At 47.7% G+C, this 72089-nt stretch overlaps 1 pseudogene; it reads left to right on the top strand.

Annotated features, from left to right (window-relative positions):
- Window positions 1–31558: 31558 nt before the first annotated feature.
- On the top strand, window positions 31559–32939 carry LOC146183053 (RNA exonuclease 1 homolog; annotated as a pseudogene).
- Window positions 32940–72089: the final 39150 nt, after the last annotated feature.

A 72089-nucleotide genomic window follows, 5' to 3' on the forward strand; every position in this document is an offset into this window, starting at 1 on the left:
AGTCTACGTTCACGCGTCGAGATGATGGTGGTGATAAAGAGGAGACATTCTACTAACGCCACTCTGTGTTCCCGACAAAATGCAACTGTCCGCACCAAGTAGCACTCTGAAGTGCCGCTCCCGTCGTTTCCCTCTAGGCAAGAGTAAGAAACCCTATGGTATGTGCCTAGTGCTGTAATGGGTTGCATTCGTGGTTCCCCTCGATAATTCCCGATCACCTACATGCCTATTGCCACTCGCTTAATCAGTAACACTTTATCTTCTGGATCGAATATCTCTCCCTTTATGGCATCAAATTGCATGCTGCAAAAGATTTGAAAGATCACCCGACCGAGATGTAAAGCCCCGCTTAACCAAGCCGAACATTTCTATAGCTTGGTTACGCTTATATATGTCGTGCCTCTTTTCTTGTACAGTTCTATCTTAGGAAATTGTCTGTAATTATAAGAAGACTACGATTTCAGGGTACAGAATGTCTGACTTGGAATGTGAGGATCCTGGAGAATTGGATTCCTCTTAGCGTTACACCTGATTTAAGAAGCCAGATTTAACATGAATACTTATTTTGGTATTAATAGCTATTAACTAGCGTCCTGGGATTAAGAATTGCACGTTATCCTGCAGCATGAAGCCATATAATGTTAGATACCTTATGTCGAGCACAATTGGACCCAACGAATTGGTACTTCTCATTCAGCACTGGAAGTTGATTAGTCGTGATAAAAATTGAATTTTATAGTACAGCCAGGACCAGCCAAAAACAAACGCTAAACTTTGTCAAATGAAACCAAGTTATTTACGTTTAATCAGTGGGTAAACCATTCCATTCTTTTATGTCTCTGCCTATGCGTCAGTAGTAGGTTGTTTTGGGCTGCCGGACTTTAGAGCTTTCTTGATCCTCCGAATATTTTATCTGATAGCTCGGCCAAGGGCTGCAAATGCGGGCTTAATAACTGAGTCAGCCACTAAAGAGAGCGGAATTTGTTGTGTCACTTTACGGTCCGAAAATTACGAATTAGAAGAAACATATGCCTTCAAGAAAATTGGCTGAATTCACGAATATCATACCATGCCAAAGGAATATTTACCGTGCTTAAGAATAATTGCTTCTCAAGAGGACGTGGATAGCTTTATTTAAATATTGCGCTCTTTGTGGATGTTTTTAATTGATATGAGGATTTACGTTCCGCAATGAAGAGGTTGGAGTTTTTCGAAACGAGTCATTGTGGTTCTAACGTCTCCTGTTTTCCTCTTTTAGACCGCGCTTTCCTCTCCTCTCATATTTTTCTCTAGGGATGCAGTATGCCTGCTTGGTATTGAGGCATTGATTATCGTACTCGTGGCGTTGAGGTTTGAGTGTATTTAGCACGTTTTTAAATGCTTGTAGGAGTAGGAGACAAGCGTTGATTGAAATCACTCTTGACACGGCAATTAATTTTCGTTACTGACATTTAGGAGAGGAATTGAATAAGAAGGACATGATGCTGATTTTCTGCTTATGCCGGTCACGGAGCGAGAACAGCTTTCTGAAGGGGTACATTCGGTACGAAATGCCGCAGCAGAGAAATGCCGCAGCAGTTGTTCCATGTTGAGGAAATGTCGAAGGTACAATTGCTGAGTTGCCTTCCATCAGTTCTGTGGGATTTACGTCTCGAGTAGCAGCGCAAAAGGATTACGTAGCCTACGCACTGTTCGCCATCCTCGAGCAACGAGAACGTGTTGCTTCTTCATAAAATTACCCGAACGCAATGCAGAACTTGCTGTGAGCCAGAAATATAGGATATAATAGTTTAGCGTCCTTTATAAGCATTTCAAGGTTTTTAATCAATAGCAAAAGACTTGATATGTTCCTGGAACCTAGAAAACAAGCTAGTGTCAAGAGCTACCACTGTAACCATTGGAAATCTATTCCACATGAGCCATAGTTGAACGAGGAAATTATTACACTGAGCAATACAACCAGTGGCGAGACTACGGTCAGTGACGCCAAGTGCATTGGCGGGGGCGCAACACTCTACCCCATGCCCAATAGTCAAACCATCAATTCCTTTTGCCATGAAGGAAATGCTTTGTCCTCATTGCTCTGTTGGACGGGGAGGAGTTCCTTCTGTCAACCTCATGGCCTGGTGGACACGGAGACATTACTTTATTTCACTTTTTAGCACATGCACGTAACGAACGTACCCAGTAAAGATAATTCAACAAAACCTCACATAAAAGGGCCATCATTGCATATTTATTCATGAAACAGCATGACGAAAAAAAAAAGGGCGTGTCGTTTTTTTTTTTTTTTTACCTCAAGAAAGGTGCACTTGAGTACAAGAAAATGGTTTTCGACAGACGAATTTACTCAATTCGACCATAAAAATAAAGGGGCACATTTGAGCGTCTAGAAATACCCGGACCGAGGCAATGGGTGCTTTTAAATCAAGAAAAATCCAACCTTTGAGCTCTAGAAACACTGAAGCCGATGCGCGCAAATATAACTAAAATGAAGAGAAGAGGTAGACGCAGCCAGAATTATAACGTGGCCCCAGTGTTGGCTATTTCGTATACGCCTGGCGGGAACCTCGAGAACTGGTAGATGTGCCATCTTATGGTTCGTGTTCTCTCCGGTTCCACAAGCTCAACATAAGGATTACGAAATGTTTTGAACACGCACAAAGCAACTGCACTTTTATTCGCTGCAATTACAAAGGACAAACAAATAGTGAGCCAAAACAGTGTTAGACCGTATGATCACACTCGCAAGAACATACAGAGAAATGGCAATTGAGAACTAAAGAGGTTAATAGACAAATGACCCCAACTCGAACCCACTGATAATACAAACAAGCAGGCATTCGTGGTCATAAACGGCCTCACCGCGAAACATGAATTTAGTGTGTAAAAGAGATAAACGCATAATTATTCCTGCTGCACATAGGATACTGGCATGCCCCTCAGTGCATCCAGTCGATGAAGACACGGGCGATGTATAGAAAAACTAGGAACACACTGACCTGCGTTGCGCACGGCTCGGTGTCGGCAGCTCTTCCCAGACACCATCTCTCAGTTCCCAGACAGCCCAACCAGAACCATACGACGGCACGATTCCGTAGTGCAAATACCGACACCAGGTCGAGCGAAAGCTGCAAAGGCTCAAATGAAGCCTGTTAGGCCGCTGCCCTCTTACAGGTTCTGGGACGCGACCCTTGTGGCTTTTGTCACGAAAGATGCTCCCATAATTGAGAAAAAATCCCTGTTCTGTGGCAGGCATCCTTCCTGTGCTGCCTATACTAGAGAGGAGGTTGAGCCTTTTCCTTTTTTCAGCATGAACTCCTGCACCGACAATTCGGGGGATCCCTTTCTTGCTAACTGCCGAACGTTGAATTTGTCGGTTTTGTAAGGAGGGAAAGAGCTAGCAACCATGTATCCTCCCAGACATCCTTCACGTGTACCCTGTGTGGGATGCGAAACTGAATCATTGTTTTTTCTTTCACACCGCGACCAAGAAATGAGACACGATTAAGCCATTGGTTATTTCTATGTCAAGAACGGTGGTGCCCGTCTGATCCGTTTAAGGCAGGCCGGTTCCGCCCCTCCTCCCCATGCGTACAATAGAAAAACGAAAACGACTAGGAACCATTTTGTCTATAGGTGTCAGGTTTCCCTTTTTTGTTGTTAAAGCCCGGCGGCGAGCAAGACAGGATAAGTTTGAAGAATTTCAGGAGGCACGGAAGTGTGAAGGGGGCTACGGCGTGGGGGATGGAAGTGGGAGGGAGAGACTGAACCTTGAAGAGAAAGGGCGTGGGTCCCCTCACCGGAAAGAGCAACAATTTCATTCATTATGTTTGTTTGTTTTGTCAGTTGGGCCTGGGTCTGAGGATGAGCTCAACCCACCGGGCAGTACCCGCCCTGCCCTGCATGACCTTTTTATTGCTCAAATAACACAAGGGGCGCCCTGGCTGCCTTTGCAAAAGTTATACGCGTCTGATATTCGAATGGTGAAATGGTACAGCCGCGCGGCGACCTTCGCCAGGCCCTTATATACGGCGGTGACCAGCTACGTTTTGTGCCGGAGCTGATATGGACAACAATAACGCTTACTTGGATATAAATAAAGCGCATATTTGTAAGCATGCATAATATTTCTTGGGTCGTGACTGCGCCTAGAGAAGAATGGATTATCCTTAATATCGTAGAGTGCCTCGAAGAAGATCGGAGGCAGGTAAATTTAGATGGAGTGGAAAAAAAAACGAATAAGAAAGGGTAGACAGGTATTTTAAATTAGGCGGCATTATTTGCTGCAGATTTTCTCGGTATTAGATGTCGCCGTCGCACAACAGGCGCATGTGCAAAAGTAACAAAAACTTTTGCAGATGCTCCCTTTTCGCCGTCTGAGCAGTGACACCTGTAATTATGTATGGAACAAACGTAAGTACGCTGGGTCAGATAGGAAATAGCATACCACCAAATCCTTCTGCAATTGGATGCCTCGCGAGCTGCTTCTGTGTGACGCGAAACTTTCCTGAGAAAGTGTCTAAGAAATCAGAAACTGTGCGACAGCGGCGAGTGGGAGTGTTTTGCGGCCTTAAGCCCCCCGCGCGCTGCATGTCGCCGCGAATTGTCTCCTTAAGCGGTTAGCGCTTAATTAAGACTCCCGTGTCGGTGCCGCTGCTAGTCTGTCATCGTACATACTTCATGCTTCATACGAGATAATATGCATTGTGGAAAACCAGTTTCCTGCCCCTTCGCCGCGACCGACCACAACCACCCCAACGAGCTTCATGGCAGCGCCGGCTGGGAGAGGAGGTAAATACCTCCCCTTGGGGGAAGGAGACCAGCGAGGGGTGCGCCGCCAAGAGGTCTACGCGGGTTCCCGCGAGAAGACGAGAGAGATTCTGGATCCAGCCGGCAGCGAGAGCGGTCGTCTCCCGCCGCCTCTCCCGGCAAATGCCGGGGGATAGCGTGCACGGAGTACGCTGCGCACACGGGAGGACCCGTCGTGCACGACCGCCCATCTTCTGGTTCCCAACGGCGAAGCGACCGGTAAATACCGCACGCTCTCGCCGCCTCCCGCGGCAAACGCCGTGGTACGGCTTTGTCCGAAGAATGCGGCGCGCACGGGAGATCCCGGCCGCCATATTCACGGCGCGTGCAAATGTCCGCCGCCGAAGTCGCACCCCCATTCCCCAGCCGGTGAGTCAAAAGCCCTTCTTACGTAGCCTTGCCCTTCCAAGGAAAACCTTGTTGATGTATAGCTAGCCGGCATGCTCTGTATTATTTGCAAGTGCAATAAATAGCATTCGAGTATTAACTATGTGTCGTCTCCGTCCTTTGTCCCTTTGTTCCCTCCGCGGGTCGCTAGCGAGAACGTTGCACCTGCGGAGTAGGAGCGGGGCGGAAGACCGTCCCCCTCATTATACCACAATGGCGCCTCAACGTGGTTCTCTCGTGCAGAAGCACTTGAGCTAGTTACCCCTCCCTAGGGACAAAGGGAGATAGTCAGTTCGCGGCGTGGAGTGCCTGCCCGGACTTTTAACATTAGGCCTGACCCGACATCGCTATGCTAGCAAGGCTAATATGCTTTCTTGACGGCGAGGTGGGAGGAGTTGCAGCGAGAACAAATGGTCGTGCGTGTATTTGTGTGTGTATGTGTGCGTGTGTTTATGTGTGTGGAGCATTTTTATTTGTGAGTGTGTGTGTGCGTGTGTGTTTGTATGTGCCGACTTCCGAGGCCTTTGAGAGGTACAGCCACGAGGTCCGTACATGGAGCACGAGACCGAGCCGTCCACGGAGAACAGCACGCCGGAAGCGAGTGAGTGCCTCAGCCGGGACGGTGGCCCTACTTTTCTTGTATATAGTTGTAAATATTTCCTCTTCTGTCTCTTTGGCTCTGGGAGCCAGGTGCCGCAATCGGCTGACTGGTATTGCAGCCGTGATTGCCGGAAAGCACCGGGGCGCTCCGACACCGCTGGACGCGGTGGGCGCCGTTCGCTCAGAAGTTGCCTTTGGATGGCAGCGAGCGAGTAGGGCCACCCTGGGTTCCTTGGCGGAGATGCACATCCTCGCGGCGCTGCGTTCTAGCTATTGTCCTTAGCGCTAGAGCGAGTAGGCTTAAGGCTCTTTTTGGGAGCTGCCTGTCGCACATCGGAGGACAGGCTAACCGTGGCATACAGCATGCGCAAATGCGGTTTGCTTGTTTTATATTGACCTCGCTGTAGCCGAACATCTCGCTGAATTAGAGAAAGCTAACTTCGTTCAAATGAACTTGGTATTTTTGGGCTGAGAAGGAGAATCGGAAATTTCGTGGAACCAGATTATTATGCCGGCAAACGAACCGCGGATGTCCGTGCTTCGTTCGGATTAACGGAACGCAGTGCGGTGCCGGATAAAATTGTTTGGCACTCGCATTGGCCCGCATTTTACCAAATGGTCATTTTGCTCAATTTATTCAACCTTTTTGGAGATCCGGAGGGTTTTGCAGATATCAAGTGAAACCGCCTGGACCTGCCGCCATTGTTTACGTTCCTGCCTGCTGCCCTGTGGCCGTGAATCACCGAAGCTCGGAGTCTCACGGAACCAGTCCGGCTTGACGGAAGAGGAGGCCAACCCCTACCTGCCAACAAAGGCGCGTCAGCGGGAACAACACCCTCCCGTCATGCTGGTTTCTGGGACCTGCCGATGGACAGGGGGGCCCCTTCACCTTGCTGCTCGTCGGATGACACCAACGTTTGGATCGCCCTGCTAAGCCTGGTGTTTACCTCGCGGATGGCGTCCAAGGAGCGGCTCTCGACAACCACAGGTGAACATTTAAGGAGGGAGGGATGTGGAAAACCAGTTTCCTGCCCCTTCGCCGCGACCGACCACAACCACCCCAACGAGCTTCATGGCAGCGCCGGCTGGGAGAGGAGGTAAATACCTCCCCTTGGGGGAAGGAGACCAGCGAGGGGTGCGCCGCCAAGAGGTCTACGCGGGTTCCCGCGAGAAGACGAGAGAGATTCTGGATCCAGCCGGCAGCGAGAGCGGTCGCCTCTCGCCGCCTCTCCCGGCAAATGCCGGGGGATAGCGGGCACGGAGTACGCAGCGCACACGGGAGGACCCATGGTGCACGACCGCTTATCTTCTGGTTCCCAACGCCGAAGCTACCGGTAAATACCGCGCGCTCTCGCCGCCTCCCGCGGCAAACGCCGTGGTATGGCTTTGTCCGAAGAATGCGGCGCGCACGGGAGATCCCGGCCGCCATATTCACGGCGCGTGCAAATGTCCGCCGCCGAAGTCGCACCCCCATTCCCCAGCCGGTGAGTCAAAAGCCCTTCTTACATAGCCTTGCCCTTCCAAGGAATACCTTGTTGATGTATAGCTAGCCGGCATGCTCTGTATTATTTGCAAGTGCAATAAATAGCATTCGAGTATTACTGATGTGTCGTCCCCGTCCTTTGTCCCTTTGTTCCCCTCCGCGGGTCGCTAGCGAGGACGCTGCACCTGCGGAGTAGGAGCGGGGCGGAAGACCGTTCCCCCCTTAAACCCCACAGCATGGGCTAGATCCGGGTTTTGGCAACAGCAGCCCTACACATCAGTTTCTTGTGGAACGCTAGCTGCTGGCTGTTCCTACGGCATGTTCAGAAAATAAAAGTGCCTCGGACATGTCGCTTCACACTGCTGCTTTGAGCGTTAGGCTGAATGGGTTACTATTAAAAAGCCGGTCGTGTTAAGCGCGGTCACATGATGAGACTTCATAAATACCGTTTCAGCCGACCTAATGTTCAATCCGTTCACGAGGTCTCAGTCTATCAAAATTAGTGCCATGCAGAGCCTTTCAACGACCACAATGTTTGACAGACACACACACAAATGAAATCCTCATACTTTGCATTTTCTACATTTTACTTCCGACATCTCCTCAACTACAACATGGTGCAAGTCCCACTGTGCATCCAACCGAAAAGTTAGCAACGCGTACTGATGCCATACCAACTGAATATACTTAGCCACGAAACGGCCATTTGGAACTGGGGGTCGGCTATAGTCGGATACATGTGGAGAAAAATTTGTCTGTGGTTTGAACTCTGGTTAACCCTAGCTGAATTGCGATAGCAACGGCTGCATGGCGACGCTTGTGGCCAAATGAAGAGTCGGAGGCATAAGTTCACTCACCGCTGTTAGATCATTTTAATGCCACAGCCGGTCGCGCACAGAACACACACTTCGAAAGTGGTTGTTCGTGATTCGGCGGTGAAACTCTCGCATGGCCGACTCATCTTCGCCCACTCTCTGCGCAAAGTCTGCGCGCCGACTACCTTGGACGTGTCCAGGCTCAACGATTAAACCAGCCAAAGCCCTCTTCCTTCTTTTCTAAAGACGTGCACTGCGCTCTTCATCCGTTCTTTCTGCACGCCATCTCCTGAGGGTTTCGTTGCGCATGCCATTTGTGGCTACTGCACACGAGTCTGGAGCGAAAGATTCGGCTGGTGACGGCCACGCGTTTCATAGAACACAACCAGCGTTCCGTGGAATGCATCAAATTTCACCGTCGTTTTAGGTGGTGGTGGTAATGTCGTTTTTTTGCATATAAATATGGGAAACACTTAAGCTCTGCCTTTAAGGGTACGACTCGATAGCGTAGGCTACCACCCCACATATAAAGCCCCGCTTTAACCAAGCCACATGAACATGCCTTAGTGGCCTATAGGGGTAACGTGAATGCCAGGGTCCTAGCAGGCTGATTCTGACATAACCGTTCCACGTGAAACGAAAGACCCAAGTTGGCAGCTCCTGCCATTTGCGGCTGCGACATACGATCATACGCGACAAGTCGAGCTGGCTGGACGGCCGACAGCCTTGCACCTACGAGTAGTAATTCTCTGTGGCGTCGAACCTCTAAACTCCATCAAGAATTCACGAATAACGCAATGAAATTTTTGTATACGATGCACGCAGGGTACGGGCGACACATTTTGTCCTCCTACGTGCCTTGGAATGGCGACAGTTGCTTACCTCTGCCCTAGCTGCGCCGATGACATTCGTCTAGACCATGCCCTTGGTTGCCTTGAGAGCCTTGTTCACAGTGGCGAGAGCAACGAAGGTGGCCACTTGTTTATCCATGAAGCAGGGGGCCAACGCCGTCATAAAATCGACCGTGGTATACCGACGCACGCCTTGCGTTTGCCACCCGAGAGCAGCGAGCCGTTTCTCCCACGGGTTCAGACCTAAGAGTCAAATTTTATTTTCTTTCGCCATGGGCTGTACCACCGTTTTGGCGGGTCTGCAAAATAAGCACCGGAGAAACCGCTTTAGCAGTTAGGCCTCGTTGCGTGACGTACACAAGAGCAACGCGCGTGGCCAAATTACGCATTACGTAGCGGGGACATAAAGAGCGTATTAAGTCAACGCAAGCAAGTGCTCATGTAGAAGGATGAATGCTAGAATCGCCATCGGTGGTTTCTTGAAAATTGGGGGATTTCGAACGATCTTCTTTAGGTTATATTAGTTCAGTGGCCGGAGACGACGAGGTTGTCCCCGTCCGCTCCTGCGTATAACGTGTCGTGTGAAATATTCTACAGTGAGTTGCGCAAGCAATAGCTCCGCGCTCTAGTGAAGCCAAAAAGCAAGGCTGTTAGGCGGTGGCGGGTGAGTCGAGAGTTCCTCTGAAAGTGCCATCCGATAGAGGAAAGAGCGTAGGCTCCGCATCGCAAAAAGGGGGCATCCTCAATGGCGGACGTCACGCGTGCGGTCTTCGTTTTCTTCAAAAGTGCATTAGTGCCAGTAATACCGACGTGTTGTTTAGCGAACGACAACCCTTAAATTTTGGATCAGATAAGTTTCAACAAAAATATGCTTGTCAGTGCATTTTTTCTTCTAATATTGCAAATTTTCTTTATCGCAAGCAATATAGTGCCTCATGATTCTTTGGGACGCTTCAGTTTTCATATGTATTTATTGCCAAACAAGCGCCATATTGGCTTCTTATGACGGTTCCAATTCGTGTGAGCGCCGGGCTGACGTTAAAACCAATATGTTTCTGTGGATTGGAAGAGTATACCATTCCAATCAGTCTGTTCGTCATATCCGCCAAATTATTGCGCTTTGTTTCAACAGTTGGCAGAGGAGGAAGAAGATGGTCAAGGAGAAGCGAATATGAAGAAGCTCGCGCAGTTGTGTTACGTGAGGGATCTGAGCTAGGTCTCTTTGGAGTTACATCCTACAATATTTCTGACAACATTGTTTTTGTTGCCTCTCAAATCAAAGTGACTTCTAAGAAAGCGGTACTTAGAAGTGACTTGAAAGAAAGCTGTACTTGAGAAAAAAAATCGAGATAGGAGGAACTCTCACTGTAATAGTAGGTGGCATACAGTTTCAATACCCCAGTCCCACAGCAAGTGGTGGATGTCGGCCTCGACATCTTCATTTTTACAGATGGGGCATCCTGGGCGAGGATATAAGTGTTGGAAGTATGACCACGTCCTAGTTACAGCGGGTGTATGGGCAACACTGACCCGGATCCTCCTAAGCGCAACCTCCTCTGCACGGGTGAGACCGCGGGGAAGGGATATCGCACACGGAGGGATAAGTGCACGTGTGCGGCACCGGAGGTGCTCCTTTCTTGACAAAAGGAGGGTAGCGTCGTCGACTTCGAGAAGCCGTGGGATTGATGCGTCTTGGTTCAAGAGGCGGGTTGCAAAATCAGCTTGACTTTGGGAAGGCAGCAGATCCCGTGGGACCCACTCAATGCGTATTGATTGTGGGATGCGCGCCGCAAGCTGGTGGATGTCCTGGCAAATTTTAGGGCAGCGGCTGACACGTCGGAGCAGACGTACTGCTTGAAGTGCGTCAGTGCGGATGACAACGTGGGCTGTAGGGAGCATGGTTATAGATATCACGGAGCAGAGTGCCTCCTGAACTGCCACAAGCTCAGCGCAGAAAGATGTAAGTGGTTCCGAAAGCTAAAACGTAGTTGTCTGATTCAGGCTAGGTCTCCGTGGACAGTAGATTGCCGTTTTGGCTTCACAGCCTTGCAGGCTTCCATCTACGTACACTACTATGGAATCTTGAGGCAGGTGAGTATCTTGCTCTTCAAATGTTTGGCGTAGCAACGATGCCGAGTTGGCAGACGTCGGTCTGCGGGTGTCAGTTGGCTTGTTGTCTCCTAACTGTATAAAGTTCCAGGGAGGGAGAACTGGCGCAGGTGGCTAAATAGTAATGTGTGACGTTGGATACGCCCTCACTGCTTGCGTGGAATGTGACAAAGTGGCCTTGAGTCTGCGAGCATCACGGCGCTGCTGCACCAGTTCATCGATGGTGTTGAGCTGTGCATTCTCCTGTAACGCTGCGACCGGTGTGATTCGTGGAAGGCATGTTATGGGCCTCATAGCTCCTCGATTTACGGCTTCAAGGCGATCCCATTGTGCCCTTGTAAGATGCTGGAACTGGGCCTGATAAACAATACGTGGTTGCAGAACAGCCCTCACTAACTGGCGTGCAACAGACGAGCCAGCGCCACTCGTTTTAGGTGCAGTTCTTCTTATTAAACTCATAGTTTGATTTGCTTGCTTTTTTGCCTGAGAAAGCCAAGCAGTCGCTGATCCTGATTGGTGAATTGTTAAGCCCAGAATTTTCAGGCTCGAACTTTCTTGTATTGGGGTGCCTGATAGAGAGAGAAGAATTGGATTTGAGGTAAGTTTACGGCGTCCCCTGCGGTTGGCGACTGACGTGTATGAAGTTTTACACACAGAAAGTTGAAGGCCAATGGATGATGCGTAATCAGAGGTTACGTCTAATGCTGACTGAAGGGCGGCCTCTTGAGTGAGAAGATCATGGTGAGTGCTCCTACGGTGATATCATCTGCGTATTGCAAAAACTTGATTTCAGGGATATCATGTAAGCGCCACGCCCAATGGGATGAAAGTAATATTGTTACGTAGTGGTGACGAGGTCGACGACACAAATGAAGGGTCGATGATTGCACTGAAGAAACTCTTGATTTGGGCTGACTTGCGCCCGCAAAAGAACTAAGCAACTCGGCGGCGGCGATAGCAACAAACGCGCTCGTCGGTCGTCGGACAAAGAATGCCCGTCACACTCGGCAACGCTCAATTTAAAGGCTGCACAGAACAATCTAGATAACGTCGCAAACAGCTACCAGCACGGGCTGGAACATTGTGGAAAGACACCCGAGTGGCCGGAACCTTCGAGACAGATCTCGGTGCGTCTTGCGCTACAAAAAAAACTGATAAAGTTGTGACTCGCGACATCGAGCAGTAACAAACAAAGTTTACGGAACTGATACGCGGTCCAGAATCAGAGTGATAAGCTTGTATGCCGGCGGCTGTTCAAAAACAACAAATACTGTTTTGAAGGTTTCGCGGCATTACTCCCCCATTAAAAAAACATCGCCTCGATGTTCCAAAACAAAGAAACTTAAACATCAACAGTGCAAAGTTTAAACACCACAGATTATTTAACGCGCGTAATATGGCTTCAGTCGTACAACATGCACAATTTCTGGGCGTGCGCGTCGTCGTTGTGATGCTGACATTCCGTCGGGAATGACTTCATAGTCCAGTGGGCGGACGCGGCGAATGATTTTGTACGGCCCAAAGTATCGACGCAACAACTTTTCACTTAATCCGCGACGGCGAATTGGTATCCAAATCCACACTTGGTCTCCTGGATTGTACTCTGCGTGGTGTCGTCGTAAGCTGTATCGTCGGCTTTGGTGCGCTGTTGGTCTTTAATACGCAGCCGTGCGAGTCGTCGGGCTTCCTCTGCACGCTGCAGGTAGGCGGCGACGTCAAGGTTGTCTTCGCTGGTTACGTGCGGCAGCATTGCGTCGAGCGTCGTCGTGGGCTCCCTGCCGTACACAAGCTTAAACGGGGTCGCTCTGGTCGTCTCCTGGACTGCCGTGTTATACGCAAAGATCACGTACGGCAAGATGGCGTCCCAGGTCTTGTGTTCAGCGTCGACGTACATAGCGATCATGTCCGCGATCGTTTTGTTCAGGCGCTCCGTAAGGCCATTGGTCTGGGGATGGTACGTAGTTGTTCGTCGATGGCTTGTGTGACTGAATTCCAAGATGGCTTGCGTCAACTCTGCCGTAAATGGCGTTCCCCTGTCCGTGATGAGCACTTCTGGGGCGCCGTGTCGCAAGAGAATTTGTTCGACAAAAAATTTGGCGACTTCTGCCGCGGTACCATTTAGTAGTGCTCTTGCTTCGGCGTAACGGGTAAGGTAGTCAGTGGCCACGATGATCCACTTGTTACCCACAGACGAAGATGGAAAGGGGCCGAGGAGATCCATCCCAATTTGTTGAAAGGGCACGATTGGGGGCGGAATCGGGTATAGTAGTCCTGCTGGTCTGATCGGCGGCGTCTTGCGTCGTTGGCACTCACGACACGTCTTCACGTAGTGGGCAACTTCGGCAGACAGTCGCGGCCAGTAATACTTCTCCTGGATTCGACGCAACGTGCGCGCAAATCCGAGGTGGCCTGCTGTGGGCTCATCGTGCAACGCCTGCAGAATTTCTTGGCGAAGGGTTTTAGGCACTACGAGAAGCTGCGCGGTCTTGTTGGGTGCGAAGTTCTTCACGAGGAGGCCATTGCTTAACGTGAAGGATGATAAATGTCGCCTGAACACACCAGGAGGGGAAGCGGTCTTTCCTTCCAAGTAATCGGCTAGCGCTTTCAGCTCAGGGTCTGATCGCTGTTGTTCTGCGAAACTGCTGGCGCTTACCGGTCCCAAAAAGGCGTCGTCATCGTCCTGCGGGGGAACATCGACGGGAGCTCGAGATAAGCAGTCTGCGTCGGAATGCTTCCGGCCCGACTTATAGACTACAGTCATGTCAAATTCTTGAAGTCGTAGGCTCCATCTGGCAAGGCGGCCGGAAGGATCTTTCAAATTAGCCAGCCAGCAGAGTGCGTGATGGTCGCTTACCACCTTGAATGGTCGGCCGTATAGGTATGGACGAAACTTAGAAGTGGCCCAGATGATTGCAAGGCACTCCTTCTCGGTCGTCGAGTAATTGACTTCAGCTTTTGTGAGGGACCTGCTAGCGCAGGCGATTACTTTCTCCTGTCCGGCACTCTTCTGGACGAGAACGGCTCCTAGGCCCACACTGCTCGCGTCGGTGTGAATTTCGGTCTCGGCGTTTTCATCAAAGTGGCCAAGTACAGGAGGGCATTGCAGGCGGCGCTTGAGTTCGTCGAAGGCTTCTCCTTGCGGCGCTTCCCATTTAAAAGGTACGTCAGCCTTTGTAAGCTGCGTCAACGGTTCGGCGATCCGCGAAAAGTTTCTGACAAATCGTCGATAATAAGCGCACAGCCCAAGGAATCGGCGCACAGCTTTCTTGTCGGCAGGCGGTGGGAATTGTGCGATTGCAGCTGTTTTCTCCGGGTCTGGGCGGATACCGTCCTTGCTAACGATATGACCTAGGAAACGGAGTTCTTCGTAGGCGAAGTGACATTTCTCTGCTTTTAGCGTTAGTCCCGATGACTTGATGGCTTCCAGCACTGTCTGTAGTCGTTTTAGGTGGTCTTCAAAGTTTGATGAGAAGACAACAACGTCGTCCAAATATACCAAACAAATTTGCCACTTCAAGCCTGCCAGGACTGTGTCCATTACTCGTTGAAATGTGGCTGGTGCGGAGCAGAGGCCAAATGGCATCGCCTTGAACTCAAAAAGTCCGTCTGGTGTGATGAATGCGGTCTTCTCGCGATCTCTTTCGTCGACCTCAATTTGCCAATATCCGCTTTTTAGGTCCATCGATGAAAAGTACCTTGCATTGCAGAGCCGGTCGAGAGTATCGTCGATGCGGGGAAGCGGGTAGACATCCTTCTTCGTTATGCTATTCAAGCGGCGGTAATCAACGCAGAAGCGAAGTGTGCCGTCTTTCTTCTTCACCAAAACGACTGGTGCAGTCCAGGGGCTGTTCGATGGCTGGATTACGTCATCACGCAGCATTTCCTCAACTTGATCGCGAATGGCCTGGCGTTCTCGCGGCGATACACGATAAGGGCTTTGGCGCAGAGGTCGGGCGTGTTCGTCCGTTATTATGCGGTGCTTGGCCAGTGGTGTTTGTCGTACCTTTGATGACGATGAGAAGCACTCCCCGTAGCTTCGAAGCAGACTGAGAATCTGTTCTTTCCTGTTGTGGGTCAATGCCGGGTTGATGTCAAATGTGGGCTGAAGGAATAGGTCCGGTGCGTCTTCCAGCGTTTGGTCGTGGAGGGAGAATACATCTTTGAGGTCCGCTAATTCGTCGAGAAAGGCGATCATCGTCCCCTTGTTGAGATGCCGGTATTCTTCGGTGAAGTTTGTTACCAGAACCTGAGCTTGACCTCTCCGGAATTTCGTGATGCCTCTTGCGATGCCGACACCTCGTTCTAAGAGCAATTGGATATTTCCTTCGACGATGCCTTCAGCGGTTTCGATGTTTGCGCTACCTACGCAGACTGCGATGCTTGATCGGGGCGGGACAGTCAATTCTTCATCGAGGACGTTTAGGGGGATGTGTTGCATCGACGTCGTCGTAGCAGGAATGGCTTTGTCTGCAGAAAGCTTGATGAGCTTGGATCGCAGGTCGATGATAGCCCTATTTTCATTTAGGAAGTCCATGCCTAAAATCACGTCGCGGAAGCACTGCTGCAAGACCACAAAGCTGGTGGGGTAAGTAAGCCCATTTACAGTTATTCTTGCAGTACACCGTCCCGATGGAGTTATCAAGTTGCCACCTGCGGTGCGAATCAGCGGGCCATCCCAAGCGGTGGTAACTTTTCTGAGCTGAGAGGCTAACGGTCCACTAATGACTGAATAATCAGCTACGGTGTCTACTAGGGCAATGACTCTGCGACCGTCGACATCAACTTCAAGGTCACTTGTTCGCGTCCTCGCATTGCACGTGGGCCTTAGTGTCCGATCTCGGCTCCGTCGTTTCTTCAGGTCATGGCCGGGGCATACCGTTTTTACTTCGCTGGGCGGCGGTGTCTGCTTGCACTCTGGTCGTGTTGTCGTCGATGTCGTCGTGTGGAGCGGCGATGAAATGGTTGCGTCGTCGTTAGTGGTCGTCGGCGGCGGAAGATCTTCGTCTTTTCGCCGTTGAGCAACCTCACCTCCAAAGGTTGCTGCTTTTAGTTTCCCCTACGGGGGCTTGGGGACCTTCCGCGCACACTACCATCATAGTTACGTCCTGGCGACGCAAAGCGGGCCCTGTACGGCGATGGAGACCTGAATCGACGGCTTGGTGGCGCAAGCTCACCGCTACGCAGATAGTTGTCGATTTCTCGCGGTCGTTCACCTGGGCGTGGTTGTGGAGCGTCGACTGCAAATCCGCGGAGACCGATTCGTCGGTACGGGCAGTGCCGCAGAATGTGGCCGGCCTCACCGCAGTGGAAGCATAATGGCCGGTTGTTCGCTGTCCTCCATGCGTCGCACTTCCTGGGGTTTGGGGGTCGTTGGTAGGCTTGGCGGGCGGGGGCCAAGGGGCGGTTTTCAGGAACAGGACGGTAGCGGCGAGGGCTGGGAAAGTCATCACGTCGGGGCGGAGGGCGACGTAATGCACCAGCGTAGTTCATTGTTGTTGCCTCTTGAGCTGGAACAGTAGCAGCCGTCGCTTGAGGAATGCCCAGCGCCTGCTGAACTTCTTCACGGACGACGTCCGCGAGCGTCGCTACATGGGGTTGTTGCGATGATGGCAGCATTCGGCGGAGCTCCTCTCGCACGATCTCCCGGATGAGGTCCCGAAGGCTCTCTCCGCTTGCAGATGTGCTGGGATAGTGGCATGAGTAGTTTGGTTGAAGTGGTCGCTCGTAGTGGCGCATCCGGGTATCCAACGTCTTCTCGATGGTCGATGCTTCACTCTCAAATTCTTCAACAGTTTTCGGCGGGTTCCGGACAAGGCCCGCATAAAGCGACTCTTTAACGCCTCGCATTAAGAATTTCACTCTGTCATCTTCGGTCATGTTAGGGTCGGCGCGGCGAAACAGGCGTTTCATCTCCTCTACGTATGCCAGGACGGGCTCGTTTGGTAGTTGAATTCTTGATTGGAGGAGGGCCTGAGCTCTTTTCTGACAGAACTTGTAAAGGCCATCAAGAACTGTGCTTTGAATATCTCCCAATCCTTGAAAGAAGTCTCGTGATTTTCAAACCAAACTCGGGCATGTCCTTGAAGAACAAAGTAGACCTGCCTGAGTTTCGCAGCGTCGTTCCAACCGTTGAATTCTGCCACACGGTCGAAAAGGTCCATCCAGTCACCCGCATCTTCATCCGATCGTCCATGAAAGCAGGGGGGCTCACGAGGTTGGACGAAAACAACCGGTGCTGTAGGCTGGGCCATTGTCAGCGTCGATGCCTTCCGAGATCGAATGGAGTCAGGCAGCAGACCGCGTTCGGGTTGTAGGCCTTGAAGTCGGCGGCTGGCTCGGTGACCTGTAGGCTGATCTTCCAGGGCGTCAGGAACACGGCTTGGGTCTTCGCTTGAAGGATCAAAGGCAGCACCTCCACCAGATGTTACGTAGTGGTGACGAGGTCGACGACACAAATGAAGGGTCGATGATTGCACTGAAGAAACTCTTTATTTGGGCTGACTTGCGCCCGCAAAAGAACTAAGCAACTCGGCGGCGGCGATAGCAACAAACGCGGTCGTCGGACAAAGAATGCCCGTCACACTCGGCAACGCTCAATTTAAAGGCTGCACAGAACAATCTAGATAACGTCGCAAACAGCTACCAGCACGGGCTGGAACATTGTGGAAAGACACCCGAGTGGCCGGAACCTTCGAGACAGATCTCGGTGCGTCTTGCGCTACAACAAAAACTGATAAAGTTGTGACTCGCGACAGCGAGCAGTAACAAAGTTTACGGAACTGATACGCGGTCCATAATCAGAGTGATAAGCTTGTATGCCGGCGCCTGTTCAAAAACAAGAAATACTGTTTCGAAGGTTTCGCGGCAATATTGAACAACGTCGGATGCAATACTGATCCCTGGGGCACGCCACGTAGTGAAACGAATGAACCAACAGTGTCACCGCTGAGGCGTATTGCAAATTTTCTTCCGTCCAAAAATGATGCGACAAAATTGCGTACTCTCGGAGGGAGATGAAGCATGTCAATGACATTCAGGATTGCAGCATGAATGATGTTATCATATGCCTTTTCAACGTCCATTGCTAATATGGTACGTACATTGCGGCTGCGGGTAGATGATAGAACTGCTGATGCCAAGACAGCCAACCCGTCCTCTGTACCTATGTATGGACGAAATCCAATTTGAGCAGGGTGACAAAAACCGTGCTGTTCAAGCCACCAAGCAAGTCGTGTGGCTAGCATTTTCTCTGCGAGCTTGCAAAGCTTGAAGGAGATTGGTCGTAAGTTGGCGAGGTCCGTTGGAGGCTTCCCAGGTTTGGGAATAGGGATCACGACAGCGGTTTTCCAGCTCTGGGGTACGACACCGTTAAGCCACACTTTGTTTATGGTGTCTAGTAGTTGAGGATGTGCAGCAGTACTGAGGTTCTTGTAAACCTCATACTGAATTTTGTCCAGGCCGGGCGCTGTTTTCCGTTTCGCATCATCAATTGCAGCCGGCAGCTGGCACATCGAGAAGGGGCTCGCAATTCCATCTGCGTCGGCAGCAAATGGTAGTTTCCATGCGTCTGCAGGGATACCTGCCAAATTAAGATTTACAGCTGAAGGAGGCAGTATATCGTGTTTTGGGAAAACGTTTCGAGCAGCTTCTTTGGCGAAATCGCCCGGCGACAGATTAGCCGCAAATCATGCCGTTGCTGCTGCGTCAGTAGAACGACGACCATGTTCCATTGCACGAAACGTTCGCCAGAGTGAGGAATTCGGTGATTTATCAGAAAATTGTTCACACCATGCATGTCACTGGCGTCGCGAGAGATCGCGCTCATATCTCCGAGCCTTCGCAGTAAGATAATTCAGTCGTGTACGTGCCTGCCCCGAAGTAGGGTCTCGCGTAGCAGCCAGCTCAGCTTGACGGTGGGCGGCCCACAAGTTAAGCAGGCCGAGATCTGGTGCCAGTCGACCTACATCAGTCCAGGTAGTAGCCGTAGCGCTGTTTCGTGCTCTCTGTATACGGTCAACAAGGAGTGACGGCGAATCTGAAGACATACTGTCGAGACATGAGTGAAAGCTGTCCCAGTTTATCACAGAACATTTGCGGCGTAAATGGCGGAGACGGGAGGGATGGAGACCGATGAGGATAGGGTCGTGATCACTTCCCCAGCAGTCCGGCTCAATGTGCCATGAGGGAGTTCCTGCGCCTAACCACCACGTCAAGTCTGGAGCATAGGCAGCCCTACGTATGTGACGCACAGGCCGTATTGCTGTCCCAGGGTGATTAAGCAGAACAAACAGGGAATCAGTGAAGGCATCCCGCACACGCCTACCATAAGGGCTTGCAGTCGGATACCCCAATCCGGGTTAGGGGCGTTAAAGTCGCCTCCGACTAAAATTGGACACCCGGGGTATTGCCGACGAACACATAATAACCAGCCAAGATTAATACGGGAAGAGGCGCCTCCAGCTGGTCTAACGTAATACTAAACAAGAACAACGGTTCCTTTCAGAAATTTCGCAGCGACTGTTACTACCTCTTGGTATGATGTGACCAGTTTTCGAGAGAGAGGCGTACATGAGGAATACGCGTTTCAACATATACCGCTGCCTTTCCCGGGGGGAGAAGCAGTCTGTACGTGACGGTCGGTCATTGAAGGAGACACTGTCGTGACACTGGGACTAAGTCGACCCGGCCTTCACTTGGTAGCGTACAGAGACTCCGGGTTGAAGAAGGATCGAACCTTCGAAGTTGGTAAAATATATACAAGCAGGTTTATGGCACTTTGAGAAAACTTATTTACATGAAAAAAGGGTATGTCAGCAAAACGGCTTGCCATTTTGCTGATATACCCTTTTACGTTAAGAGTTCATAGTCAGAAGCATCTGGATGAGCCGTTTACCCAGGGCTCAGAGCGTCATTTCGTGCTCTACAACGTCCTTAAATCCCCCTATGTCCAGCCCCTCTCTGAAGATGCTGACCAATCAATTCCAGGGCACACCCCTCAGATATCGGCAACCAATCGAACACATCACTGCACTGATGGTCTGATTCACTGACTGGTCTAGTATTGCTTCGTCAGGTGTGGTCACTTGTGGTCGGGTAGAGCTTGGGAACGGCGAGGAGGTAAATTTCTATTCTTCTGCAAAGATCCACTTTGTTGGTTCCGGCAAGTGGATTTCCTTCTCAGAAACCGAAGTGTACGTGCGCGCCACGAATACTGCTCCCAGCAGTGTCCCTTTCCGGCAATTGCAACTCTTTCCTGCATTCAGGGGAAATCCTCTTATGGCCGTAATCCTAATGCTCCTTTCTTCTCCTGTACGTCAGCGGACATGTCACTCCGATCGTCTCCTTTGGAGAATAGGCATTCCTGACTTGACAATAGCGCCTCTCGACGGGAAAGGTGAACAGTTGAACAAAAGCACTTTCGGCTATTTCTCACAGGGAGACGTTTCTTTGTATTTTTCTTGACGTTCCCTTGACAGGACCAACTTGGCAGTTGCAGGGTCACGACAAAGTAAAGCATGCTCACACAAAAAGATTCATGGGAACAGGCTCACTTAGAGCCCTTGCACCAACAGCACATATCAATACCATGCCCACAGGCGCACAATAGTGCGCGCAAGCGCGGACCATGCGCGGTCACAACAGCCTCCTCCCCCGCCAGAAGAGTCACGGAGGACAGCAGTCGCAGCTGCTGCATGAAGAGACGACTTAATGGCCTGCACATGAATGCTTGAAGCTCGCTGTCGCTTGTCGCGTTGTCTTGATTGTCGTAGGCCAAATTGCTTGAGCTGTCTCTGAAACTCAACCCCATGTCTAAGCAAGCACTCAACTCCCGTCTGAAGAGACCAGGTCAAAAGTAAACTGCCATCGTTGTCCGAGAAAAGCCCACACTCAAGACGCTCAGGACCCACGTATGCCTAGAAAATCAAACGTGCTGCCTTACATAGTCACATACATAGAAGCGCACGAAAAAAAAACCTGAGTATCAATTTGGATACAAGGCGAGGAGCACCTCGGACCGCTTAGAAACAGCGGCTTAGTGCGTCCGCATTCCCATTTAACTTCCCCTTTTTGTATCTTATTTAAAAAGGGTTCTGCTGTCAAATCAAGCTCCACCTCAGAAGGCGACTGTTCTTCGATGTCGCAGTTTGCAGCCAAGCCAGGGGACAATGGTCCGTCTCTACGGTGAATTTGGCCCCTCGAAGATAGCACTGCAATTTTGGAATGTCCCATACAATGCAAGCGTACTCTTCCTTACGCCTACCGGGGAATTTCACTGCGTAGTTGGTGTTAGAAAGCTTTTCAACGACTTCAGCAGGTCCTTCCCACTGTACTTCGAGCTTATTCTGCCTTGAACCTCTCAGCAACATCACCTGGTCCCCGATACGAAACGTCCTTTGACGGGCTGACTTATCATAGTACACTTTGGAATTAGCCTGGGCTGACTTCATGCTGGCCTCAACGAGTTCCTTAGTGTTATGTGAGCGATTCAGGAGGTTCAGGATGAATTCTACTACTGTTGGGTGTTCTCCGCGCCCCTCCCAGGCTTCGCGCACCATTCACAAAGGTGAGCGCAGTGACCTTCCGTACACCAACTCGGCTGGGCTAAATCCAGTGGATTCGTGCGGCACTGACCGCAAAGCGAAAAGTGCTGCAGGAAGGCAGGTATCCCATTCGCGCTTGTTTTCATAGCACAGTCCCCTCAGGACGCGTTTGAGAACTGAATGCCATCTTTCTACGCTGTTGCTCTGCGGATGGTGGATCGAGCTGTGCACTACCTTAATGCCGCATCGCTCGAGAAATGAGGTGGTGAGGACACTAGTGAAAACGCTACCCTGATCACTTTGGACCTCGGAAGGGAATCCAGCTCGTGCAAACACTGACAGCAGCGAATTCACTACACTCTCGGACGTCTCCCCGCGCAGCGGAACAGCCTCTGGAAACTTTGTGGCTGGACATAACATAGTGAGGATATAACGGTACCCTGACTCTGTCACAGGAAGTGGCCCAACATACATTTATTACTAACCGGTGAAACGGCTCGGTAATGATTGGTACTAACACCATTGGAGCATTCCACTTATTGTGCGCCTTTCCAACCCGCTGGCACGTGTCGCATGACCGTACAAAATTTTCCGTGTCCTTAAAACATCACGCCAATAGTATTCTTGCAACAGCCTCTGCTTTGTTTTCCTTATTCCAAGGTGACATGATTACGAGCTGCCATGGGAAAGTCGCAGTAAGTCTTCGCGGTACTTTTGGGGAACGACTAATTGGTCCCGCTCTACTCCGTGCTTATCCTTGAATAAGCGATACAGCACTCCCTTTCTCATCTCGAAAGAAATATTCTTTGCTGTCTTAGTGGCGCGGTGGCGCTCCCTTATCTCTTGTATCTTGGGATCATTGGCTTGCTCCATAGCTAAGTCCTCTCGCGTTCCACTTAGAAGTCTCGTGAGATTACTAGACACTGGCGGCAAGAGGTTACTCTCAATAACGTCCTCATTCCGCGTCTCATCAAGCTCACTTTCAAGTTGACGCATCTGAGATGGCTCGCTGTCAAAGTTTTCTGACCCGCTATCTTCCACATCAACCACTGTTTTAATTGCCGTTTCCTCGGCTGTGGAATTTTATGGAATGAGCAGTGTAGCTAGTTCTCGCGCCTTTGAACGTGTTAAGGCTTGCACAACTCTGTCTCCGCAAAGGATGCCCCTCTTTCGCAGCAGCATGTCCGATTTGTTGGAAAACAAATGCGGATCGGATAGCACTTAGGAAGCTTTCCTGAAACGGCAGCCTCGGTTGTTAACTCGCCGAAAGGGCCCTCGATGACCACGTTCGCGATTGGCAAGCACGCACTCTGTTCCTCCATTATCTGGCGGATCCATGCACACTGTCCTGTATAGTCGGAAGGCGACACATACGCCGGATGGACAACATCCATCGTTGCGGCCGAATCGCGCAGTACCTTGCAAGGCTTCCCGTTCACTACTAGGTCATGCATGTAGGGTTCCAAAAGCTTCATGTTTTCATCGCAGTCACTGACATACGAGAAAGCAATCTTTTCTTTCCGCCAGTTGACGGCAATGTGACCTTGCTCATTACACCTAAATCATGTGTGCGGCTTCCTAGCCTCAAGCTTGTTCTTTGTGTTCTGCGCGTTGGTCACTTCCCCACCTTTCTCACTGCCGTCCTTTCTAGGGAGTTTGCCTGAAGAAGCCTTCCTTTCTTCGTTTGCAACTCTAGCAAAGTGCCTTTCCTGACGGTTATTCACCCTCAACTTGGAATTGCGGGGCCTATCCACTGCTGGGGTGCTGAATTGTCGGCGCGAAGCGTACTCCTCAATGACTTCGGCAGCTTCAGTTGCCGACTTAATGTCGCCTCGGTCCTGTAACCAATTTCTTTCTTTTTCTGGGAGGCAGTTATAAAACTGCTCCAAAAGAATTCGCTCGACTACTGCACCCCTATCACTGTTGGAATCAGTGCTCTTTAGCCACTCGCCCAAATTGACTCTTAAATTGTGCAGGAATTCAGGGTAACTCTCGTCCCTGGACTTAGTAGCGTTCCGAAAACGTCTGAACGCCTCAGCGCTAAGTCTATACTTTCTCAGAAGGCAAGCCTTGACCTTATCGTAGTTGTCCGCTTCCTCCTTGCTTAGCCGCGCGACAACCTCCGCTGCCTCGCAGGGCAGAACCGTCAATAATCTCTGAGACCAAGTGTCTCGCTGGAAGGACAGTTTTTTGCAGGTTCGCTCAATGTTAGCCAGATACAGACCAATATCCCCTGATATCACATATGGCTGCATGTACTTTGACATCCTGAAATCTGCCTCCTTGTTGAGAAGAGGTACCGCTTGCTGGGGACAATTGCCCGACTTCTTGCTCAGCTCTACTTCTAATTTCCGGAGCGCAATTTCTTGCTCCAGCCTTTTTGCTTCTCTCTCAAATTCACGCTCACGCCTCTTTTCCTCTTTTTCTCTTTCTTTCTTTTTTTTTGTCCGATGAGGTTCCATGCTTCACTGAGCTCCTCATCATCGGTTCCCAAATCAGTGATTGCCTTTAAAATCAAGGGTTTTCGTATCAAACCACTTGTATCAACTCCCAATTCCTCACACAATAGCAACCGTTCCGGTTTGTGCAGCTTTTCTAGGTCCATGATCACTGCGAGTGTCGGCTACTTCCAAAACAACTGTGCAAACTACCAAACCTAAAAGCGTTTCAACACTCTTTACCAGTTCTAAAATCTAACCCTGTTCTAGAACCTGGTCCACATCAGAAGAAAAGCCAAGCACTCACCCACACATGCGATCGATGTTCCGAGCTGCTCTTGTTGGCCGATTGTTGCTCCTGCTTGTTGCTTGAGATGCCACCTCCGATCACCAGATGCTGTGGCTTGTAGCTTCAGATGCCACTTCCGATCACCAGATGTTGTGGCTTGTAGATTCTGATCCACCTCCAATCACCAGATGTTGTGGCTTGTAGATTCAGATCCCACCGCTGGTCACCAGTTGTCGTGACGCTGGGACTAAGTCGACCCGGCCTTCACTTGGTAGCGTGCAGAGACTCCGGGTTGAAGAAGGATTGAATCTTCGAAGTTGGTAAAATATATACAAGCAGGTTTAATGGCACTTTGAGAAAACGTATTTACATGAAAAAAAGGGCATATCAGCAAAATGGCAAGCGTTAAGAGTCCATAGCGAGAAGCGTCTGGATGAGCCGTTTACCCAGAGCTCAGAGCGTCATTTCGTGCTCTGCAACGTTCTTAAATCCTCCTATGTCCAGCCCCTCTCTGAAGATGCTGACCAATCAGTTCCAAGGCACACCCCTCAGATATCGGCAACCTATCGAACACATCACTGCACTGATGGTCTGATGCACTGACTGGTCCAGTATTGTTTCGTAGATCGTGGTCACTTGTGGTCGGGTAGAGCTTGGGAACGGCGAGGAGGTAAATTTCCATTCTTCTGCAAATATCCACTTTGTTGGTTCCGGCAAGTGGATTTCCTTCTCAGAAACCGAAGTGTACGTGCGCGCCACGAATACTGCTCCCAGCATTGTCCCTTTCCGGCAATTGCAACTATTTCCTGCATTCACGGGAAATCCTCTAATGGCTGCAATCCACATGCTCCTTTCTTCTCCTGTACGTCAACGGACGTGTCAATCCGATCGTCTCCTTTGGACAATAGGCATTCCTCACTTGACAATAGCGCCTCTCGGCGGGAAGGGTGAACAGTTGAACAAAAGCACTTCCGGCTATTTCTCACAGGGCGACGTTTGTACTTTTCTTGACGTTCCCTTGACAGGGCCAACTTGGCAGTTGGAGGGTCACGACAAAGCAAAGCATGCTCACACAAAAAGATTCATGGGAACATGCTCACTTAGAGCCCTTGCACCAACAGTACATATCAATACCATGCCCACAGCCGCACAATAGTGCACGCAAGCGAGGACCATGCACAGTCACAACAACACGTAGCCGCTGAAGCCCGGTGACCTCTGCTAAGAGACGATTGATTTGCTCATCCACTACAGCCATATCGTCGTCTGGTAGATCAGTACGCTGCTGTTATGGCTGTTGTCGACGGCGTTTCTTGAGCACCGTATCATTAGTCTTTGTCTTAGCTGCAGGTGCATTCGAAGCGGGCTCAGGAAGCTCTGGCCACTCGTCATCATCCCACTGGGGAGCTGCAAAGCGATTGGATGTCTGCACCGGTGGCATGTCCTTTATTGGCCAACGCTTAGTGTTCCGAAGACGAGCCTTCTGCGTTGCCTTTTGCTTTGTCGGACAACTTGGAGATGTTATCTCGTGGTTGTCAAGTAGACGATATCTTTCAGCTTAAGTAATAAGGGATCAAGAAGGCCCTTGTTTATGATAGTAAAGGCAGCCAACTCATTATAAAGAAAGATTAGGAAGGTTTCAAGCGGATGTTTAGTAAGAAATTTTTTTATAGTTACGTTTCATCTACATTCTTACCACGTATGTCAATGCGGCTGCTGAAAACGTTACAATTCTTCTATCAGCCCTCAAGATTTCTAAAGTTCGTTAAAATGCAAAGTTCACACATAAGTAGGATCAGTTAGGCCTGAATATAATACTAAAAACAATATTTGTGTCAACGTTTTTGTTTCTCTGTTTTCTTTAGCCTGCTCGGCGGCGCACAGGTTTGGGCTGCTCCTTTGCGCAGCTGAGGACCGTTGACGGCCACCTTTCCCTTTACGGGCCTTCATCGCAAAGAGCTTAGGAATTTGCCGTGTAGCTGCGCGTCAACCGCCTTTGGAGCAAAGACCATTATTTCTCAAGGCCTTACAAGTGCCCTTGTGACTGGGGTATACTTAGCTAGAGGGGAAGCTGTGTCGTCTTCTATGGGAGTTTGTATGGAGCTTCCAGATGAACAGTTTCCCTCTAGGCGTCAGGGCATTCTTATGAATAAAGATTTATGAATAAATGAATCAGCCACCATGGACGACAAACCGTGATGGGGCGGACAGTCACCGGGTGCAGAAGTACAACTTTTGGCTAAAAATAATGCAAAAATAAACTCTGTTTACAGGGAAAAGTTTCATAACATAAAATATTGTGACTAAAGTGCAAAGAGAGCAAAACCGCATATAAGTGTAAAATTTATCCAAAATATGCGATGGCTCTTTGCTATTGGCTAAGAATTTAGCAGCACAGAAACCAATATTTCGCACTTTGTAGGCCCAAATTAAAAGACAAAAATTTTTTTGAAAATTATATTGTTGCTCAGTCCCATTAAGATTTAGCGGCATATGGAAAACAAATTTTTTTTCTGACGTTTTCTGGTTTGGCGCCTTCGCTACTATGGCTTTGACAGTCTACGTTCGCGCGTCGAGATGATGGGGATGATAAATAGGAGACATCCTAGTAACGCCACTCTGTGATCCCAACAAAATGTGACTCTCCGCAACAAGTCGCACTCTAAAGTACAGCATCCCTAGTTTCCCAGAAAGTACGGTATGAGCCGAATGCGGTAATCGGTTTCGTTCGTGGCGCCCCTCGACCATTCCCGTTGACTTACATGCATATTGGCAGTCGCTTGATCAGTAACACTTCATCTTCTGGATCGAATATCCCTCCCTTTATTGCATAGATTCGCATGCTGCGATAATATTTGAAAGATCACCCGAAACAGATGTAAAGCCCCGCGTAACCAAGCCGTGCAAACATGCTTGAGGGTACAGCATGACTAATTCTGAATGCAAAGATCTAGGAGAATTGCATTCCTCTTAGCCTTCCACCTGATTTCAGAAGCCAGATCTAACATTATTTATTTATTTACAGTAAACCATTACCTAGCTTCCATGTGAATAAGAATAGCATGTTGCCCTGCAGCATGAAGGCATATAACGTTATATACCTTGTATCGAGCATAATTGGACTCAACCAACTGCTACTTGTTATTCAGCACCTGAAGTTAGTTAGACGTGATAAAAATTGAATTTTACAGTACAGAATAGTCATATATAGTTAAAAATGAATAAGCTAGTAGCAGCCAAGAACGAACAATAAACCTTGTAAAATGAAGCCAAATTAGTACAATTCAATCAGTTTGCAAATGATCCCACTTTTTTGTATCTCTGCCCATGCTTCAGAAGTAGGTTGTTTTGGGCCACCGGACTTGTTCCCATTTTTTGTATCTCTGCCTATGCTTCAGTAGTAGGTTGCTTTGGGCTACCGGACTTGTTCCCATTTTTGGTATCTCTGCCTATGCTTCAGTAGTGGGTTGCTTTGGGCTACTGGACTTGTTCCCATTTTTTGTATCTCTGCCTATGCTTCAGTAGTAGGTTGGTTTGGGCTACCGGACTTGTTTAGTACTTCCACGGAGTACGATAAGACCGGAGCGCCGACTCTGGTGCGCTGTAATGCATTCGGCGTAGGCCGAATTTGCTACGCGAACGCCGAGCCCGCGTCCGACGCTCAGCTTTGCGCGGTACTCTCTCCTTCCGCTCGCCGAAGCGGATTTGTTAGGTCAGGTCTTCCTCCTCTCTCTATTCTCCTTGCAGAAAGGAACAAATCGATGCGCCACCTCTCGAAAGTGTTGCAAAACGAAATGCCCCCAATATCGGTCCAGGCAACGGCGCGAGCGTCACGAACAAATGGTGGGGAGCAGATGGAGTGGTACCTTCGCGCTTCGTCTGCTAGCCGGAAAACGCACAAGTGGAATCGTGGTTATAATTGCGCGTACGCCAACATATATCTTTTTTAAATAAAACTTTAACATAAAGCTCCGCCTGCATCGTTTTATTGTGTCGTCTGTGTATACCCTTGAGAATGAGTCGACAGGTGTGTGCAGCCGACATGCTATGCAGCGAGACCACCAGTACGCAGACGTTACGGCATACAGCGCGGCAGACGTGGGAGGAGCGCATACTGTGCAGTTTCTTTCTTATATGCGGATGGTAGGGTAGGCGATGAAGTGTTTTGTCGTTGGCTGTAATTCAGGGTACGGGAAAGGAAACGAAAAAGTCCCCTTGCTTCGGCCGCAAATTTAATTCTAAGCTTTTCGAGCTCGTGGAAGCGGAGCATTCCCCAGATTGGCCGAGAAGTAACTCAAAATCACAAATCAGGTGCGCGGCATTTTAAGGATGAATTTCTTTATCTAAAATACTACAGCAGCTATAAAGAAAATGTATTACTTAATGAAGAAAAACGGGCTCGCCGAGGCAAAGGGAGCTATTCCCACCGTATTTCAGCAAATTAAAGAACCCAAAGCTTTTGCGCGCAGCATAAGGGAGAAAACTTGAAATTACGCGTGTGATGCAGAAGACAATATTAGTCTATTAGCGTCCTAGGTACTCGCTGTTCTTGTATGACGGGTGAACGCCAGTGCACACGTAGTGGCCGGTTTGTTTTTCTTTTCTGGAGCAAAAAAAGCTTCTAAAATATTCGCAGTAGCTTTCCGCGAATGCTCTGTATTCCAGTACTTTATCCCCGCTGTGTGTTTACATGAAGTTGGCTACATGCCCTAAAATTACTTACTCTTATGTTGCAATACTTACTTTCAGTCATTTAAAGCAATACCAATTTGTTCGCTCCCCGGTGAACTATCCTTCAGCCACTGATGCTGCATCTACAACGTTTATCTGCGGAAATAAATACACACATTTTGCGCACGCTGTGCGATGTAAGCGCACATTCAAGTGGGCCAAATAGATCAGACCCATCCACTTCGGCCTTTTTTCACCTATGTGCAGGCGCTGGACACTTGAGCTTGACATCTTGTATCAAGTTTCTAATCGTAATACTCACCACACTTCCATCCACAGGACGCAAGAGTAAACACTAAGACGTGAAACGCGCTGTCTGCATGGGGATCTTCGCATATAGGGAGCTTGCATGAAGCGATGCATGCCGGATAATCCGCCATGATGTTTTTGCTGGCAACAGACGGCGGATAAAACCCCATAACGGCGGGCAACGCAGCCAGTTTGAATTGAGCAAGTGCCTTGTATTTTTCGATGGTTCACCGAGCAAATACGCGGCCATTCGTGCCCTCCCTTATGTGCGTGCATGTCGGCAGATTCCTGAGGAACATACGCGTCGACGCTATGCTCGGGAAATCGGGCAAGCTATCTAGAAATGCAAAGCAGTGCGACGCGGACATGTTCGAGTTACGCGACAACGACTGACTGCAATCTGCGTCTGGGCCTGGACGCCCGTTGACATCGCCGACATTCATGATTTCTAGTTCTAGAAAGTAGTTTGATACTTGCCCAGATTGGCGTCGCGTGTGTTGGTCCGTGCGAGCCATTCGCTTCGGCGTCGCTAGAGGGATCACTTGCCGTCTCGCTCTCGTGCAGACATATTTTTGGAATCGGGAAGGACCGGCAGTCGGCCTCTCCTATCGCGCCAGCATCGTCTGCGCGCACTACGCGACCATGTTGACGAGGCTGTGTGGCAGTGCCGTGATTCGTCGTCTGCTGCGAACGACAACATCATGGCGGATCACCCAGCATGCATCGCTTTATGCAAACTCCCTATAGGAAGGAATCAACGGCACGCGGGAGGTGAACTGTATGGAGCCGGCGAGCGCAACGCGACTGAACGAGATATATATGCCACAGATGAGGCAGGCAAAAGACACACACCTCAGTGCAGCTCGAAGATGCAAACAATGTGATTTCAGGGGATATATTCCCGCGCCGATGCAGGCGATAAGCCAGTGCAAGACAGGAAGCAAATTCAGACGCAGCGGCAGCACGGAACCGCCGGTGCGGTGGCGCGGCGGCGGCATGCTTCAACTGCGTCGGTGATATATCCTAGCGCCATCCGCAAACAAGCTTTCTCCGACGTAGCAAAACTTCGTCCTTCCCAAGGGCGGAGTCGGTGCTCCTATCTTACTCCGTTGAGTGCTTTCTTGATTCTCCGAATATCATACTTCGTTATGCCGGGCAACGTGCGCTTATTTATATTTGATACGGTAACTATGCCAAGGACTACGAATGTAGGCTTAATAACCGAGTCAGCCACTGAAGAAAAGTGAATTAGTTGTGTTGCATAAAGGTCAGAAAATTACGAATTAGAAGAAAACGCCTTGCAGAACATCGGCTGAATTCACGAATATCATACCCCTCCTTTCCCCTGAGGGCTTTAAGGCTACAAATCAAGATCGGCTATCACTGTAAATGGTCATGTCCGAAATTTCGCATTTTGTACCACCCAAAGATCCATTTATTAGTCCAGTTGTGTCCCCTTAAAAATTGTAACGAGCTTGATATGAGGTTCCGACTGCGGTGGCGCGATAGCCCAGCGTTCCACGTGTTGAATGCGTACTCCTTGCTCTCGGAGTCAGAAAGCAGTGCGAAACAAAATGGAGTAATAGCCACACTGGGCAACGCGACGCGAGCGCCATCTGCGCAAAGCTAGCGCACCGGTTGTATTGCAGGTGCGTCATTCCGTTCTCTCAGCGGTAGGGTCCTCTGAGCGGCGTCCACCTGTCGACAGATAGCGCAAATATTGGAAAAGTGAATAAGAGCGCATTTAAAGCCTGCAGCTCCCGTTGCTTCAGTGGCGCAGTAGATTTACACTACTTACCTGACAACTAAGTGAATAAAACATCTGCTCGAATCCTGTATGTGCAACTTTCTTTCTGATTATTTTATCGCAACGGTAAATGAAGATATTAAGATTTTACTGGCCTGCATTATCCTTTAGGTTGCATTATGTGATGTCTTTCGTTCTTAATAGCCGTAAAACCAGCCGTGAACAGAGCCACGAAGTGACGGCATGACAACGGAAACACTATTCATTTACCTTCACCGTAATAATTTCCTGCCTTCAGTCAGTGTATGCTACCTTTAAATTGTGTTCACAGACACCTCTTGGTAGCAATCGCCGTTTAACCCGCTGAGAGGCAACCAGACAGGAAAAAGAAGTTGCGGGACCCTACCGTTGAGGAGACGGAATTACGCACCGCAGGTTCTATCTTATGGCGCGTTGCAGCGATGTCATCATCTAGTGGCTTGTCTACTACGGCCGGTACTGCGGCATATGGGAGCAGCAGCATGGCTGACGAACTAGTGTTTATAACTGGAAGCTCGCCTATGATAGTGCTTTCCGCCGTCCTCGGCGTCCTAATTCTCCTGGTCATTCTTGTCGCCGACCGGAAGAAGAAAAAAAGACAAAAAAGGAGTCTTCCGAAACGACCAAGGAAAAGAACACTGTGCAGAAGGAGGGGCGAGCAGTGCCCAAGAAGAAGAAAGATGAAGAAAAGAAGCGGAATTTAAAAAGCCAGTTCTTACACCCGTGGCTAATGACCACATTGAAAGGAGACAGCAGCAACATCCTGGACCTGGACTTTAATGACAACGGACAGAACTCGGTGACTTCAGCTGATGGTCGATGTACGCAGCGAGCAGAGGCCTCGGCGCCCGTCCGCTCGCCGACCGCGTCCCGGCGTCCCCCGAGTCCGCTGGAAGGCACCTGGCGCCTGCCGCTGTGTGCCGACGACCTGTACCCCCACCTGCTGCGCTACAGGCTGACCCCTCAGCAACTGTTCCGCTGTGGCTACCCGCGCCCGTGCCCCGACGAGCCGGGCTGCGCCGTGTGGTTGCAAGCGGACGCCACATCGGCCAACTCCTGCCGCAAGATCTGCTGCCGGTGCGGCTCTTCGTTTGTCATCACACCGGACGGCGAGTACTACGCCATCGACGAGTGCATCTACCACACAGGTCGCCTCGGCAAGGCCGAGTTCTCGTGCTGTGGCGCTACGGGCGAAGAGCCGGGCTGCCAGCGCTCTGATTACCACGTGTGCGTCCAGGGTGCGCGGGGCGAGCGCGACGCGTCAGCTGATTACTTCGTGCGCACACGCCCCCGCCACGACTTGGCCGGCGGAGTGTTTGCGCTCGACTGCGAGATGTGCTTCACCATCCGCGGCCTCGAGGTGTCCAAGGTGAGCGTGGTGGACGTCAACGGAGCGACCGTGTATGAATCGTACGTGAAGCCGGGGAGCCCCGTGCTGGACTACAACACGGCCTTCAGCGGCGTCACCGCCGACCACCTGCGCAATGTGCAAACCACGCTTCAGGATGTGCAGGAGGTGCTGCTGCGCCTCTTCACCGCCTCCACGGTGCTTGTGGGCCATGGCCTGGAGAACGACCTGCGGGGCCTTAAGATCATGCACGATATCGTCGTGGATACGGCTGTCGTGTTCCCTCACCGCCGGGGGCTGCCATACCGCCGGTCACTGCGCTCGCTCGTCGGTGCTTATCTTAACCGCGAGGTGCAGGTGGACGGCGTGCGGGGACATGACAGCGTCGAGGACGCCCGCGCCTGCATGGAGCTCATCCTCTGGAAGGCGGCTCACGATCAGAAACAGCGCGAGCGCAGGAACCGCGGTGACGGTGCCGACTCTTGCAGCCGTCCCTCTGATTAGTGGGACGCGGCCGCTGCGCCTTTCCCTGTTATGCTGCGCGAGTGTGCGTGAGAAGGTGTGGTGCAGAGGATAGAGAACCGCGACAACCCTCGTGCGCCGGCTCAGTCCTTGCTGTCTCTTTGGAAGATGGAATGGACTTGTGCTGCTAGTCGGCGACCAACGCACACTGCCACCGCCCGCTCCGAAACGGACGATGAATCTCCTCGGCGTCCAGCCGTTGTCGCGCGTGCGCGGGTTCTTTTTGCGCATGCGACCCGCGCCCCGGCTTGTTCTGTGTTGCAATGAGCGTGCCGCTGAAGGACTGTGGACTTGAGGAGCGGTGCAGCTCAAACCACGGTTGTGAAAAATGTGCATTTTTTTAAATTTTTATTGCCTGGAGGACTCTGTGCCTCAGTGTGGGTGGACATTTAGAATGATGCCACTGGCACTTCTGCTTGGATACCCTTAATTTTTATTCTTGTGCAAAAAGAAAATAAAGTTTCGGAATATATCCGATTGTTGGCAGAAACGAGGAAAGACGTAGTACGAGAGGAAGCCGGGAAGAGCCAACAGGACCGCGCATCGATCATCATGTACAGTGTTTTATTATTTAATGCGAAGCGTTACTTCGCTATGTTCACAGATTTCTGTCCGCAGACCGTGTTCGCAGACCGCGTCCGCAAAATCGCGTCCGCAGCAGTTGTAATTAAGAAGTCGTAGAGGTTAATGAGTGGTGTAAATCAATAGAGGGTTATGTAATGTGTGAGAACAAATAATTAGGAAAATATGGTAATTAGGTAATTAGAGGCGAAAAAATGAAACAGTAAAGGCAAAAATGGTCTCATTAGCGAGTTGCTTGGCGCCACACTTGAATGTATCAAATACTAAACAGTTAATTAAATCAGTAAATTAGGGTGATGCCAAGGATGTGACGCCACGCAATCGGAAGTAGAGCCGAAAAAGGGCATAGGAAGGGATTAGCGTGCAATTTGCAAAATCGTGTCCGCAGCAGTTGTGAGTAATTGAGAAGTTGTAGAGGTTAATGTGTGGTGTCAGTCGATAGAAGTTAATGTAATGCGTGCGAAAAATAATTATCCCTATAGGTTATTTAGTTGATTAATTAGAGGCAAAACTCTAAACGACAAGGGGAGAATGTTCTCATTAGGGAATGGATTGGCGCCACATTTGAAAGCACCAAATACTAAAATAGTAAATAAATCAGTCAGTGAGGGTGACGTCAAAGATATGACGTCAAGAAAAGTTAAGTCAAGCCAAAAAAGGACATACGAAGGGATAGACCAATCCTACTGGCCAGTTTCACGACACCACCGCTCTCGCGATGCATGCTGGTACATGTAGACAACCAGCCGCTCCAGCCGGTTGACCAATTAAGTAATTGCAATATTTCAAAAAGGAAGCATTAGAAAAAGAAGTTGGAAGGTGTCGAATGCTCGGAATCTAAAGCCAATGCATGAATAAACTAATTAGAAATTTTAAAGTCTGTAATTGGTTATTTAACTGAAATAATTGAAAAAGAAAGAATCGGTAAAAGAGGGTGCAAAGTTGTCAAAATTCCCAGGTACGAAAACTCATTGCTAGACGGTGCTGAATAAGAAAGTTTTGGAGAATGTAATTGATCAAATAATTGAAATAATTGAAAATCTTGTGTTATTAGAAAATGCCGTTCAAAAGTGTCAAAATTCGTTTGACATCGTTGGATGCGCTCTTTCGTTTCATACAATCATTGAAAATTTTAGTTGGTCCCTTATAAACGAATGTTTTCAGTATCATCATCAAGTATTTACCTTCATTATGTGTATTTGACCCCTGTTCATACTTTTTCAGTTTTTCCTTTGTTTCGAATAAATAATTGGTCAGTTTGACCTCTTATATATTTTTTACTTTTCGTACTATGCAATTCAGCACCTTTGAACCCCATTTTTATTTTTATTTTTTATTTCAATTATTTGAATTATTACACACTTTATATTTTCTTTATTAGATAATGAAACATTGGCTTTTCATTTGATCATTTTGACACCTTTGAAGTTTCTCTTTGCAGATTCTCATCTTTTCAATTAGTTTACCTAATTAATTGATCAATTACATAATCTAAATATTCTATTAGCATCATCATGCCTCTGCTTTTCATTTTGAGCAGTTTGACACTGCTGAACCACCATTTATCTAATTCAATCATTTTTTTAATTGATGAATTAATTACAATAATTTCTTTACCTCGATATCGCCTATCACACACTAATTAACCATGAATCACTAGAGCCACAAATTACCATGATACAATTTTTGTACGCAGCCCTCGACTATTTCCGATAAGCTCTTCGCAACTGAACGAGGCTACTGGTAAAAAAAATTAAGGCCCTTAGAACGCTTGCTTTGCATGTATCAGTCACTGTAAATTTGTGAAATAATGACAACGAATTTTTCTCGGCAATGAGGTGTGCGTTGATTTCCTGCGGAGTGGAGATTTCAATAGTGCTATCGCATGATCGCATGTGCGCGTGCTAACCAGCAGACAGCTGACTTCAACTAACATGGCGGTGGTGCAACTTCCGGAAAACCGGCGCATGCGCGGATCGGTCGGTGGGATCGGTCTATGGATGCACAATTTGAAGGTACCAAAGACTAAAATGGGTAAACAAGAAGTGAATTAATGTGATGAAGGGATGTCACGTCACGCAGTCGAAAGTAGAGCTGAAAAAGGGCATAGGAAGAGATTGGCGTGCAATTTGAAAGCAAAGACTAAAATGAATAAACAAGAAGTGAATAGTGACGAATAAAATGTGACGTCACACAACCGGAAGTAGAGCCGAAAAAGGGCATAGAAAGGGATTGGCGTGCAATTTGAAAGTACGAAAGGCTAAAATGAATAAACAAGAAGTGAAATAATGTGACGTAGAGGAATGACGTCACGCAACCGGAAGTAGAGCAGAAAACGGGGCTAGAAAGTAATTGGCGTGCAATGCAAAAGTACCAAAGACTAAAATGGATAAACAAGAAGTGAATAACGCAACTAGAAGCAACCAGAAGTAACCAACAGCAGCATCCGTTCTTTCGCATTACTCCAATGCAGATTCTGCAGTGCTCTTTATTTTTGTCACGAGCCCATCGTCATCCAGTTTTTCTACAAATGTGTCCGGCTGGGTCTCGTGCAGCTAGCGGATCTTAATTTATTAATATATGACCTTTTTGTATGAGTTTTGTTTTCACCGTCTTCCCCAAGGGCGGCGTCGGCGCTCCTGTCTATCTTACTCCGTGAGTGCTTCCTTGATTCTTTGAATATCATACTTTGTTATGCCGGGCAACTTACGCTATTTATTTGAATTCATAGCTCTGCAAAGGGCTACAAATGTGGGCTTAATAGAGCCACTTGTGGCTCATAATTGTCCTAAAATTACAAAATAGGAGCAACCGCCTTACAGAACATCAGCAGAATTCACGAATATCATACCCCCTCCCTTCCCCTAGAGGGCTTTAAGGCTACAAACCAAGTTCGCCTATCCCTCTAAATGGCCCTGTACGAAATGTGGCATATTGTACCACCCAAGGATTCATTATATCAGTTCAGTTGTGAAGCAGGTGCCCACATTTGAAGTGATTGCTTTGAGGCAGCAGTTTAGCGAAGACCCGACGTTTTCCTTTGGTGACCAGCGTCATGTTGCGAAAATCCTGAACGATCGAGAGTGTCATGGCGATGCAGCGACATCACATTACGATGAAATTTTAAACGCCTCATAGTGCTCACGTGGAATGAGAGGTCACGCGTAAAACAAAAGTGATTAACTCATATGAAAAAATTGCAAGTTGCCTGATGTCGTGAATGATTTATGTTTACAAATATCTATATTCCGCCGACGCAAAATCATTTTATTTTTTTTTGTCGCAGGTGGACTTCGAGCCCACGTTTGGAAGGGAATAAGGCACGGTACTGAGTAGGCCACCCAATGCCCACATTCACGGCTTGGAAACAAGTGGTCGTTAATATGTATGTCGTACTTTCTTTCTGGTACAGTGCTGTCTAGGAGTGTATGCTGTAGTGATGAGAATGACTAATTCCAAGAAAACTGCAGGCCGTTATGGTGTCATACTCTGAAGATGTAGCTTAAGTGTGTCTAAAATTTTCTCATCGAAACTTGAGTTCCAAAGATTGTGGAGACCGCGCCAGCCACATTCAAAGTTCCCGCGGCTACCGATGCGCCGCTGCTTAACTCTTCCCTCTCCCCGTTCGTTCCCGGGATAACCGGTCCCGTGCGAGGGTATAAAGGAAGGCGCACGCTGGCGCCTCGCTCTCTTCGCTCCTGCTCTTGACTGCCGAGAAGACCCCGCGGATCGCTGCCTGCCTATTCAGACGACGACCCCGATGACCTCCCGGACCACCATGGACTTCCGGACGTGAGATTAAAGATGTTTGTTACACGACCCGCTGTGTATTTGTCTTGCGCACCCCTCGGGCAGAGGAATCGCCCACAACTGAATCAGGTCTTTGAACCATGCGCTGGGTGCGGTTTCCCGCCCCAGCGACGGTGTTCATCTGGCTGCTGCAAAATCTTATCAGAATGCATTCTGAAAGAGGCAAAGACGTTAGACAAAGCAGTGGACTACCTTGGCCTTAGGTTATAGCGTCCGTGACAAACCGGGTTGCTACCTGTATGCCTTACTTTGGGGGAGATCGCTGCATCGCATTGAGCTTCCCCCGCTTCGCAGTTATCGTACACGTTGGGGGCCAGTTGTGGGGGATTCCTCTGCCCGAGGGATGCGCAAGACGAATGCACAGCGGGCCGTGCGAAAAACATCTTTAATCTCACGTCCGGAAGTCCATGGTGGTGTGGGAGGTCATCGGGGTCATCGTTTGAACGGGCAGGCAGCGATCCGCGGGTCGTCCAGTAGAGAAGAGAGCGAGCAGCCAGCGGCTCGACCAGGAGCGAAGAGAGCGAGGCGCCAGCGTGCGCCTTCCTTTATACGCTCGCGCGGGACCGTTTATCCCGGGAACAAGCGGGGAGAGCGAAGGGTTAAGCGGCGGCGCATCGGCAGCCGCGGGAACTTTGAATGTGGCTGGCGCGGTCCCCACAGGGTTTTAGAGCAACGCACGAAATATTTCTAGTTTAAATGGTTTAGAGACACGGTACGTGAAACTTGCAGGTGATGCGCAGAGAAATTTTGGAGCCTAAGCTGTACTACTTGTGATGCAAGTTCGAACTCGCCCTGCTGGAGGTCGTTGAATTTAATGCGAAGCTGCAACGTCCGCATAATTCAAGCTGTCAGATTGAGCGCAACATTGCGAAACTATATTTAACCGAGCGTTCGCACACAAGACTAGTTTTTAAGCCATCCTTAACAACCCACCCCCTCCTCCGGCCTCCATATTTGAAGGGGAAAAGCTTTCAGGCTAGCTTGATTCCATCGGCTTTTGCAGCGCGCGTAGCAGTATTAGGACTTGAGCACGGAGGAACAAACCGGAGAAACTGCGCTGGGAACACCGATAACTAGCCAACTATCCCTACAGCTTGTCAGCTTCAAGTACATTTCTTGTTTCGTGGGCACCTTTTGTTCCTCCTCCGCTAAACCTTGGCGTATAGGATCACTCGTCGCAACTACCTCTTGCAAGGCAGCACTACACGGTTTCTGCACTCGGCGAAAAATTTTGCCTCCTGAGCTGTTGAAGTTATTCGGAGGCTTTAGGTGAATGCTCACGCTACCCGCCTCCAAGAACCTACGATCTCAATGGTAGCTTGAGTCTAATTTTCAGCGGAAACATTGCTTGCGGCTTCTCGTGCTTACAACACCGCAGAGGGAAACTACGTCATAGAAGTGGCGTGAGCTTTCAGCCATGACTGACCATCTCCAGTCAGTTTATAGAGAAGAGTGGTCCGCCCAGGTCTCGGTGACGTCCTTGTGCCCAAAAGAAGAATACAACCACGAATCTTGTCCATCTCGTGCGAGGTGTTACAGATGGCCCTGATACTGTGCAGCGGCTCCTCAGCCATAGAGCTGTGTAAGCCGTGACCCCTAAAAATACCGCACCATACGTGGTAACCATGGTCAGGTGGGTCTTTAGGCTTTTCCCCCTGGGTGAAATTGCAGGATGTATTGCGGACGGCGTAGATATGGTGATAGGATGCAGCTCTCAAGGGAAGAAGTTTCCGGCTGAGAAAATGATTTCACATTTGAAAGATGAGAATTTATCGCCAGCGCATTTTTGCCCTGCTTTTCCCACCATTAGCATGCTATTATTTAAAATAGTGAATAATTTCTAAAAAAGCCATGACGACAATCATCACGCTTCTACACAGCGAAGCACAGGCTGAGGGCACATGATCATGTATTTTGCAGTGCAAGGATTATATCTTTTTAGCAAACAACGCTTGCTAGAAGAAAGGAATAAAGCTAGCGCTGCGGATGGTAAAATTAATGAAATCCTTCTTGGTGGCATTTGACGCGGCACTGAATTGATCAGGAAAGTAATTTTTATCTGCGTGACGTCATCGCAGAGCTTTGTCTCAGTGCTGAAACCTATACAGAGGAGCCTACCTTTCGACATGGCACTAATGGCCGTCGCAGTCGCTGTTAAACCCAGCGAAGAATTCAGTGCATAATATACTAGGATTTTTTCTCAAGGGTAAATAAATATGTCTTTTATTCTGTTTGAAGTCCTTTCCCAATCATGTTGCTGAAATAGCATTCGCCACTCATTGTATGGCTCCAGTGCCAAATACTCTTTAATATCCTGTCCTTGTTTCCCTGTTTGCATGCTGATAACAAACTAAATGATCAAGCAAATAAAAAAAGATGGCTCTCTATTGCCACTGCCTGTCAGAGCCAATCCTGGACAGCCGTCTCTGGCAGTCAGCACACAATTAACCACTCAATTCACCGTTGCTGTACACAGCTGCGCACGTCGGCCAGGTGGTCTGCGTACGTCGCGCGCCAGGCTCGCCGGTGTTGGAGGCCAAGGAGTGTTGCATCGCAGCGCCGCTGCGGCTCCTGTCGATGAAAGCGAAGCGGCACGGGCGAGCTCCACAGCACGCCCTACGAGGGGCTGCACCAAGCGGTCCCCGCACTCTTCGACGATGCAGGGCAGCTCTCTGGCGATGCCATGGGCCGATGGCTGAGGACATCGTAACCGCAGTGTCGCCTTGGCCAATCCATCTAAAGCAGCGTGGTCTTGTAGTTCGGCTGGCGCTCTGCGAATGAACGCGATCGTGACAGTATCCTGTCGTGAAGCGATTGCTACCAATGTATCAAAATGACAAAAATAGTATTTCTTCTGGTGTTATTTTAAACATGGTGCGCGTGCTTCTGTATCGGAGAATACGACATCGTCCCTTCTGTATCAACGTCCTTGCTTTCAGGCCCTGCTGAACAGTTAAAGTAACATCAAATATGAAGAAATAGAAGCGTGTAGGAAGCAGAACAGCAGCGAAATACTTAGGTTTATCCATTGAATTTGATAAAAATGAGTCCTGGTGGTATTCAACTAAGATTACTTGCGCAGGAAAGGGAGCGATAGTCCCTACTGCAATAGGCGACACTTATGTACAATGTGTTCATTGTTATGCTACTGGCATACATTGCGATTTCTCACCCTCGGACCAACGGTCGCTGAAGACATACGCATAGCGTACGCCGTGTGGTGCGCAGTGTATGATCTACTTTCGCTTTTTGAAAACCAGACCCCTTATGAAATCGTCGCTTAAACCGGTAATAAAATAGACACTAATGTCCATCTTTGGGATATATATCTCAAGCTGCTTTGAAATGCACAGCGTTTTGTTTTAGTAATTAGCACGCTGAGACTGACGAAAAAAATGATTGGCTTTCTGACAACACACCACAATGAGGCGCTTAACTTTAACCCCTTTGCGTATAACTGCACGTTGAACTTTTGGCCTCCTCTCTTCGTTCTGTTTTCGGTGGTGGAAATGACTGTAAAGAGTCAGGCAAAATCGATACCACAACGAGTTGCCCAGATGCAGCGCCTACTAGACAAGTGTGGGTGGCCGTACGAATCGACGCCATTAGTTTCCAATGGGCTGTGATAAGAGTTATAGCTTTACTGGTAAACACTAGGCCTCGACAGACTACCTAGCTTGTCTAACTTGACATCTTATAATGTCCAGCTCTTGAGTCGGCCCTTTGGCACACCATGCACACCAATGCGCACAATGCGAATACACAGCCTTAAATCAGGATTGTGCGAATATCTGCTGAAGGGGAGTTTTCTCCTTTGCTGATAACAAAAAGATAGCGAAAGCGCCTAATAAAAGTTCTTACCCACAGCGATACACTCCGAGAAGGCGTTTTCTGAAAAAAATAATAATAAGGTAGATATGATGAAGCAGAGTGAATTGTTCGCCGCTTGCTTCGCAATGACTAAGAAAATAACCAAGGAGAAAAGGAACACGTTGATTAGAATATGACAACCCAAACTTCATATCGGAATACAATTTCGTTATCTTTTCGTAATACTTCGTTTTATAAACCTTCTACAGAGCTGGGTCGGATGTGGTTGGGGACACGGATTACCAACTTTGAAGAGTTAAAATTAGGCAGCCTTCAGCTACCACTGCAGAGGTGCTCGCATCTTTACACGTGTTAGGATAATGAGTGTGTATGGGTATTTTCTCAAAGCTCCTTAGTGGCCTGTAACTCGTTCGCTGTTAGGATATCTATGAGTGTCGTACATTTGTTCCTCACTGCATCTCCTTGTTGACCGCCGAACTAGACGTCTCTTATCGGGCCTAGAGTGCTTCGATGCACGCACATCGAGGCTCAGTAATCGGTCCGGGTTGTGGGGATGCCTCCAGTATACTCGCTTTGCCAGAAGTTCACCTTTTCTTTGCGTGTCTAGACGCCCCGATATGGTATGCACCGGCAAGAAGAATTAGATTGCCATTCCTCGGTGACGTTTTGGCCTTGACTCCCTCTCCCGAAGGAGAACCGTTCACGGCTCTTTGTTCATTTGGCTATCTCAATCAGGCGGTCCCCTGCGTTTTCTCGTCTTCCGCCGATGCGGTCACCTGCATCACGCGGGGATGACCAGAATAAGCCTTCGAACCTAGGGAATGGACACCTCAAGCCGTACAGCGAATTGGGGGGGGGGGGGGGGGGGGGACCACGGAAGAGACGCTTCATGCTTTACTGCTCTGATCATGAACAGTCATTCGGCAATTTTACAATTGTCGGTCCTGTTCTTCGAGGTATATACTCCGTCAGTTGAACCTCTCGATGCTAGCGTACACACAGGAAGCATTAACGAAACCTTGAGAGGCTGAAAAGTTTTGACTAAATTGACCATTTCCTTTTCCTTGCCCCCCCCCCCCCCCCCCCTCTCAATCGAAATGCAGAATCACTTTCGTCTAACTTGCCAACTTTAATGTCCAGCTGTTGAGATTGGCCCTTTGGTACTCTATGCAGACAAAAGCGTACGAAGTGAACCAGCAGCTTTACCCCAGGAGTGTGCAAATGTCTGTAGGAGGGGATTTTTCTGCTTTTCTGATGTTAAACGATATCGAAAGCACCAAATAAATACTCTAGATACACTAAATACAATGTCATCTCTTCTGCTGATGTTATGAAGAAATATTATACAAGGAGTAACATCAATTATACTTTGCAAAATTCAAGCCTAACATACACATTCACAATAGAAATTATTTCGGCTCTCATTTGAGTGTTCACCTAATATGTCGTGGCCTTTCGACGTTTTGTTCTACCAAACTATTACACTTTGGACGAAATTTTGCACCTATCGAAAAAAAATTAACCGATGGTAGACAGCTCAGTGGTGATTTGTGAACTCTTTCTATTCTTGTAAACAGAATTCTTTTTTACCATGCTAAATGATAATTGCTTCTGAAGAGGACGTCGATAGTTTTAGTTATATATTGCGTTCTTTGTGGATGTTTTTAATTGATATGAGGATTTACGTTCCGCAATGAAGAGGTTGGAGTTTTTCGAAACGAGCCATTGTGGTTCTAACGTCTCCTGTTTTCCTCTTTTAGACCGCGCTTTCCTCTCCTCTCATATTTTTCTCTAGGGATGCAGTATGCCTGCTTGGTATTGAGGCATTGATTATCGTACTCGTGGCGTTGAGGTTTGAGTGTATTCAGCAAGTTTTTAAATGCTTGTAGGAGTAGGAGACAAGCGTTGATTGAAATCACTCGACACGGCAATTAATTTTCGTTACTGACATTTAGGAGAGGAATTGAATAGGAAGGACATGATGCTGATTTTCTGCTTATGCCGGTCACGGAGCGAGAACAGCTTTCTGAAGGGGTACATTCGGTACGAAATGCCGCAGCAGTTGTTCCATGTTGAGGAAATGTCGAAGGTACAATTGCTGAGTTGCCTTCCATCAGTTCTGTGGGATTTACGTCTCGAGTAGCGGCGCAAAAGGATTGCGTAGCCTACGCATTGTTCTCCATCCTCGAGCAACGAGAACGTGTTGCTTCTTCATAAAATTACCCGAACGCAATGCAGAACTTGCTGTGAGCCAGAAATATAGGATATAATAGTTTAGTGTCCTTTAAAAGCATTTCAAGGTTTCTAAACAATAGAAAAAGACTTGATATGTTCCTGGAATCTAGTGTCAAGAGCTACCACCGTAACCATTGGAAATCTATTCCACACGAGCCATAATTGAAGGAGGAAATTATTACACTCAGCAATACAACCAGTGGCGAGACTACGGTCAGTGACGCCAAGTGCATTGGCGGGGGCGCAACACTCTTCACCACGACCGGTAGTCAAATCAACACTTCCTTTCTCCCATGAAGGAAATGCTTTGTCCTCAGGGTTCCCTTGAACTGGGGGGACTTTGTACTGTCCACTTGATGGCCTGGCAGACACGGACGCGTTATTGGTTTTTTTTTTTTTTAGCACTTCCATATAACGAACGTGCCCACAACTGATAATTAAACAAAACATCACATGAAAAGGTTATCAATTGATGTCTATTTATGAAATAACATGCCGAAAAAGAAAGGCGTGTCGTTTATTTTTTTTCCCTCAAGAGAAGTGCGCTTGGGTACAAGAAAAAGAATCGTTTTCGAATGAGGAATTTTGTTAATTCGACCATAAAAACTAAGGGGTACATTTCAGCGATTAGAAATAACCGGAACGATGCGAGGGGCGCTTTTAAACCACAAGAAATGCAAACTTTGAGGTCTAGAAACACTAAAGTCGATGCGTACAAAAATAATTAAAATGAAGGGAAGGTGTAAAGCCGCCAGAATTATAACGTGACCTAATGTTGGCTATTTTGTATACGCCTGGCACAGCGGAACCAGCGGAAACCTCAAAAACTGGTAGATGTGTCATCTTATGGTTCGTGTTTTTCTCTCCGGTTACACAATCTCAACGTAATGATTACTAAATGTTTTGAACACGCACAAAGCAACTGCACTTTCATTCGCCGCAATTACAAAGAATAAACGAATAGTGAGCCAGAACAATGTTAGACTATGTGATCACACTCGCAAGGACAACATGCCGAGAAATGGCAATTGAGAACTAAAGAGGTTAATAGACAAATGACCAACTTGAACGCACTGATAATACAAACAAGCAGGTATTCGTAGTCATGAACTGCCTCACCGCGAAACATGACTTTAGTCTGCAAAAGAGATAAACGCATAATTATTCCGGCCGCAAATAGGATACTGGCATGCCCCTCAGTGCATCCATTGAACGATGAAGACACGGGCGATGTAGAAAAACTAGGAACACGCTGACCTGCGTTGCGCACGGCTCGGTGTAGGCAGCTCTTCCCAGACACCCTCTCAGTTCCCAGACAGCCTAACCAGAACCATACGACGGCCCGATTCCGTAGTGCAAATATCGACACCAGGTCGAGCGAAAGCTGCAAAGGCTCAAATGAAGCCTGTTAGGCCGCTGCCCTCTTACAGGTTATGGGACGCAACCCTTGCGACTTTTGTCGCTAAAGACACCTCCATAATTGAAGAAAAATCCCTCTTCTGTGGCAGGCATTCTTAGAGTTTTCCCTAGGCTAGGGATGTGTTTAAGGTATTTCTTTTTTGGCAGCAGCGAACTCCGGCAGCCACAATTAAGGCGATCGCTTTCTGGCTAGCTGGGGAAAGTTGAACCTGTCGCTTTTGTAAGGAGATATAGAGGAAGCAGTCATGTCTCCTCCCGGACATCCTTCACGTGACCTGCGAGGGATGCGAAGATAAATCCTTTTTCTTTGTTTTTTCTCTTTCACAGTGGCAACCAACAAATTAGACATGATTATGCCTTTGCTCATTTCTATGGGCGGAACAGCGGCGCACGCCTGAGCCGTTCAAGGCAGGCAGGCTCACGAGTACACGAGGCACGGAAATGAGAAGGGGGCGCCGGCGTCGGAGATGAAAGTGGGAAGGAGACCGTGAACCCTGATGGGAAAGGGTGCGATCATCCTCACCGGAAAGAGTAACAATTTCATTTATTTTGGATGGCTTTGCTTTGTCAGCGGGGCACTGGGTCCGAGGCTGTGCTCAACCCAGAGGGCAGGGCCTGCCCTGCCCTGCATGGCTTTTTTATTGGTTAAATGACACAACGGGCGGCCCTGGCTGCCTGTGCAAAAGTAATACTCGTCGGATATCCGAATCGTCAGATGGTTCAACCGAGCGGCGAGCGTCGCCAGCCTCTTGCATACGGCGGTGACCAGCTAAGTTTTGTGCCGGAGCTGATGTGGACAACAATTATGCTTACTTGGGTAAACGTAAAGAGCATATTTGCAGGCATGCATAATATTTCATGGATTGTGATGGTGCCTAGAGAACTGATTGTCTTTAATATCGAAGTTAGTTTCGAAGAAGATCGGACGCAGGTAATTTTAGATCAAGTGGGAAGTAAAAATGACGAAGAAAGAATAGGCAAGAATTTTGGGGCAGGATTAAGCGGCAACATTTGCTGCCGAATTTCTTGATATTAGATGCGGCCATCGCGTTACGAGAGCATTTGCAAAAGTAATAAACACTTTTGCAGACGCTCCCTTCTGGCATTTTGAGCAGTGACGCCTCTAATTATGTATGGAGCATACGTAGGTATGCCCAGTCAAACGCTGTAAGCCAACTTAACTGTCCAGCTGTAAGCGTATTTAGTGGCTCATCAGTAAACAGCTGCTGTGGATGTGTAATCAAGAGACATCCGCTCCATGAGAGCGTGGCACCTCCGTTCGAGCGAGCCAGGCATGCCGCTGCAGCGTGCATCTAAGATTTCCGCCGCTGCATAGCGCCCTCACGTGTACTACGAGTTGCGCCTTTCGCGACCCGTGTACGAAAATGGAACACTTAAGGATAAAACGGTAATCGCATGAGGTGACAGCCCTTCACTATGGACCGTATAACATCGGCGCCATCACGTGTCTTTGTCGCTAGTGCATCCCGCACGAAGCGACAAGTTTCGGAGACATTCATGAAAGTTCTGGTAACGCTATGCGTTCCTGTAGGACAGAACAGTGGTGCGCCAAACTATAGACTGCTATGCAGTCTTGCAAGAAGTGATTTTTCGATCCCGTCCCTCCAGATAAGCAAAGTTATTTTGCCACACTCATATTTCTTGCCCTTTATTGCCATACCCAGTTTTCTCTAAACTATCTTGACGTGTTCATACAAAGGGTGTTGGAAAAGCTAACATTAGCCAAAGGCTAAAAAAAAAAAAAAAACATTTCAGGTAGGCAATAGAAACCACTTGTATACAGCTGACAGCAATCTGGCGCACCACAGTGAATTTATTATTTTGCAAGTAACTAATTAGCAATCAAGATATTTTTTCCAAAATGCTAACTATTGCCTTTAGACCATAAATTAATTTGCGAAGTTAGAGAGCCCCTTCTAAAACCTCCTTTCCATTTTATTCAAGCTCGCCCACTAAATACGAAAAAAAAATATCACACGACTGGTGCATTCGTACGCCGCCATTGTGCTGCTCTTAACTTGAGTTACAGCGTACGAAATCAGCTGCGGCCTTGGCTCCACAACCCCATTGCAGCGGCAGGCCGATATGCCTGCGCTGGTTTCTTCGTCTGCTTTAGGCAAAGTTTGTCAGCCAGAGCACCACAATCGTGACGAACGATTGTGCTAATCACGCGATATTTTTTGTGTTTCGCGGGATTTCTTTAGAGCTTAAAAAAAACGATACAGGCGAGGTTTTCTTTATCGGAAATAAATAAAATGACGACTTCAGAAGCTGCTCTCCAACGTTCAAAATCATATATAATGTCTAAGGCCAATAAGTAAATTTGAAAAAAAAATTGCCTTAATTAGTAGTTTGTAATTGCAAAATTTAAAATTACCTGTGGTGCACCAGATGGCAGGCAGTTGTTTACAACGGGATCAGTGGCCCTATCATAAATGTTTTATTTTTTACTCCTTGGCTAAAATTAGTTTAGCCACCCGGTACATGCACTGACACGAAGATCCTCTGCAAGCGGCCGTTTCGCTCAAACCGGACAAGATAAGCAAACTTCGCTCCATAAAAGCCAGAACGGAAATAGCATACCACAAAACCCTTCTGCAATCGGATGCCTCGCGAGCTGCTTCTGTGTGGTGAGAAAATTTGCTGCGAAATTTTCTAACAAATCAGAAACTGAGCGACAGCGGCGAATGGGGATGCTTTGGTGGCCTTATGCCCCCGCGCGCTGCATGTCGCCGCGAATTGTCTCCTCATGCGGTTAGCGCTTAATTAAGACTGCCGTGTCGGTGGCGCTGCTGGTGTGTCATGGTACTTACTTCGTGCTCCATACGAGATAATATGCATTGGCTAGATCCGGGTTCTGGCAACAGCAGCCCTATGCATCCTTTTCTTGTGGAACGCTAGCTGTTGGCTGCTTCTAGGGCAGGTTCAGAAAATGAAAGTGCCTCCGACATGTCGCAAAAGAAAACTCTTCCTCATGCTGCTGCTTTGAGCATTAGGCTGAATGGGTTACTAATAACAAAGCGGTCGTGTTAAGCGCGGTCACATGATGAGACTTCATAGACACCCCTTCAGCCGACTAAATGTTCAATCCGTTCACGAGATCTCAATTAGTGCCATGCAGAGCCTTTCACCGACCACAATGTTTGACAGACACACACACAAATGAAATACTCATACTTTGCATTTTTTACATTCGACATCCGACATCTCCACACCTACAACATGGTGCAAGTCCCACTGTGCATCCAACCGAAAAGTTGCCAACGCGTACTGATGCCATACCAACTGAATATACTTAGCAGTGAAACGACCATTTGGAACTGGGTGACGACTACAGTCATCACGCTCAATTTTATGACAAATTGTGCTGTATTTGACATTTTAACAGCGAATTTTCCCTGTTGAGAAAGAAAGATTTCAAACCAACAAAATGCAACAGGGGAATCGTCTTGTTTATGTTTTCTCTTAAAATTGCATGTCCTAAATGAGGTCAAATTTTTTAATTGTCTCCGTCAACTCATTTCTTTTTGTGTTCTTTATTTATTGCAGTTGGCGCGCAGTGATGAGAGACTTAGTACCCCTCTCTTTGTATTAAGCTTCGCCCGCATTTTCACATGTTCAGAGAGCAGTATCTTGTTGACATTTTGCGCTGCAACCCCCCCCCCCCCCCCCCCCCTGGCTTAATAACTAGCTGCGTTCCTTCGGATGTTGCACTCATTGCAATCCGCGCCCCCCAAGGGCTGACACGGAATGCAACTATGACGCAAACTGGATGTGGAACAAAATTTACACAAGTTGCTTTTTTGAAATTTGCTGTCGAGAAGAGTCAAGTACAGCGACAGCGACAGTGAAATGCTGGGTGGTTTCGCACTCAAAATCCTTCCCGGAAGAGTTCGTGGTCAACATAGCAATCTATGTGACAACAGCCGAAAAGCTGCTTAGCCAGTAATGCCGAAAAATATTTATTATGCTTCGAAGAATCCGACCAAGAAAAAAATGAGTAGGACTTTGGACGCGCCTCAATCAGTCGTTCAGTTTAGCCTGTTTAGTTTTCTCAGTGGCTCCAACGCCATTAATGATTACGAATCACATCATATATTCTTATTTCAGCTGCGTATTTCAGCATATTTCAGCTGCGGGGTCCCTTGAAAATGTTTTCCAGCTATGCCCTCAACACAGAGTAGTACAGAAGTGTCAGCAACTTTGAGCTTAGGCTTACTTGAATTAAAAAATCTGCATTTACCTTGTATAGTAAAGATTTAGAGAAGTAACAATCATGTAAAGCTATAATAAGTTAACATATAATAGCCTGGGCAAGTAGAGTGTAGTTGAGCCTAATTGAAGTAGACTCCCCGCACCACTAATGTATCGCGGGTACCTGGGCAAGTACAATAAACCTGTAATGTGCCCTTTCCATTTTACTTCTGACGGCTTACTCAATCTGTGTTATCATTCAAGAATAATTGATAGTGCTTCGCCGTGGCGTCGAACTTCAGAACTACTCTCAAGAGTTTACAAATAACCCAATGATCTGTTTCAGTAACAGACACAGTGTACGGACGTGAACGGCACATTCTGTCCTCTTACGGGGTTTGGAGTGGCAACAGTTTCTTGCCCCTGCCCTAGCTGCACTGGTGACATTCGTCTGGGCCACGTCCTTGGTTGACTCGAGAGCCTTGTTCACAGTGGCGAGAGCAACGAAGGTGGCCCCTTGTTACTCCATGAAGAAGGGCACCACCGCCGTCAGAAAATCGACCGTGGTATACCGACGCACGCCTTGCGCTTGCGGCTCAAGAGCAGCGAGGCATTTCTCGTACGCGTTGTGACCGAGGAGCCAAATTTCATTTTCTCTCACCATGGGCAGTACCACCGTTGTGGCGCTGTCTGCAAAATAAGCAACGGTGAGGAATCGCTTCAGCAGTTAGAACTCGCGGCGTGACGTGCACAAAGCAACCCGCGTGGCCAAACTATATACATTACATCATCATCATCATCATCAGCCTGACTATACCCACTGCAGGGCGAAGGCCTCTCCCGTATTTCTCCACTTAACCCGGTTGTGTGCTAGCGGGACACTAAACACAACATAGCGGGATAACAAAGAGTATGTTCAGTCAACGCAACTAAGGGATCACGAACAACGATGGATGCTAGAATCGCCGTCGGTGATTTATTGAATATAGGGGGAATTCGAACGGTCTTCTCCAGGGTAATTAGTTGAGTGGCCGAAGACGACGAGGTTGTTCTCATCCGCGCCTGCCGCGAGAAATATTCCACAGTGAGCTGCGCAAGCAGTAGCTCCGCGCTCTGGCAAAGGCTAAAAGAACGACTCACAGGCGGTGGTGGGGTGAGTAGAGAACACCTTCGAAAGGGCCGTCCGATAGAAGAAAATGAGCAGATACCGAGTTGCAGAGCGGTGCAGCCTCAGACTCGTTTTACATGATGCGATTTTTTGCCCTGCGACGCAGCGATTGCCGTTGGCCTAGACGCCGAGCGAGCGTCGCTTCAGCCGCGGAGGAGTTTCCAACACGAGCGTCGGTGCGGTCGTTCTGCGACTGACAAATGAGGAGCCGAAGAGCGTCGCGACGTCATGGGACGTATGATAACCTGCAACGTGCTGGCACGCCCAGTATTGAAGGAGAGCGCGCGTCCTCATGAGACATCCCTATTTTCACTTCCGAGTGGTTTCATTCGGCGCAGCAACGCGCTTTTTGTATGCTGAAAGACTGCCCGTTTTCACAAATACGTATGAATTATCGCTTAGAATCTAAAAACGCATCTGAGTATAAAAATCAAACATGCCCTTCGTACGCGTTTTCTACAAAACGTCAAACAACCCCGAGGGTGTCTCACCGAATTCGCTCGCGGGTTCGCTGCATGTGAAAGCGGTGTGCGAAATCGCACTGCGGCGTCACCGACTGCACCAAAAATTTTCGCTGCAGTCGCAGCATGTGAAACAGGCCTCAGTGGAGGCTAGAACACGTGCTCTCTTCGTTCTTTTTCCGGAGTGCACTCGCGCCAGTAATATCGACGTGACGTGTTTTAACGGACGAAACATCCTTAAATTTTGTATACGCGAATTTTTTTTTATGGGAGTTTGCTTGTGAGTGGAATTTTTCGTCGAAAATTGTATATTTTATTCTTAGCAAGTACTAAAGTGCCAGGTGATCTTTTGGGACGCTTCAATTTTTTTTGTATGTATTATCAAAAACACCATATTTACTTGTGATGACGTTCTTAATTCGTGTGGGCGCAGGGCTGACATTAAAACCAAGATGTTTCTGTGTATCAGAAGAGTATATTATTCCAATCGGTCTGTTCGTCATATCGGTCAAAATATTGACACCTGCTTTACCAGTCGGCAGAGAAAGAAGAAGATGGTCAAGGAGAAACGAAGAAGAAGCTGGCGCAGTTGTGTTCTCTGAGCGCTGGTCGCAAATTGACATCTGAGCTACCTATCTTTGGAGTTACTTCCTACGATGTTTGTTAGAACTTGTTTTGTTGCTTTATAAATCGAAGTGATTTCTAGAAAAACTGTACTTGAATGTTACCATGTCTGCGTAGCAAGAAAAAAAATGAGGATAATGGGGACTGCAATCTCCCCCTTTATTGGTATCAGGCATAGAGTTTCCTACTCTTACCTAGAGGGAAAGCTGTGCCGCCATCTATAGGAGTTTGTATTGAGCTTCCTGACGACCAGTTCAGCCACCAAGGGCGACAAATCATGATAGGGCGGAGAGCTACCGGGTGCAGAAGTACAAAAAAATAATGCAATAAAAATGATGTTCTACAACAAAAAATTTCCCAACATTCAATATTGTGACTAAATTGCAAGAAAGAGAGCAGAACCGCAAGTAACTGCAAAATTTGTCCAAAATATGCGACGGTTCTCTGCTATTGGCGAAGAATTTAGTATCACGGACACCAATATTTCGCACCTATCATGCACAGTTTATAAGCAAAAAAATTGAATGTGTATATATGGTTGCTCGATCACTTTAAGACATTTTTAGTGGCATTTCGGAAAACAGAAACCTTTTATTGACATTGTCTGCCTACCTTCGCTACTATGACCTTTGCACTCTACCTTCGCTCGCCGAGATGATGGTGATGATGAAGAGGAGATATCGTAGCAATGCCACTCTGTGTTCCATAAAAATTCCTACTGTCCCACACCGAGTAGCACACCGGCCCATGATTCTTAGTGCGTCAAATGTGGCTGAAGCGTTCCCAGCTTTCCCACTAGGTAAGAGTAAGAAACCCTATGTTATCAGGGGAATTCAATAATGGGTTCCGCTCGTGGCTCTCCTCGATCATCACCGATCCCTACATGCATTTTGCCACTCGCTTAATCAATAACACTTTAACTTCTGCCTCGATTACCTCTTATTTTTAGCATAGAATCGCATGATGCGATAATACTTGAAATATCGCTGGACACAGATGTAAAATCCCCGGGTAATCAACCCGCCCAAATATATTTCAGGGTACAGCATGTCTAACTCGGAATGCAAGCGTCCTGGATAACTGGATTCCTCTTAGCCTTCCATCTGATTTAACAAGCCAGATTTAACATTATTTCTTATTTACCATTAACCATTAACTAGCTACCGATGAATAAAAAATGCCATTTACCCTGCAGCATAAGCCATAAAACGTTAGATGCCTTATGTCGAGCACAGTTGCACTCTACAAATTGCGATTTCTTATTAATGACCGGAAGTTAGTTAGTCGTGATAAAAATTATATTTTACAGTTCAGAATCGTCATAATATAGTTGAAAACGACTCGGGCAGTAGCATCGAAAAACAAACCTTAAACCTCGCAAAATGAAGCCAAATTAGCTCGGTTCAACCAGTGGTAAACCATTCCATCCTGTGCCTATATGCTTCAGTAGTAGGGTCTTTTGGGCTACGGGAGTCCTTTATAGTGCTTCCTTGATTCTCCGAGTATTATATTAAGTCGGGAAACTAGCGCTTATTTATTTGATCTCATAGCTCTGCGAAGGGCTACAAATCTGGGCGTACTGAGTCAACTGCTAATGAGAGAGGGAATGAGTTGGGGCGCATAACGGTGCGAAAATTACGAATGAGAAGAAACTAACTTCAAGAACATCAGCTGAATTCGCCAATATCATATCCTCTTCTTTGCCCCTGAGGGCTTTAAGGCTACAAACCAGGATCACCTATCACTGTAAACATTGATGATCGAAATTTCGTACATTGCACCACCCAACGATTCATCATATCAGTCCAGTTGCGAAGCCGGTGACCGCATTTGAAGTGATTGCTTTGAGGCAGCAGTTCAGCGAGGAACCCGACGTTGTCCCGTTGGCGTCCGGCGTCATGATGAGAAAAGCCTGATCGGACGAGTGTGTCATGACGATACTGCCACAAGACACTAAGATGTAATTTCAAACGCCTCATATTGCTCACATGGAACCTGACGTCACTGGTGGAATAAAATTAATTAGCACATGTGAAAAGCGAATTGTAAGTTGCCTTTTGTCCTAAATGATATATGTTTTCAAACAGCGCTATTTCGCCGACACAAAATCAAAGTTCCTCCTTTTTGTTTTGTCGCAGGTGTGATTCGAGCCCATGGTTGGGAGAGAACAAGACGTGGTATCAAGTAGGCAGCACAGTGCGCGCTTTCATGGATTAGAAACAAGCAGGTGTTGATATACGTATGTCGTGCATTCTTCCTTGTACTATGGTGTCTGAAGAGTGTATGCTTAGTGATGACAATGTCTTTCATTAGAAGAAGACCGCAGGCCGCTATGGTTTCATACTCTAAAGGTGGAGCTTAAGTTTGTTTAAATGTTTCTGTTGGAAAGCTAAGCTCCAAGGTTTAACGGCAACGCACTGAATAGGTTTTAGCTAACCGAGTTTAGAGAATCGGTTGGTTAAACTAGCACGTGATGTAGGAAGAAATTTCGGAGCCTGAGCTGTAATACTCAAGATACAAGTTCAAACTCGTCCTGCTGGATCCTAATATCGTTGACTTTAAGGCGAAGCTGCAGGGCCTCTATAATTCTAGCCGTCAGACCGTGTAAAGCCTCGCGAAACCATGTTTAACCGAGCTTTTGCTCACATTTGCCCGACATTTACAGAGTACAAGCTATTGGGCGAAGTGGTTTTACATCTAATTTGGCAGCGCGTAGCAAAACTAGGACTTGTGCACGGATGAACAAACCTTAGAAACTGGGCAGGGTACACCGAAAGCAAGCCAACCATTATTTCAGCTTGCCCTCTTCAAGTATATTTCTAGTTCCGTGGGCACCTTTTGTTCTTTCTCCGCAGAAACCCCTGGCTTAAAGGATACTTTGTTGCAACTGCCTCTTGCAAGGCAAAAATACTCTGCTTCTGCATTTGTCGAAAAAATCTGCTTTCAGCGGATGCTCACTCTACCCGCCTCCAAGAACCTACGATCTGAATGGCAGCTTCCGGCCTATCTTTAGTGAGAACACTTCATGCAGCTTCTCGTGCTAATAACATCGCCGAGGGAACCGTCGTCATGGAAGCTGCGGGAGCTTTAAGCCATGGGTGACCACTCCAGTGAGTGTATGGGGCAGCAAGTCCTCCCAGGTCTGCGTGACATCGTTGAGCCCAAAAGGATTAATACGACCACGACTCCTGTCCATCTCGTGTGAAGTGTTACGGTTGTCTCTGACGCTGGGCAGCGGCTCTTCAGTCATTGAGCTATGTAAGCCGTGGAACCAATAAAAACCGCACCAGACCCGCTAACCATGGTCTGGAAGGTCTTTAGGCTTTTCCCCCAGGGTGAAGCTGGATGGTGTATTCCGGACGGCGTAGATACAGTGATAGGATGCAGCATTTAGGTGCAGAAGTTTCGGTTTAAGAAAGTGATTTAGCATTGAAAAAACAAGGATTTGTCGTTAGCTCTTGTTTGCGTGCTATCTCGGAAGATAACGATCGGACGTCCCACTACGGCCGTCAAGTGCAATGTACCGTGCGCGTGTGTTTCACCTTTTCTTAGTGACAAAGACACAGAACGCGCGCGGCTGGCGACTTTGTTTTTATTTTATTCACGTAATTCACATTGTGGAGGCTCGCCCGCACAGCAGAGTGCCCAAGCGTGCTAAGTCAATCGTGGGCGGGCCTCAAACAGACTCATACTGTGTGGAATGTGCATTATTGTATAATACTCCTTTACCTGTTAACCTAAACTGTCATTTCTCCCTGTCGCTCACCTCTTAGATTTCTCCTACATGTCTCCTTGCTATCCCTTTATTTCCGACGCCCCACTTCAGATGATTCAGTTCATTTCGATAGCAGATACCGGGGCAAGCAAAATATTTTCATTCCTTTATTATTATTTTATTTTCTTCAATAAAAACACTTACTACTACTACTGCGGGACGTCATCGCTGAACTTTATCTCACCGCCGAAACCTATACAGAGAGGCCTACCTGCCGCCGTGGCACCGATGGCTCTCGCAGTCACTGTGTTAAATCCAGTGAAGAATTCAGTGCGCAGAAACAAGCCTAATAGATTAGAATTTTTGACTCGCGAGTTAATGTAAAAAAAAAAAAAAATGTATGTTCTACTTCCTTTTAAGTACGCGCTCAGTTGTGTTGCTGAAATAATAGACGCGACTCATAGCATCATCCCAGTGCCTGATGTTCTTTAATATGACGTCGGTGCTTCCCTATAAACATGTATGATAATAAACTAAATCATCAAACATATAAAAAAACGGCTCCCTAGCACCAGTCGCTGTCAGGAGCAATCCTGGACAGCCGCCGCTGGCAGCCAGCACCTACTGCAGGCATTCAGTTCACCATTGCGGTACACAGCTGCGAACGCCGGCCAGAATATCTGCGCACGTCGCGCTCCACCCTCGCCTGCGTAGAAGGCCAAGGTGTGCTGCATCACAGCGCTGCTGCGGGTCATGCCGAGGAAAGCAAAGAAGCGTGGCGGAGCTCCGCAGCGCGCCCTACGAAGGGCTGCACCAAGCTAACCCGTAACTCTTTGTAGTGCAGCACAGCTCTCTGGCGGTGCCTATAGGTGCCTCTATGTAGTGCGCCGCCGTACAGGGTGGAGACACCGCCTTCGACGGCGCCATCTTGGGGCATGCGCAGATACGGCAGGCTATGGAGCGTAGGCCCGATTTCTTGTTCAGCACGCGCTTGCGCTTGCAGACTGAGCTGTGTAACGTTTTTATACACATACTCGCATTACTGGGCGCTTTCTTGCTAGAAAAAAAAAGTTAAAGCAACTACTATTTGCTAGCGTGCGTAGTTCTAAGAGGGAAGGATCAAATTGCAGACGGTAAGCATTTACTCTTTCGCCGTCTCGGATGTTAAAATCCGGTTATTTTGACGACTGGCTGTTTTATAAAGCAATGCATTTTGTTCTGCTGGACATGAATGAGTTTATGAGGTGCATAACATTCAGTTGCGTCAATTGCTATAGATCAACAACCATGTCTACGTTTCAGTCAGCCGTATATCGAAAATTATTTGTATCGCAATGGCCCATCCTAAACCGTAGAAAAGACAGCAAAAAAAGGATGCGTAAATCAACCTTTGACACGTGTCGCACGCTGATGCACACGGCATTTTATTCCAAAACAATCCTCATCAAGACTTTGAAGCTGAATTTGGATGCACGCCTAGGAGACATCTTTTAATCAAGGTTGGCGCCAGCTACAGTTTTGCTGCCATACCCATCATTCGATTTTTCTGGCTGACTTAGCAAGCTCAAGTGAATGTGCAAGCGTATCGTCCCAAACCGCTCTAACAGTCTGTTCATCAGCTTTGGGTGTTCCATGCAATCAGCACTGGAATCGTAACGGTTTGTTCGATAAGGAATTTAAAGGATTTTACTGGACTCTTCAAATGGCAGATGTCGTTTTGTTCCCATAAATTTTTACACGCAATCAAACAATGTCGGGACAGCTGTTGACTTGAGGAGCCGCCGTCCATATACACTGTGCTTTCCCTCGAACTGGCGCTGAGATGAGATAGGCGACGAAACTGTCATTTTGCGTCTTTTGTAGTGTGCACGTAAATGAACGAAATAATAAAAACATTATGAAAGCAATGCGATATTTACATGTACGATCGCACAATTTTTCTATGGATACCAAACAAGCGACATCACTAATTCGGGTGTAACGCGGTCAAATTTAGCTTCACCTAAACTTGGCTTAACCTCAGATGAGTACTTGCGGGGACAACAGGGTGTGCACATCGCCTCGCGATGCGCAATTTTTTATACAGGGAAGGAAAAGCTGCATCCGGGAAGAACTTGTACTGCGCTTCCTGACGACCGCTTTCACAAGATGATGCCGCTACACCTTCCAGCTCACGAGAGCAGTTTCTTTGCGACTTGCCGAGCTGGCAATCCTATACTTAAAACGATTTAATTTTCATAAGAACCCAACTTTTTATATTATTGCGAATCTCACAAAACTCGCGAAAAACTCCTCCTGTGTATAATTAAAAAAAAAAACAGCTTCAGAGGACCTGTTATCTCTGTTTCGCGAAATGTTGTACTAGCGATAAGCCCACTTGCCGAATTCCAGCGCGGCCGACACAGGGGGAGCTTTTTTTTTTGGCGACCAAAATAACTCTTACAAAGTGCGTTTCACTTCCTACTCTGTCACGAGTTGACATGCCATCCGTCGCTCTCCATTGTATATTTCCCGAGAGGGAGAGAAGGAACGTAATCCATGTGAATCTGATGCCTCGGCGGTTGCCACTAGCTTTCAAGATCAAGTGTAAAGGGGAGCGATCGAAAGGGCGCAATGGTGCATTCCTTTGACAAATACCAGGCTCGATCTTCTACACATGTTCTTGGTGCGGCTATGAACACAGAAAGGCAAATCCTCAACAACAGATATTATTGTGTGGCACTACGCGAATGATATTAAAGTCGAGTGTCACTCACTGAAAAACACTAAATTTTCCTGAGTGACTACAACATAGCAGACGCAATTGTCCATATATTTAGCTTATAAGCCCTCACGTACGCTGAAAATTCAAAATTTACACTTTAAAAACACAGCGCGCTACTCCTGATGCCAGGCAATGCGATGCTTCGACCTGCTTCAACGTTGAAGAAGGCAGACCAAAATCTGTTGCTCACAATGGTAGATTGGGAAGCCAAAAACCACGCAAAGCTCGTGCTTACAAGCAGATGGGTGAAGCAGCGGGAAGTAATGTCATTCCAAACAGAAGTGGGTAACTGCGTTGGACGAGTACAAAAATATCTTGTAAAACGCTTTCGTATAAACAGATACAGACCGCAAGAAGACGACACGCGCACATACGCAAGCACTTGTGTATGTGTTTGCAGTCTTGATAGTGGTTTATGCCTGCGCTAGAGCTTTTTGCACAATCTAAATGCACCTATTCGCTTAAAAGAAGTTTGATGAATGCATAAAAGCAGCACAGGAATTGTGGCTTACCTCGCAGATCTTCGCGTTGCCATTCGCCGTCCAGTCTTCACGCTTCACCTTTGCCTCCCATACATTTCTCCGTCTCTTATCCCATGGAAAACGAAAACATCTGGCTCTTTTTTTTTTTCTTTTCCTGAGCCAGCACAGAAAGGAACACAATAGCCTGACATGCCAGTTTTCGCGACTGACTTACAGTACAATCGCCCAGCGCACAGAACAACAGCTTCGGACACTCCGCATCAACTGCACGAAGCGACTTGCACCAAGATGGCGAGCGCGGAGAAAGCGGCGGCGCTGGCCATGGCAAAGGGTGTCACCACCCTGTACGATGGTGCTGGTATTGAGATACCCTAGCGGTGCCATGGGCGCATGCAGAGGACATCCTGGCCCGATCCATCAGCGCGGTCTTGTAGCTCGGCTGGCGCTCTGAGAATGAACGTGGACATAAATGTTTCCTGTTGTAAAGAAGTTACTTCCCAGGTACCCAACGGACAAGCATGCGTTGCTTCTGGTGTTATCCGCATTACTTCGCTATGTTGAGAGATTTCTGTCAGCAGACCGCGTCCGAAGATCGCGTCAGCAAATTCGTGTGCGCAGCAGTTGTAATTGAGAAGTGATATAGATTAATGAATAGTGCCAATTGATAGAGGGTGACATAATGTTGTGCCCGAAAAATAATTAGGCCTCATTAGGTTTTAATTGGAGGCAAAAAATGTAAAAGTAAAGGCAAGAATGGTCTCATTAGCCAATGGCTTGGCACCGCATTTGAATGTACGAAATGCTAAAATAGTTAATTAAATCAGTCAATTAAGGTGACGTCAATGATGTGACGTCACGCAACCTGACGTCGAGCCAAAAGAGGGCACAGGAAGGAATTTGCACGCAATTTGAAAGTACCAAAGACTAAAGAATTTAATTAGGGCAGTCATTTAGAGTGACGTCAAAGATGTGACTTCATGCAACCGGAAGTAGAGCCGAAAAAGGGCATAGGAAGAGATTGGCGCGTAGTTTGAAAGTACTAAAACGGGTAAACAAGAAGTGAATTAAGCAACCAGAAGCAGCCAACAGCAGTATCCGTGCTTTCGCAATACTCCAATGCAGATTATCCAGTGCTCTTTGATTTTTTACACGCGGTTCGCATGATTCTGAAGCGAAGAACACGACATCCTTGCTTTAGGGCCCTGCTGAAAAGTTAAATTAAAGTTAAATATGAAAAAATATACGTGTGTGGGAAGCCTAAGAGCAGCGAAGAACTAAAGTTTATCCATTGAATTTGGTAATGAAAAGTCCTGCTCTGGCCTCCAAATAACATCCCCTGTGCTGTTCAAGCGAACTATAGTCCCTGCTGCAATAGGCGACACTAAATGTACAATGTGTTCCTTGTTATGCTACTGCCATACATTGCGATCTCTCCCACTCAGACCCACGGTCATTGAAGACATATGGATAGCATACGCTGAGTGGTGCATCCAGTGCATGATTCCAATTTCGCCTTCTAAAAACAAGGCCCCATACGAATTGGTCACTTAAACACGGTAATCAAATAAAGTCACTAATGCTGCTATTTCAACCTGCTATAAGATGCACAGTGTTTTGTGGTTGTAACTATCACGCTGTCACTTACGAAAAAAAAAATTGCGTCTTGTGAACAAACCACTATGACGACGCTTAGCTTTACGCCTTTGCGTATAACTCGGCATTGGAGATTTGTACCCCTCTCTTTGTTCTATTTTTGGTGGCGGAAACGACTTTACAGAGTCAGACAAAACTGATACAATAACGAGTTGGCCAGATGCAGAGTTGGCCAGACGCAGGTGTAGGATGGCCCCACGAGCAGACTGCAAGATTTTCTTGCGCGCTTTGATAAGCTTGATATCTTAACTGGGAAATACTTGCCCCTACAGACCATCTCGTATGATAGAACAAAACAGAAGCATGGTGCCTCAACATCATGGTTGGGTCACAGAATCTTATGCCATTTTTTGCCCACAGCGCTACATGCCGGGGGTATTTTCTGAAAAAATAATAAGGCAAACACGCTGAAGCAGTGTGAATTGCTCTCTGCTTGCTCCGTAAAAAGTGAGAACATAATGAGAAATGGAACACGTAGACCAGGGGATGACAGCCCATGCGTGATGCCCGACTACCATTTCGTAACCGTTTCGTCAACCTCGCACAGGGCAGGATGAGATGTGGTTGGGCAGACGGATTACCAACGGTCAGGAGTTAAAATTATAAGCAATATCTTCGGCAACCCCTGCAGTGGTGCTTGTATCTTTACACGTTTTAGGATAACGAATGTTGATGGGGCCTTTCTTAAAGCTGCTTAGTGGCCGATAACTCATAGGCTGTTAAGATCTATTATCGGGCAGGGTTTTAGGGATGCCTTCCCTATGCGCGCTTGGCACAAGTTCGCCTTCTTTGCTGGCGTGTCTAGATGCCACGAGGTGGTGCACATTGCAACGCAGAATTAAATTGCCATTTCTCGATAACGTTTCAGCCTCGGCTCCCTTTCTCATAAGCATACCCGTTCATGGCTTTTTGACTGGAAAGCTGCCCGGAAGGAAAGCTGCTTGATTTTACCGCGCGAGAACCTGAACATTCATTCACAAATTTTGCCATTGTCTCTCCGGTGATTAGAGGTGGTAGTCGGTTACTGGTAGTTAGCAGGTAGTTTATGCTGGATATTTCACCAGTTTTATCCCACGACAGAAACACTTAGCAAATAACAAAAATTACAAAAATAACAAAATAACAAACCTCGCCTCGTCTCGGTAGGTGAAGTCCATACCTGTGGAGTAGAATGTCTGAGGCACAGACCGAGGGTTCTCTCTCGCGGATGGTTTGCCTCGAGGTCGGGAATCTCTCGTTCCTTCCGAGATATCTGCCAAGTGGAGGCAGTAACCGCCAAGGCACACGTGATGAACACAGAGTCACAACACCGCGCACAAAGTATAACACAAGGTTAAGGTTGCAGTGTAGGGGCCTGTGCCGCCGCTCGTGCGTCGCCATACATACCGCGTGGTCCACAGGAGAAAATAAGTACGTGCCAGATCGGTGTTCTGACAACAGCTGCTCTACGCATCAGCTGCTTTTTGAACGCTGTTGGCTTTTTCTAGAGCGGGTTCAAAAAATAAAAGGGCCTCTGACATGTCGCAACCAGAACTCCGCTTCATGCTTCTGCTTAAGGCGTTAGGCTGAACGCATGACTATTAGGAGGGCGGACGCGTTAAGGGCGGTGCAATGATGTGAGTTCACCGAGATACATTCTTTCAGCCGACTCAATCCCCTACCCGTTTAAGGGCTTTAAATATATAAATTAGTGCCATACAGACCGACCACAAACTATGACGCACACACGACTGAAATGCTTTCACTTTGCGTTTTCTACATTGACCACCGACATCACATTCCAGCATCATGGTGCAAGTTTTATCCCGCATTCAACCTAAAAGTTTTCAACGCGTATGGATGCCATAGCAATAGAATATACTTAGCCGCGGAACGGTCATTTGGAGCTGAAAGACGAATAGCGTCATCAGGCTCGGTTGTATGACAAAATGCGCTGTATTTGTCATTTCAATAGCAACTTTCTCTTGTTGAGAGAAAGATTTCAGACCTATACAACGCAACACGGGAATCGTTTTGCACATGTTTTCCATTCACATGTCCTAAAGCACCTCCACTTTCAAGAACCTCCCCGTCTGCTTATTTCTTTCTGTGTTCACACTTTTTGTAGTCAGCGAGCAGTGATCAGACACTCAGCAGTGATCAGAACCTTCATCTTAGCGGCAGGCATAGCGCACATTTTCATTTTTTTACGGAGTAATTTGTTTATATTTCAACCAAGACCTCTTTCCCCACCGCCACAGCTACCTGCACCCCTTCGAAGAGAAGAAGAAAACACGGAAGAGAAGAAAACACGGAAAACACAGACACACACACACACGCGCGCACGCACACACACACACACACACACGCGCGCGCGCGCGCACACACACACACACACACACACACACACACACACACACACACACACACACACACACACACACACACACACACACACACACACACACACACACACACACACACACACACACACACACACACACACACACACACACACACACACACACTCACACGCAGATATCTAGACCACAGGAAACTAAACTCTTCAGTGGTTTCTTCTTTTTGGTAATTGTTGTTTGCTATCGCGACTATGAAGTTCCTTGCCTTTGCACCTTATCGTAGCAAATAAACACACCCTCATAAGCTGTATTGTTTCCTACACTATTCTTGATGCTATCACGTTTGTTTTCTTCTGTTCCTGGTTTCATGAGATGGGCGTTTATTCCTTGGTTTTCAACAAAAGTTTTAGTGGCGAAAAAGCGCTCGTGTTGTGTCCTACTCCTTGGGCCCCGTTTTTACGCTACCTTCAATATGAACGAGATTACACACACATATGCACGCACACGCGTACACGCACGCACACACACACATACCTATATATATATATATATATATATATATATATATATATATATATATATATATATATATATATATATATATATATATATATATATAATATTGTCACGGACCTTAGCACAACGACGGAAGATGAACCGTCGGACGATCGGTAGAGGAAGAAAAACGAGGGTCAGAAGGACATTGGTAGTTGTGGTCCTGCTTCCATCAATACCTCTGTAAATAAACCCCCTGTACGTACTAAGCACGTTGAAGTTGTGAGAGGTGCTTGGGGTATCGACCACGGAGCGTTCCATCTATCGAAGGAGCCGTAGACTCGCTGATTTGCCACCGGTGCCATTGGACATGACTGAAGACGACAATACCGAGTAACTATAGGACCATCGACGGCGAACAACTGGCCACACTACCGAGAGCCCCGGACATTTTTTGGAAAACTTGAGGAAGGCGTTGACGAGTGGCTCAAGCACTTCCAAAGGGTGAGAGAATACAATCGCTGGAACGGGCTACTAAACTGGCTAATGTGGTTAATTCCTTGCTGAAACTGCCTTCGACTGGTTCGACAATCATGAGGATTCACCAGATACATGGGCTACCTTTATAAGTGAGATAAACAAAAATTTGGGGGACGAACCTGCCAAGAAGAAGCGTACGGAACAGACATTGCTTCACCGAGCGCAAGTACCCGGAGAAACTTGCACTGCATCCATCGAGTCTATTTTAAAGCTATGCAGGCTAGGGAATTCCAGCATGCACGAAGAAGATAGAGTCGGCCACCTCTTAAAGGAATAGCGGAAGATGTTTACAATTTCTTTACTAGCAAAGAGAGCCTGAACACCACCGCCGACGTTATAAAACACTGCAGAACATTTGAAGCTCTCAAGCTGTGTCGAATCACCCCTAAATTCGGAAGACTGGCCAATGTAACCTCTGCAGACAGTGCTCGAGCGTGTTCTCCACTTCCAGTGGCCGATATGACACGGGAAATTGTGCGTTATGAACTGTCCAGGTCCAGGGACACCACCTGCCTTGAAGAATATCTGCGGCACAGTAGTGCACAGCAAGCAGATGTCGCCGCCCTTTCCACTACGTGGGTACAACATAGAAGCGCTTCGGATATGGACGATCGTAGCAACTCTGCCCAAAGTTATGTCCATCAGCCAACTGGAAGGATGTCCGCCTACCCTATAGACGTGGTTCGTCAGCAGCGAGAGCCTGGCTACAACCAACGTCGCGACTTTGTTAGTCAGGACTCTTATGCTGATCGCTGGCGCCCTCAACCTGTCTTTTACAGGTGTGGCATTGCAGGGCACATCGCTAGATATTGCCGATGCCGCTTCCCCGCTCAAGACTACCGACCCCCGGCGAGCATTCACGGACGACTGCACACCAAACAGCAGCGATCTCCGACTATGTCCGCTTTGGACACATACCATTCGACTCATTTGCGGAGTTCATCACCTGCATCTGATCGCAGTGTGACGCCGCCACCACAGCGCCAGCCGCGGTCACCTTCCCCGCGACGTCGTTTTTCCCCTCCGCCTCCGGGAAACTAGGAGGCGCGGCCGATGGAGGGGAGGCCGCTGGCGAGTCAATGACGTCCATACCTCTGCCCGTGTTTATGCTAAAGAACAATTTGGAAGTGTTTATTGATTGTGTGAGAACAATGGCTCTTGTGGACACTGGAGCTACAGTATCTGTTATGAGGTTGAGTTTTAAGAACCGTTAGGTAGGAAAGTAATGTTTAGTGATGACCGTGCAGTGTTATTCCGTGGTCTCGGTGGTGAAACTTTGGTTCCAGTTTGTGTGTGTGCTTCAGACGTCGTTATTGGTTGTCTAAAGTTTAGAACAGAATTCGCAGTGCTGCCTCGGTCAACACATGATGTGATTCTGGGATTGATTTTCTGCAAGAGTGTGGTGCAACTTTAGACTGTCGTACGGGAGAAATTGATTTGAATTATTTACTACTTTCGGCTCTTGTGGATGATTCGGCACGTGAGTTTGGAGCATTTGCGGTGGAAGAAGCCACATTTGTACCAGCTTTATCAGCATCATTCGTGCGAGTTTTCTGTATCCGCAATCAACGTGAACCGTTTGAAGCTCTAGTAGAACCAGCACTCACCTTCTCTAAGAAGAATATGCTCGTGCCTCGTTGCGTCGTTCCCGTGACTGTAGGCCGCACTGAGCTGTGGACAGTCAACCACTCTGAAGAACCAGCTGTGTTGCCTCGAGGCCTAAAACTCGCCCGTTTCGAGGAAGGCGTCTCAGGTTCCGTCGCGGCGTTAAACAGCTCTGTCACAGAGCAGCACATGCAACCAGTTATGAAGACCGAAGTTCAGGCAATCATTAAAAGTCTCTTTCAACATCCGATCGTCGCATTCTAACGAAACTGCTTCTGAAGTACGTGACAGTGTTCGACTTGGTCAAGGACGACTCAAAACTGCTACCTACCAGTCGTATTCATCAAACGATCAACACCGGGTCCGCACATCCGATACGCCAGAAGCCCTATCGACTCTCAGCAGCTGAACGTAAGGTAACCGATGATCAAGTTCAAGAGATGGTAAAGCGCGGAATTATTCAAGAATCTTCTAGTCCTTGGGGAGCTCCAGTCATCCTTGTTAGGAAGAAAGATGGCACATGGAGGTATTGTGTTGACTACCTTTGCTTAAATACATTAACGAAAAAAGATGTCTACCCACTTCACGTATTGATGACGCAATAGAATGTCTGCACTCAGCTACATACTTTTCTTCTATTGACTTTAGATCAGGCTACTGGCAAATTCCCATGCACACTGCAGATAAAGAGAACACAGCATTCATAACGCCAGACGGTCTCTTTGAATTTAATGTTATGCCTTTTTGATTATGTAATGCGCCTGCCACATTCGAGCAGTTCATGGATAAAATCCTGCGTGGACTAAAATGGCAAATTTGTTTATGTTATTTAGACGACGTTGTAATTTTTGGCAAAACATTTCGTGAGCACAAGAGTCGTCTGGATATCGTGCTTGATTGCGTAGAACGAGCTGGACTTATACTGAATTCAAAGAAGTGTCATTTTGGGGATCGTGAAACAATTGTTCTTGGTCACCTAGTTGACAAAGTAGGTGTTCGACCAGATTCAAAGAAAATTGAAGCTGTCAAAGGTTTTAAGGTGCTCCAATCAGTATAAAAAGCTGCAGAGTTTTTAGGTCTATGCTCGTTGTAATTTTTGGCAAAACATTTCGTGAGCACAGGAGTCGTCTGGATATCGTGCTTGATTGCGTGGAACGAGCCGGACTTATACTGAATTTGAAGAAGTGTCATTTTGGGGATCGAGAAACAATTGTTCTTGGTCACTTATTTGACAAAGTAGGTGTTCGACCAGATCCAAAGAAAATTGAAGCTGTCAAAAGTTTTAAGGTGCTCCAAATAGTAAAAAAAGCTGCAGAGCTTTTTAGGTCTATGCTCGTTGTAATTTTTGGCAAAACACTTCGTGAGCACCAGAGTCGTCTGGATATCATGCTTGATTGCGTGGAACGAGCTGGACTTATACTGAATTCGAAGAAGAGTCGATTTTGGGATCGTCAAACAATTGGTCTTGGTCACTTAGTTGACAAAGTAGGTGTTCGACCACATCCAAAGCAAATTGAAGCTGTCAAAAGTTTTAAGGTGCTCCAATCAGTAAAAAAGCTTCAGAGGTGTTTAGGTCTATGCTCGTTGTAATTTTTGGCAAAACATTTCGTGAGCACAAGAGTCGTCTGGATATCGTGCTTGATTGCGTGGAACGAGCTGGACTTACACTGAATTAGAAGAAGTGTCATTTTGGGGATCATGAAACAATTGTTCTTGGTCACTTAGTTGACAAAGTAGGTGTTCGACCAGATCCAAAAAAAATTGAAGCTGTCAAAAGTTATAATGTGCTCCAATCAGTAAAAAAGCTGCAGAGCTTTTTAGGTCTGTGCTAGTACTTTCGATACTTTATACCAAGGTTTGCAGATATCGCCTACCCACTCACGTGTCTGCTGCATAATGATGCACCATTCAATTGGACCAGCGAATGTGATGGAGCTTTCCGTCATCTCAAATTTCTTTTGACTTCGGGCCCCATCCTACGCCACTTCTGCCCATCAGCTCCAATTGAAGTGCACACTGACGCAAGTGGTATTGGTACCGGCGCTTTACTTATACAACGCCATGGCCGCAATCAGCACGCCACTGCATATGCCAGCCGCTTTTTGAGAAGTGCGAAAGAAATTACACGGTTCCTGAGCAAGAATGTCTCGCCGTTGTTTTCGCTATACAGCGCTTCCGCTCCTATCTGTACGGGAATGCTTTCACCGTCGTGACCGACCACCATTCACTTTGCTGTCTCGTCGTTAGTCTTCGTGACCCCTGTGGACGGCTCGCTCGATGGGCTTTACGCCTACAAGAGTTTAATTTTGCTGTGGTGCATAAAAGCGGTCATAAACACTAATATGCTGATTGTCTTTCGCGTTTGCCGCTTCAAACGACTGATGATGACGCACACAGCTTCGATGAATATTTAGCTCCAATTTCGCAAACCTTCCCCAATCTTCAAGTTTTCCGAACCCAGAAACACAAAGACCAGACATTATATATTTGTTTGTTTCTGCCAACGATCCTATGAAGAACACATTTAGCATTCGCGAAGGAGTGCTTTATTTATAAGAACTTCGCCTCTGGGGGAGCTGCCGAACTCAAGTCCACCGGGCAAACTGCGACCAGTCACACCTCCAACAGCCCCATTTGAGAACGTTGGCACTGACCTTCTTGGACCTTTCCCACGGTCCTCTAAAGCTAACAGATGGATTCTTGAGTGCGTAGATTATTTAAACCGCTATTCTGAGACAGCCGCGATACCATCCGTTACTGCGTCGGAAGTATCTAATTTCTTACTTCGATTCGTCATTTTTTGGCACGGCCCTCCTGCAGTTATCATTAGTGACCGTGGACGCCAATTCACAGCGGACATTGTTGAAGAACTTCTTCGCCTCAGCGCCTGCAGGTTTCGCCACTCCACACCATATCATCCCCAAACGAACGTTGTGGTAGAACGCACTAATCGGGCGCTTACCACCATGTCGGCTATGTACGTCACTGCAGATCATAAGGACCGGGATGGCGCTCTGTTCAGTTCAGTCGCTCAGTCGTGTCCTACTCTTCGTGACCCTATGGACCATGTCACGCCACGCTTTCCGGTCTTTCACTATCTTGCTAATATAACATAACTTCATCTGCAGTGCCTCGAGGATGCCATCTAACCATCGCGTTCGCTGCCTACCCCTTCTCCGGCGACCCTCAAACTTTCTCAACATCAAGTTTTTTCCAGAGACTCCTCTCTTCTGATCAGAAGGCCAAAGTAGCTGAGCTTTACCTTTAGAATTTGACCCTCCAATGAGCAGTCAGGGTTTATGGTCGACAATATCGACTGATTGATCTTCTGGCAGTCCAAGGAACTCTCAAGAGTCTTCGCCAGCACCACAATTAAAATGCGTCAATTCTTCGGCGGTCAGCCTTTTTCACAGTCCAACTCTTGCATCCATACATCACAACTGGAAATACCATAGCACGATTTATACGTATCTTGGTTGGCAGACTAATGTCTCTGCTCTTAACTAGGCGGTCAAGGCTAACCATTGCTCTCTTTCCCAGAAACAGGCGTCTCCTAATTTCATGGCTGCAGTCTCCTTCCTAGGTAATCTCGGAGCCCAAGAAGAGAAAATCTGTCACCGCCTCCACTTCTTGTCCCTTGATGCTCCAGGACTTGATAGGGCGAGACACCATGACCGTTGTCTTTTTAGTGTTTAGTTTAAGCCCAAACTTCTCACTCTCTTCTTGTACGAGCATCAGAAGTCTCTTGAGTTCCACTTCACTTTCTGCCATTAAAGTGGTATCATCCGCAAGGTTGTTGTTACGTTTTCCAGCAATCTTCACTCCAGCTGAAGACTCGTCCAGATCGGCCTTTCTCATGATGCACTCTGCATATAGGTTAAATAGGCAGGGCGACAGTATGCAGCCTTGTCTCACTCCTTTCTCAATCGGAAACCAATCAGTAAGACCATGCCCAGCTCTGACTGTGGCCTCTTGCCCTTCACACAGGTTCCCGAGGAGACAGATGAGGTGAATTAGAAATCCCATCTCTTGGAGAGCTTGCCACAATCTGCTGTGATCTACGCAGTCAAACGCTTTCGCATAATCAATAAACAGAAGTAGATGGGTTTCTGGAACTATCTTGCTTTTTCCATGATCCAGCGAGGGCTGGCAATTTGGTCTCTAGTTCCTCTGCCCTTGCGAAACCCAGCTTGCACGTCCGGAAGCTCACGATCCACATACTGCTGCAGCCTACCTTGGAGGATTTTCAACATCATCTTGCTAGCATGCGAAATAAGCGCGATCGTGCGGTAGTTGGAACAGTCTTTGGCACTGCCTTTCTTTGGAATGGGGATGTAAATTGACCTCCTATAATCCTGTGGCCACAGCAGGGTTGTCCAAATCTTCTGACATAATGTATGCAGAAGGTTAACAGCGTCATGGTTGAGGTTTTGAAGGAACTTAGCTGGAATGCCATCAATGATGGCGCTCTACCGTTCATTATATTCATGCACACAACACAGCGCAACATAAAACAACAGGCTACAGCCCCTTCTACCTTCTCTATGCTCGATCGCCTCACTGTGCACTATACTGCTATTTTTGATACATGAAGAGCCTTTTCTTGCTACCACGCTCTGCAGAGCTGAAGAAGCTCGCAGGCTTGCCCGCGTTCGAATTCTATCTATGCAAAAGCGTTCTAAGAACCGGTACGACGCGCGACACCAACAAGTGTGTTATGTTCCTGGTGACATTGTGTGGCTGTAGACCCCTCTAAGTAGGCGTGGACTTTGTCAGAAACTGCTGTCACACTATACTGGACCATTTGTTGTGTTAGAACACATCAGTGACCTGAATTACGTCATAGCACGCATAACTGCGAATGGTCGATGATCGCGCCAGTCTCAGGTGGTGCATGTCGCCCGCCTCAAGCGATTTCATTCCAGATGATCTATTCAACTCGCCCTATGGGCTTCGCCTGCGAGGAGGGAAATGTCATGCACCATAGCACATCGACGGAAGAAGATGAACCGTCGGACGATCAGTAGAGGAATAACAAGGGTAAGAAGGAGATTTGTAGTTCCGGTTCTGCTTCCATCAATCCCTCGATAAATAAACCCCCTGTGCATACTAAGCACGTATATATATATATATATATATATATATATATATATATATATATATATATATATATATATATATATATATATATATATATATATATATATATATATATATATACGAAAACAAGCAGTATGAAGCATTATGCAGATATATATATATATATATATCTGCATAATGCTTCATACTGCTTGTTTTCGTTTTATTGATTAGTCTATGCTTCGGCAGAAGCCCTGCTTTCCTCAAGACTGAATGTTTGTTGAAACAGCGTTAACAATGCGGACAGATGGAGAGAAACACGCCTTATCTATCTACCCGTGTTTCTAGCGCTGTTTCAACATATTACTGTTTCAGCCCTGTTACGTTCCGAGTAGCTGGTGGCTGTAAACACTCGAACGTTTGGAGATTGTGCTGCGAGCGCGCCAGCAGACCCTCCGCGCCACGAGGTGCCAGGGAGGAAGGAAAGCGTCCTGCTCGGACTTGGCATATTTATGAGGGTCGCGAGAGCGACCGTCACCTTCCCCTCTCCCCGCATTGGAACTATGGGGTTGCCCCGACTCAGCCACCCAAGGACCATCGCCTCCTGGAACCGCAACTGGTCACGTGACCACGATGTGCGGATTGCGGTCACCTGCGGTGGAAACAAGTCTTCCTCCGGCAGCGGACGGGAACGGCAGCTCGGGGAGCCCGCTACCCCTTAACGGGCCTGGGGCCCTCTTCTTTTATTTGGGTCGCATTTATCTAAATGAAGACCCGTTTAAAACCTTCACGGAGTCCGCAGCCTGTACGTCGCAAAAAATTGGTTGGCAGCGGCGGTATCAACACCAAGGCTGTGGGACAACTGCTGACGGGAGAGCGTCTTCGACGAACTGGGATCGATGGAGGTCCGCTACGTGGCTCAGGGAGTCACCTTCCTCGCAGCGCAACGTGAAGGCCAGGCGCGAAAGCAACCGTTCAAGGGGCAACCTTGACGATCTGGGATCGCCGGACTTGGCATCTCGAGACTCCAGGAGGCAGAGCGGCCATCGCAGGCTCTTGGTTCGGTGAGTGCTGGAGCGACTTTGTATTGCCAGACGAGCTAGAACTGGGTTCTGTTCGGGGAATACTTCATTAATAACCACTTTCCGGCGTTAATGTTCATTGTTTAATGCTACTTTTCATTGTGTGAAGCAGAACGGGCATAAGGCTCACCTGCAGTCCGTGAAAAATAAACAAACTTGATCGTTGACTTTTGTTTTATTCATTGCTAAGAGAGCAGAAAAAAGGAATATGTGAAAGTTATTTAGCCTTAGGAGGTGCTAAGTTTCTTTGCAGTGAACAACGCAAACACCAGGCATACTTCGTCAAACCAGGCCACTCATCGGGCTTCAGCTTCGGTCGAGCAGTAAAATTGCTCCAAGTATTGAAAAAAGCAAACTAAACGCTATTGTTACAAAAGCAATATGCCGAGAACATTCGGAATGTTCTTTCACACAAGCCTTTCGCGTAGCCGGAACCGTGTGGTCGGCATCAATCAGCAGCACTGTGTTCAACCGAAAGTTGCACCAAGCAGAATTACTTGTAACTACAGTGACGCCAGTCACTGGCATGTGTGCGAGTAAAGACCAGAGTAATGCAGCATCGGGAAAACTACGGGAAAATAACAACGGTATGAATGGGAACTGCAGCAAAATATCTGTCAAAGGCCAGTGCCCCCCCCCCCCCCCCCCCCCTACGTTTCAGTGCACCTCACGCCTTAGTCAAAGTTTAAGAGCCCCATTAGAGTCATAGGAGCAATGAGCCTACATTTTTGTTAGTTGTGTGTTAATATGTTGACGCTTTTTTATGTGCAACGGCGCAGCGAAAAAAAAAAGCCGACTCAAGAAATCTACGCAAAGCATACCGACTCTCCTGCCGACGAACGCCGGAAAATCACAGAAAATATAGTGAATGAGAAGAGAAATCACGAACCCGCAAACGACTCTGTGAACGAAGGAGATGAAAATCCAGCTAGTAAAGTAGGGTTGCCTGGACTGTACGCACCGCAAAAAACGCGGCAGTGGTTTAAAGAATAAAATAACAAGTTTAGCGAATTAACGAAGGAGCGTGCT

The sequence above is a fragment of the Amblyomma maculatum genome, chromosome 7 (genome assembly GCF_055883805.1).
Source record: "Amblyomma maculatum isolate TAMU_Amacu chromosome 7, ASM5588380v1, whole genome shotgun sequence".
Lineage (NCBI taxonomy): Eukaryota > Metazoa > Arthropoda > Arachnida > Ixodida > Ixodidae > Amblyomma > Amblyomma maculatum.